Source organism: Xenopus laevis, chromosome 2L, assembly GCF_017654675.1.
Source record: "Xenopus laevis strain J_2021 chromosome 2L, Xenopus_laevis_v10.1, whole genome shotgun sequence".
NCBI classification, from domain to species: domain Eukaryota; kingdom Metazoa; phylum Chordata; class Amphibia; order Anura; family Pipidae; genus Xenopus; species Xenopus laevis.
The window spans coordinates 190456602-190526372 of record NC_054373.1 but is presented as its reverse complement, the minus strand read 5'-3'; the positions used below and the strand labels follow the sequence as shown (position 1 = coordinate 190526372).

At 45.0% G+C, this 69771-nt stretch overlaps 4 protein-coding genes across 7 annotated transcripts in view; 3 read left to right on the top strand and 1 right to left on the bottom strand.

Moving 5' to 3' along the window:
• The first annotated feature begins 9502 nt into the window (after positions 1-9502).
• On the top strand, positions 9503-20215 carry hpx.L (hemopexin L homeolog). 2 transcript variants are annotated; one of them, XM_041582884.1, is made up of 10 exons: positions 9503-9610; positions 14399-14469; positions 14644-14721; positions 15993-16135; positions 16342-16495; positions 16883-17098; positions 18350-18466; positions 18691-18821; positions 19443-19587; positions 19773-20215. In XM_041582884.1, exons 1-10 carry the CDS (start codon positions 9537-9539, stop codon positions 19997-19999), a joined length of 1356 nt encoding a protein of 451 aa, XP_041438818.1. In that variant the 5' UTR covers positions 9503-9536; the 3' UTR covers positions 20000-20215. The 2 variants fall into 2 exon arrangements, with proteins under 2 accessions (XP_041438818.1, XP_041438819.1); XM_041582885.1 differs by lacking the exon at positions 9503-9610 and adding an exon at positions 13404-13487.
• A 4-nt stretch (positions 20216-20219) lies between these two features.
• LOC108708791 lies at positions 20220-27790 on the bottom strand. Its single transcript, XM_018247827.2, has 2 exons — positions 27625-27790; positions 20220-21512 (listed from the first exon to the last, which is right to left on the bottom strand). The coding sequence occupies exon 2, from the start codon at positions 21467-21469 to the stop codon at positions 20342-20344; it is 1128 nt and encodes a 375-aa protein (XP_018103316.1). The 5' UTR covers positions 21470-21512; positions 27625-27790; the 3' UTR covers positions 20220-20341.
• Positions 27791-33086: 5296 nt separating this feature from the next.
• On the top strand, positions 33087-48009 carry apbb1.L (amyloid beta (A4) precursor protein-binding, family B, member 1 (Fe65) L homeolog). Of its 3 annotated transcripts, none has more exons than XM_018245141.2 (15): positions 33087-33313; positions 34791-34838; positions 36236-36882; positions 40699-40886; positions 40980-41062; positions 41193-41247; positions 41320-41445; positions 41629-41756; positions 43432-43437; positions 43816-43930; positions 44161-44245; positions 44481-44564; positions 45392-45504; positions 45942-46118; positions 46371-48009. In XM_018245141.2, exons 3-15 carry the CDS (start codon positions 36249-36251, stop codon positions 46533-46535), a joined length of 1959 nt encoding a protein of 652 aa, XP_018100630.1. In that variant the 5' UTR covers positions 33087-33313; positions 34791-34838; positions 36236-36248; the 3' UTR covers positions 46536-48009.
• Positions 48010-68067: 20058 nt separating this feature from the next.
• The window catches only part of LOC108708794 (E3 ubiquitin-protein ligase TRIM8), a 5111-nt gene continuing 3407 nt past the window's right edge, over positions 68068-69771 (top strand). The window contains exon 1 of the mRNA XM_041581350.1: positions 68068-69500. Within this exon, the coding sequence (XP_041437284.1) occupies positions 68204-69500 (1297 nt within the window). The 5' untranslated portion in view covers positions 68068-68203. The remainder of the gene's footprint in view (positions 69501-69771) is intronic.

Genomic DNA, 69771 nt, shown 5'->3' with positions numbered 1-69771 from the left:
TACTGGAATATACTGGAATATACTGGAATATACTGGACTGTACTGGAATATACTGGAATATACTGGACTGGAATATACTGGACTATACTGGAATATACTGGATTATACTGGAATATACTGGAATATACTGGAATATACTGGACTGTACTGGAATATACTGGACTGTACTGGAATATACTGGACTGCACTGGAATATACTGGAATATACTGGACTGTACTGGAATATACTGGACTGTACTGGAATATACTGGACTGTACTGGAATATACTGGAATATACTGGATTATACTGGAATATACTGGAATATACTGGAATATACTGGACTGTACTGGACTATACTGTAATATACTGGACTGTACTGGAATATACTGGTCTGTACTGGAATATACTGGACTGTAGTGGAATATACTTGAATATACTGGAAGATACTGGAATATACTGGACTGTACTGGAATATACTGGAATATACTGGACTGTACTGGAATATACTGGACTATACTGGAATATACTGGATTATACTGGATTATACTGGAATATACTGGAATATACTGGACTGTACTGGAATATACTGGAATATACTGGACTGTACTGGATTGTACTGGAATATACTGGACTATACTGGAATATACTGGATTATACTGGAATATACTGGAATATACTGGAATATACTGGAATATACTGGACTTTACTGGAATATACTGGAATATACTGGACTGTACTGGATTGTACTGGAATATACTGGACTGTACTGGAATATAATGGAATATACTGGATTGTACTGGAATATACTGGACTATACTGGAATATACTGGATTATACTGGAATATACTGGAATATACTGGAATATACTGGACTGTACTGGACTGTACTGGAATATGCTGGACTATACTGGATTATACTGAACTGTACTGGAATATACTGGTCTGTACTGGAATATACTGGACTGTACTGGAATATACTGGACTGTACTGGAATATACTGGAATATACTGGACTGTACTGGAATATACTGGACTGTACTGGAATATACTGGAATATACTGGAATATACTGGAATATACTGGACTGTACTGGACTGTACTGGAATATACTGGAATATACTGGACTGTACTGGACTGTACTGGAATATACTTGAATATACTGGAATATACTGGAATATACTGGACTGTACTGGAATATACTGGAATATACTGGACTGTACTGGAATATACTGGACTATACTGGAATATACTGGATTATACTGGAATATACTGGAATATACTGGAATATACTGGAATATACTGGACTGTACTGGAATATACGGGAATATACTGGACTGTACTGGATTGTACTGGAATATACTGGACTATACTGGAATATACTGGAATATACTGGAATATACTGGACTGTACTGGAATATACGGGAATATACTGGACTGTACTGGATTGTACTGGAATATACTGGAATATACTGGACTGTACTGGAATATACTGGACTGGACTGGAATATACTGGGCTGTACTGGATTGTACTGGAATATACTGGACTATACTGGAATATACTGGAATATACTCAGCGCCGGATTTCACTTTTGGGCGCCCCTAGGCCGCGCGGTCCGACCAGGAGGCCGCGCGGTCCTAGCGCCCGCCTTCCCAGCGCGCCGGCGAAAAAACGCCGGCGCAGCTGGTGCAGTTGAACGGCGGCTGGGCGGCATGCCGCCACTATTTCTTTGCCGCCCTAGGCCCGGGCCTATGCGGCCTTGCCGCAAATCCGGGCCTGAATATACTGGAATATACTGGACTGTACTGGAATATACTGGACTATACTGGAATATACTGGACTGTACTGGAATATACTGGACTATACTGGAATATACTGGACTGTACTGGAATATACTGGAATATACTGGAATATACTGGAATATACTGGACTGTACTGGAATATACTGGAATATACTGGAATATACTGGAATGTACTGGACTATACTGGAATATACTGGAATATACTGGACTATACTGGAATATACTGGACTGTACTGGAATATACTGGAATGCACTGGAATATACTGGAATATACTGGAATATACTGGACTATACTGGAATATACTGGACTGTACTGGAATATACTGGACTATACTGGAATATACTGGACTGTACTGGAATATACTGGAATGCACTGGTGTTTTATCAGGAAAGGGCACCCACACCCCACCCATATGACACCCAGCATCATTTAATAAATAAGTCATTATGGAACATATTCAATTCAGTGAGAGAGGGGTTAATCAAGTGAAAAGATTCAATTTGAGATACAATTTAATTCAAAAAAACTTATTTCGCTGTTTATCACATGAAAACTCAATTCAAGTCTATGGGAAAAACTGGAACTGAATTTGGTGAAGTTTTTTCTCTTATAATTGAATCTCGTCCGTAAGTTTTCACTTGATAAACCAGGAGATAAGTTTTTCACTGAATTGAATGTGACCCAGTATGTAACGTTGCCCGGGAAGTGACCCGTTGTTAAAAGCACACTTGCCCTGAAAGCTTACAATTAAATATTCAGTTCATCAATAAATCACATGAAATATAAATAAATCATTGGTTCAGCTCCAGTGGATAAAGGATTTCATGTCCCTATAGACTTATAGGCCTGGACTTCTTTCAGGGAGACTAAAGACCCTCAGATTTGGGATTAGGAAGCAGCACTTTAGGGGTTAATGTTTGGGAAGAGGAAAGGAATGCAGGAATTCTGCTGGATTCTCCCATGATGCAATGCGTCCCTCTTCTCTCTTTAGCTGTATATTAGGGAGCTGACACTGTAACAGGCCAGGCAGATACCCCCCCCCACATACCCCGACCCCTGACCCTTGGGGGGAACTTTATGGCCTTGAGAAAAGCTAAAGGAATGCCTGCCCCCCATGGAATGTTCCACTCGCAGCAGATCAGAGGGGGGAGTGACACAGACAGGTCCCAGTGTAAGTGGTGGAGCAGCTGTTGGGCACATGTGTGCGACCCCCACCCCTGGGCTAATAATACAATGGGGGGAGTGTGGCCCCTCCTGCTTCACGTGCAGAAAATAGCAGAACCAGCTCCTAACCCCAAAGCTGCACCTCCCTGACCCCCTTCAAACACCAACACATGGCCCCCGACCCCCAGTCCCAACTCAATGGCAAGAAACACAGGTGGTTTTAATTCCCCTGAGAAGATTTATTACTGGGGCCTCTGTCTCTTTAAAATAGGCCTGTCATGTGTCCTTCAGCTCTTGTTTAACTACAACTCACAACATCTCCCCAAATACTGACTCCATCTCTCCTTCTGTACCTGCTACTGTATCCACCATCTAGGAGAGATGGTGGATACAGTAGCAGGTACAGTAGGAGAGTTAATAGGAGAGATGGTGGATACAGTAGGGAGAGATGGTGGATACAGTAGCAGGTACAGTAGGAGAGTTAATAGGAGAGATGGTGGATATAGTGGTAGGTACAGTAGGTTACCTGCTACTGTATCCACCATCTCTCCCTACTGTACCTACCACTGTATCCACCATCTCTCCTATTAACTCTCCTACTGTACCTGCTACTGTATCCACCATCCCTCCTACTGTACTTGCTACTGTATCCACCATCTCTCCTACTGTACCTACCACTGTATCCACCATCTCTCCCTACTGTACCTACCACTGTATCCACCATCTCTCCTACTGTACCTGCTACTGTATCCACCATCTCTCCTACTGTACTTGCTACTGTATCCACCATCTCTCCTACTGTACCTGCTACTGTATCCACCATCTCTCCTACTGTACCTGCTACTGTATCCACCATCTCTCCCTACTGTACCTACCACTGTATCCACCATCTCTCCTATTAACTCTCCTACTGTACCTGCTACTGTATCCACCATCTCTCCTACTGTACCTGCTACTGTATCCACCATCTCTCCTACTGTACTTGCTACTGTATCCACCATCTCTCCTACTGTACCTGCTACTGTATCCACCATCTCTCCTACTGTACCTGCTACTGTATCCACCATCTCTCCTACTGTACCTACCACTGTATCCACCATCTCTCCTACTGTACCTACCACTGTATCCACCATCTCTCCTATTAACTCTCCTACTGTACCTGCTACTGTATCCACCATCTCTCCTACTGTACCTGCTACTGTATCCACCATCTCTCCCTACTGTACCTACCACTGTATCCACCATCTCTCCTACTGTACCTACCACTGTATCCACCATCTCTCCCTACTGTACCTACCACTGTATCCACCATCTCTCCTATTAACTCTCCTACTGTACCTGCTACTGTATCCACCATCTCTCCTACTGTACCTGCTACTGTATCCACCATCTCTCCCTACTGTACCTACCACTGTATCCACCATCTCTCCTACTGTACCTACCACTGTATCCACCATCTCTCCCTACTGTACCTACCACTGTATCCACCATCTCTCCTATTAACTCTCCTACTGTACCTGCTACTGTATCCACCATCCCTCCTACTGTACTTGCTACTGTATCCACCATCTCTCCCTACTGTACCTGCTACTGTATCCACCATCCCTCCTACTGTACCTACCACTGTATCCTCCATCTCTCCTACTGTACCTGCTACTGTATCCACCATCTCTCCCTACTGTACCTACCACTGTATCCACCATCTCTCCTACTGTACCTGCTACTGTATCCACCATCTTCCCTCTTCCTTAACATCTCTCTTTATCTTCCCTTTCCCTTATCTTTTCTCTCCCTTATCGTCTCAGTCTCCATCTTCTCTCTTTATCTTCTTCTCTCTCCGTCCATCTTGTATTGATTCCCACCAAACCTTGTAAAGCACCTAATGTTTGATTCAGTTGCACAGACCTGGACACTCTGATCTTTATAAGGGTTCCTGTCCCCCAATCTTACAGCAATGCCCAGTACCCCCAGCCTATTTAGTGGGGTGCCTCTGTTATACATCTTTTCAATGAGGCCACATATATGGGAAACTCAGTAAATATTGAAGCCCCTCTGGTGTAAATAAAACATTGAGATATCAGTGGTGTTGGGGCCCAGGTCTGATTGTTCCGGTCAGTGGGAGGCAGTTGAATTATTTGCAGAGCACAAAGTCCTCAAACTGTCTGTTCTTCTCTCTGTTTGGGAAATCCCATTAATCAGCACCAGAACTGGATGATTTCCATCTCTCTATTGAGCAGCAAAGGTCAAACAGTGGAGCTGGTAGAGAAGCTGAGAGTTGTAGTTCTGTACCCATTTCACTGCAGTTTAAAAGAGTAAAAGAGCAATTGTGGTGCAGCAAATCTAATTTGCAGGAAAACTTCTATAACTGAAATGAAAGCTGAAATAGGGGGTGTTTGGGGAGTGGTGTTTGGGGAGCAGTGTTTGGGGAGTGGTGTTTGGGGAGTGGTGTTTGGGGAGCAGTGTTTGGGGAGTGGTGTTTGGGGAGCAGTGTTTGGGGAGCAGTGTTTGGGGAGTGGTGTTTGGGGAGCAGTGTTTGGGGAGCAGTGTTTGGGGAGTGGTGTTTGGGGAGTGGTGTTTGGGGAGTGGTGTTTGGGGAGCGGTGCTCTGCTGGTTCATTAATATTTTCATATTCCAACTGGGACCTGGACACTGGCCCCCCACTACTTACTCACTTTCCCTTTAAAGGAAAACTATACCCCCAAAATGAACACTTAAGCAACACATAGTTCATATTATATTAAGTGACCAGAAATACTGCAGCTCTAACTGTAACAGGAAGAGATTACCTGACCAGAAATAATGATTTAAGAATGATATTAAATCATTACTGTTCTCAATTTATTCCCTTAAGGACTAAACGTAGAAGCTCTAAGAATCATCCTGTGTGGCTTAATACAGAAGTAAAGAAGTTAATGGGAAAGAAGAGAAAGGCATTTAATAACTACAAATCTGTAGGGACAGAAGCTGCATTTAATGAATATAAACACTGTAATAAATGTTGTAAATCAGCAATCCGGAAGGCTAAGAAAGGAAATGAAGAGTTAATTGTGGTGGAGGTGAAAACTAACCCTAAAAAGTTTTTTAAATCTATTAATAGTAAAAAGATGCAGGTTGAGAGTGTTGCTCCATTAAATAATGGTACCAGTATGGTTGTAACAGATACAGATAAGGCAAATGTGCTAAATCAGTTCTTTTCTTCAGTGTATACAATAGAGGAGTGTGAGTTCCCAGGCTCACTTTATAGCTGCACTGATGGCTCAGCTCAATCTAGTCAGTGGCTGACTCAGGATATGATTCATAAAGCTTTAATACAAATTAATGTAAACAAGGCTCCAGGGCCTGATGGCATACACCCCCGGGTTCTAAGAGAGCTTAGTTCAGTTTAAGACCAGCCCTTATTTCTGATTTTCTCAGATTCACTGTCATCTGGTATGGTGCCTATGGATTGGAGAAAAGCTGATGTTATTCCAATATTTAAAAAGGGATTACGATCTCAGCCTGGCAATTATAGGCCAGTAAATCTGACATCTGTGGTGGGCAAATTATTTGAAGGCTTGTTAAGGGATCACATTCAAAATTTTGTCCTAATGAATGGCATTATGAGCAGCAATCAGCATGGCTTTATGAAGGATAGGTCATGTCAGACGAATTTGATTGCATTTTATGATGAGGTAAGTAAGATTCTGGATAGTGGGGGGGCAGTAGATCTATTTGGATTTTGCCAAAGCGTTTGATACTGTGCCCCACAAACGACTGCTTTCTAAACTAAGGTCTGTTGGGCTTAATGAAGTCGTTTGCACATGGATAGGAAACTGGCTACAGGATCGGGTACAGAGGGTGGTTGTTAATGGGACATTCTCTACTTGGAGTAAGGTTCTTAGTGGGGTCCCCCAGGGCTCAGTATTGGGGCCACTTTTATTTAACTTGTTTATTAATGACTTAGGGGAGGGGATTGTAAGTAAACTATCAGCCCAATTAATTCCATCCAGGATGTGGCACTTGCAACAGGATCTTGACTAACTGGCAATCTGGGCAGCTAAGTGGCAAATGAGATTCAATGTTGATAAATGTAAAGTCCTGCACCTGGGATGTAACAATATCCACTTATACCCTTAATGGGACTGCACTAGGCAAATCCATTATGGAGACGGAGCTTGGAGTCCTTGTAGATAATAAACTTGTCTGTAGCAAGTAATGCCAGTCAGCAGCATCAAGGGCAAATAAGCTCTTGACTTGTATTAAATGGGGCAGAGAGTCACGGGAGGAGGGGGTCCCACTGTATAGAGCACTGGTAAGGCCCCATCTAGAATATGCCCTACAGTTTTGGTCTCCATCACTCAAACAGGACATTATTGTATTAGAGAGGGGACAGAGAAGGGCAACTAAGCTGGTAAAGGGAAAATCTTAGCTATGAGGAAAGACTGGCCAAATTGGGGATGTTCACTCTGGAGAAGAGGCGCTTAAGGGGTGATATGATAACTATGTATAAATATATAAGGGGATCATATAATAATCTCTCTAATGATTTATTCACCAGTAGGTCTTTCCAGCTGACACGAGGTCACCCATTCCGATTAGAAGAAAAGAGGTTCCACCTAAATATTCGGAAGGGTTTTTTTTACAGTGAGAGCTGTGAAGATGTGGAATTGTCTCCCTGAATCAGTTGTACAGGCTGATACATTAGATAGGTACAAGGAAGGGTCGGATGCTTTATTCACCAGTAGCTCCTCCCAGCAGACAGGAGGGAGCCAATGAGATTAGAGGAGGGAAAGGGGTGTTACAGGGAGAGCTGGGAAGTGAATCAGGGGTACAGGCTGATACATTAGATAGGTACAAGGAAGGGTCGGATGCTTTATTCACCAGTAGCTCCTCCCAGCAGACAGGAGGGAGCCAATGAGATTAGAGGAGGGAAAGGGGTGTTACAGGGAGAGCTGGGAAGTGAATCAGGGGTACAGGCTGATACATTAGATAGGTACAAGGAAGGGTCGGATGCTTTATTCACCAGTAGCTCCTCCCAGCAGACAGGAGGGAGCCAATGAGATTAGAGGAGGGAAAGGGGTGTTACAGGGAGAGCTGGGAAGTGAATCAGGGGTACAGGCTGATACATTAGATAGGTACAAGGAAGGGTCAGATGCTTTATTCACCAGTAGCTCCTCCCAGCAGACAGGAGGGAGCCAATGAGATTAGAGGAGGGAAAGGGGTGTTACAGGGAGAGCTGGGAAGTGAATCAGGGGTACAGGCTGATACATTAGATAGGTATAAGAAGGGGTTGGATGGTGTTTAGCAAGTAAGGGAATACAGGGTTATGGGAGATAGCTCATAGTCCAAGTTGATCCAGGGACTGGTCCGATTGCCATTTGGGAGTCAGGAAGGAATTTTTCCCCCTCTAAGGCAAATTGGAGAGGCTTCAGATGGGTTTTTTTTGCCTTCCTCTGGATCAACTGGCAGATAGGTAGTTAATAAAAAATAAATAAAAAAAAAGGTTGAACTCGATGGACATGTGTCTTTTTTCAACTTTACTTACTATGTTACTATGTTACTATGTTACAGCTCTAACTGTAACAGGAAGAGATCACCTGACCAGAAATACTGCAGCTCTAACTGTAACAGGAAGAGATCACCTGACCAGAAATACTGCAGCTCTAACTGTAACAGGAAGAGATCACCTGACCAGAAATACTGCAGCTCTAACTGTAACAGGAAGAAGTGAGGAAGCAAAAGACACAACTCTGTCTGTTAATTGGCTCATGTGACCTAACATGTATGGTTTGTTGTTATGTTTGTGAGCACAGTGAATTGTACGATCCCAGGGGGCGGCCCTTATTTTTTAAAATGGCAATTTTCTATTTATGATTACCCAATCGCACATACTGCTAGAAAAGTATATTATTATGAAAATGGTTTATTTACATGAAGCTGGGTTTTACATATGAGCTGTTTTATGCAATATCTTTTTATAGAGACCTACATTGTTTGGGGGGTATAGTTTTCCTTTAAAAACAAAAGTCTTTACATGATAAATTCTTTGTATGGGGGTTATTACAATCAGTGCCAGTGTTACTTTACACTTTTAGGGGACTGTCAAAATATTGAGGGTTTGGGTTTCTGGTTATTTCCCTGAAAGTTAGAGCCCAAATCTACACTTGCCCCTTGAATCCCATTGTGCCAATCCTGTGAGTTTGCTGGGGGAGGTACCACCACACTGTCATGTGTCCGTGTCATTCTATTAGATTGTAAGCTCTTGTGCACAGCTCCTTCTAATCCTCCTATTTGTTCATTCAGTGTAAATATCCTGCTTGATATAATATTATTGTATAGAGGTCTGTGCCACTTTCTGGTGCCATATAAATAAATTGTATTCATTGCACAATGAGACTGTGTGTGTGTGAGTGTGTGTGTGTGTGTGTGTGTGTGTGTGTGTGTGTGTGTGTGTGTGTGTGTGGGTATGAGCTGATGTGTGTGTTTATTTGTGACACAACTGATTATTATCGGAAGGCGCTTGTGTAACTGAATTGGGCAATGAATTCCCGGACCCTGTGGGATTTGAGTATAAATCAGTCTGACTCGGACCAACAGCACTTTCACCCTCTCTCATGGGCAGGATGATTCTGTACCTGAGTACTCTCACCCTCCTCTTCCTCCTGTCTCCTGGACTCTCCTACCCACTGTGAGTATCCCATATACTCCCTCATTACTCCCTCTTGTACCCTCCTCTGTCTCCTGGACTCTCCTACGCACTGTGAGTACCCCATATACTCCCTCATTACTCCCTCTTGTACCCTCCTCTGTCTCCTGGACTCTCCTACCCACTGTGAGTCTCCCATATACTCCCTCATTACTCCCTCTTGTACCCTCCTCTGTCTCCTGGACTCTCCTACCCACTGTGAGTATCCCATATACTCCCTCATTACTCCCTCTTGTACCCTCCTCTGTCTCCTGGACTCTCCTACCCACTGTGAGTATCCCATATACTCCCTCATTACTCCCTCTTGTACCCTCCTCTGTCTCCTGGACTCTCCTACCCACTGTGAGTATCCCATATACTCCCTCATTACTCCTCTTGTACCCTCCTCTGTCTCCTGGACTCTCCTACCCACTGTGAGTATCCCATATACTCCCTCATTACTCCCTCTTGTACCCTCCTCTGTCTCCTGGACTCTCCTACCCACTGTGAGTCTCCCATATACTCCCTCATTACTCCCTCTTGTACCCTCCTCTGTCTCCTGGACTCTCCTACGCACTGTGAGTACCCCATATACTCCATCATTACTCCCTCTTGTACCCTCCTCTATCTCCTGGACTCTCCTACCCACTGTGAGTCTCCCATATACTCCCTCATTACTCCCTCTTGTACCCTCCTCTGTCTCCTGGACTCTCCTACCCACTGTGAGTATCCCATATACTCCCTCATTACTCCCTCTTGTACCCTCCTCTGTCTCCTGGACTCTCCTACGCACTGTGAGTACCCCATATACTCCATCATTACTCCCTCTTGTACCCTCCTCTATCTCCTGGACTCTCCTACCCACTGTGAGTCTCCCATATACTCCCTCATTACTCCCTCTTGTACCCTCCTCTGTCTCCTGGACTCTCCTACCCACTGTGAGTATCCCATATACTCCCTCATTACTCCCTCTTGTACCCTCCTCTGTCTCCTGGACTCTCCTACCCACTGTGAGTCTCCCATATACTCCCTCATTACTCCCTCTTGTACCCTCCTCTGTCTCCTGGACTCTCCTACGCACTGTGAGTACCCCATATACTCCCTCATTACTCCCTCTTGTACCCTCCTCTGTCTCCTGGACTCTCCTACCCACTGTGAGTATCCCATATACTCCCTCATTACTCCCTCTTGTACCCTCCTCTGTCTCCTGGACTCTCCTACCCACTGTGAGTATCCCATATACTCCCTCATTACTCCCTCTTGTACCCTCCTCTGTCTCCTGGACTCTCCTACCCACTGTGAGTATCCCATATACTCCCTCATTACTCCCTCTTGTACCCACCCTTTGTCTCCTGGACTCTCCTACCCACTGTGAGTACCCCATATACTCCCTCATTACTCCCTCTTGTACCCTCCTCTGTCTCCTGGACTCTCCTACGCACTGTGAGTACCCCATATACTCCCTCATTACTCCCTCTTGTACCCTCCTCTGTCTCCTGGACTCTCCTACCCACTGTGAGTATCCCATATACTCCCTCATTACTCCCTCTTGTACCCTCCTCTGTCTCCTGGACTCTCCTACCCACTGTGAGTATCCCATATACTCCCTCATTACTCCCTCTTGTACCCTCCTCTGTCTCCTGGACTCTCCTACCCACTGTGAGTATCCCATATACTCCCTCATTACTCCCTCTTGTACCCTCCTCTGTCTCCTGGACTCTCCTACCCACTGTGAGTCTCCCATATACTCCCTCATTACTCCCTCTTGTACCCTCCTCTGTCTCCTGGACTCTCCTACCCACTGTGAGTCTCCCATATACTCCCTCATTACTCCCTCTTGTACCCTCCTCTGTCTCCTGGACTCTCCTACGCACTGTGAGTACCCCATATACTCCCTCATTACTCCCTCTTGTACCCTCCTCTGTCTCCTGGACTCTCCTACCCACTGTGAGTATCCCATATACTCCCTCATTACTCCCTCTTGTACCCTCCTCTGTCTCCTGGACTCTCCTACCCACTGTGAGTATCCCATATACTCCCTCATTACTCCCTCTTGTACCCTCCTCTGTCTCCTGGACTCTCCTACCCACTGTGAGTATCCCATATACTCCCTCATTACTCCCTCTTGTACCCACCCTTTGTCTCCTGGACTCTCCTACCCACTGTGAGTCTCCCATATACTCCCTCATTACTCCCTCTTGTACCCTCCTCTGTCTCCTGGACTCTCCTACGCACTGTGAGTACCCCATATACTCCCTCATTACTCCCTCTTGTACCCTCCTCTGTCTCCTGGACTCTCCTACGCACTGTGAGTATCCCATATACTCCCTCATTACTCCCTCTTGTACCCTCCTCTGTCTCCTGGACTCTCCTACCCCATATACTCCCTCATTACTCCCTCTTGTACCCTCCTCTGTCTCATGGACTCTCCTACCCACTGTGAGTCTCCCATATACTCCCTCATTACTCCCTCTTGTACACTCCTCTGTCTCCTGGACTCTCCTACCCACTGTGAGTCTCCCATATACTCCCTCATTACTCCCTCTTGTACCCTCCTCTGTCTCCTGGACTCTCCTACCCACTGTGAGTATCCCATATACTCCCTCATTACTCCCTCTTGTACCCACCCTTTGTCTCCTGGACTCTCCTACCCACTGTGAGTCTCCCATATACTCCCTCATTACACCCTCTTGAACCCTCCTCTGTCTCCTGGACTCTCCTACGCACTGTGAGTACCCCATATACTCCATCATTACTCCCTCTTGTACCCTCCTCTATCTCCTGGACTCTCCTACCCACTGTGAGTATCCCATATACTCCCTCATTACTCCCTCTTGTACCCTCCTCTGTCTCCTGGACTCTCCTACCCACTGTGAGTCTCCCATATACTCCCTCATTACTCCCTCTTGTACCCTCCTCTGTCTCCTGGACTCTCCTACCCACTGTGAGTACCCCATATACTCCCTCATTACTCCCTCTTGTACCCTCCTCTGTCTCCTGGACTCTCCTACGCACTGTGAGTACCCCATATACTCCCTCATTACTCCCTCTTGTACCCTCCTCTGTCTCCTGGACTCTCCTACCCACTGTGAGTATCCCATATACTCCCTCATTACTCCCTCTTGTACCCTCCTCTGTCTCCTGGACTCTCCTACCCACTGTGAGTATCCCATATACTCCCTCATTACTCCCTCTTGTACCCTCCTCTGTCTCCTGGACTCTCCTACCCACTGTGAGTATCCCATATACTCCCTCATTACTCCCTCTTGTACCCTCCTCTGTCTCCTGGACTCTCCTACCCACTGTGAGTACCCCATATACTCCCTCATTACTCCCTCTTGTACCCTCCTCTGTCTCCTGGACTCTCCTACCCACTGTGAGTATCCCATATACTCCCTCATTACTCTCTTTTGTACCTTCCTCTGTCTCCTGGACTCTCCTACCCACTGTGAGTATCCCATATACTCCCTCATTACTCCCTCTTGTACCCTCCTCTGTCTCCTGGACTCTCCTACCCACTGTGAGTATCCCATATACTCCCTCATTACTCTCTTTTGTACCTTCCTCTGTCTCCTGGACTCTCCTACCCACTGTGAGTACCCCATATACTCCCTCATTACTCCCTCTTGTACCCTCCTCTGTCTCCTGGACTCTCCTACCCACTGTGAGTACCCCATATACTCCCTCATTACTCCCTCTTGTACCCTCCTCTGTCTCCTGGACTCTCCTACGCACTGTGAGTACCCCATATACTCCCTCATTACTCCCTCTTGTACCCTCCTCTGTCTCCTGGACTCTCCTACCCACTGTGAGTATCCCATATACTCCCTCATTACTCCCTCTTGTACCCTCCTCTGTCTCCTGGACTCTCCTACCCACTGTGAGTACCCCATATACTCCCCTCTTTACTCTAGGTGTAACCCTTTAGTTGTTACTCACTATGTCACTGCCTGTGGTTCTCTTCTAATTACTCTGTGTCTCTTCTGTTTCTCTGATTGTGTATTGGGGGGAGGAGTGTTGTGGAATTTCTTTTCCCATTACTCGCTGTGTTACTCCTTATTAACCTCCTTCTATTTATTTCTTGAGTTACTTTTGGGGTTCCTTCTTGATTCTCTCCCTGTAGTGTCCAGCAATTCTCTTCTTGTTACTCAGCACATTACTGCAGTGTTACTTCATGTAATCCTTATTGTTACTCACGTGTAACTGTTACTCCTTGTTACTCTCCCTCATGTTATTCTCTTTATAATAGTTTTTATAATACTTTATATAGTTTCTGCCCAGTTCCACATGGAATATATTTACTCTGCTTCTCCTATTCCCTCTGAATGATTCTGACGGAAGAAATTAGAGCCGGTCACATGGTTATCAGTAAATACCCTTCCTGTGCATTTACTAACGTAAGGACTGACCCCAGTCTCCCATGAACAGCGAAGGGTTAAACAGACATGAGTTAAAAGTTCCTGATGTTGGATGTTTTCCAAAACAATTACAGGTGAGACTGAGAGGCCAAGGGCAGGCAAAGTACCTTCCCAAATATATTAACCCTTTCCTGGGAAGGTGCATGAGCTTTAAGGAATGGGCAAATGTCCAGGAGTGTATCCCTGGAGTTATCCAAGTCCTACTGCCCAATACAACTGCTCCTCGCTGAGCTCTCTATTCCATGACTGATCCCTTCCCCTTGGGGAGTTTTGTTGCACTCTGATTGGAGAAGCCTGCTGATTTAACCCCTTGTGCTCATTCTACCCTGGCAATTGATTCAAGTAAAGCCAAATAAACGCGGGTCTCTTGCAGGATTAAGGGAAAGTCCAATCACACCGGCTCCAACTTGTTTCCTGTGACTCCTCCCAGTCTCAATGTGACAGGTGAGTCTTCTGCTCCCACCGGGAGCCACTGGGGTATAAGGGACTCAGGGATGGGGAGGCACCAGGCGCATAGGGACATGGGGGGGTAGAAGGATCTCAGAGGTGTATTTGGGATCTGGGGGGAGGGGGGAGGGGCTAGGGCATTTTCCAATGACTGACTGATCTCTTTCCTAGGTCTCGCTGATGCCTGCACTGGTGAAGGATTTGATGCTGTCACATTAGATGATCAGGGGGCTATGCATTACTTTAGAGGTAACATATCAATAAGGTGCCTGATCTTGTTATGGGACATATTCCCTCCTGGGTTTATGGGGTGTTAGAGATCTGTTTATGAGACACTTTTATAGACCTTTGGATATATGGGGTGTTAGAGATTGTGTTATGGGACACATTTATGGACCTTTGGGTTTATGGGGTGTTAGAGATCGTGTTATGAGACACATTTAAGGACCTTTGGGTTTATGGGGTGTTAGAGATCCTGGTATGGGACACATTCCCACCTGGGTTTATGGGGTGTTAGAGATCTTGTTATGAGACACATTTATGGACCTTTGGGTTTATGTGGTGTTAGAGATCGTGTTATGAGACAAATTTAAGGACCTTTGGGTTTATGGGGTGTTAGAGATCGTGTTATGAGACACATTTAAGGACCTTTGGGTTTATGGGGTGTTAGAGATCTTGGTATGGGACACATTCCAACCTGGGTTTATGGGGTGTTAGAGATCTTGTTATGAGACACATTTATGGACCTTTGGGTTTATGTGGTGTTAGAGATCGTGTTATGAGACAAATTTAAGGACCTTTGGGTTTATGGGGTGTTAGAGATCTTGTTATGGGACACATTCCCTCCTGGGTTTATGGGGTGATAGAGATCTTGTTATGAGACACATTTATGGGCCTTTCGGTTTATGGGGTGTTAGCGATCTTGGTATGGGACACATTCCCTCCTAGGTTTATGGGGTGTTAGAGATCTTGTTTGAGACACATTTATGGACCTTTGGGTTTATGTGGTGTTAGAGATCGTGTTATGAGACAAATTTAAGGACCTTTGGGTTTATGGGGTGTTAGAGATCTTGTTATGGGACACATTCCCTCCTGGGTTTATGGGGTGATAGAGATCTTGTTATGGGATACATGTATGGACCTTTGGGTTTATGGGGTGTTAGAGATCTTGGTATGGGACACATTCCCTCCTGGGTTTATAGGGTGTTAGAGATCTTGTTATGAGACACATTTATGGGCCTTTCGGTTTATGGGGTGTTAGCGATCTTGGTATGGGACACATTCCCTCCTAGGTTTATGGGGTGTTAGAGATCTTGTTTGAGACACATTTATGGACCTTTGGGTTTATGGGGTAGAGATCGTGTTATGAGACAAATTTAAGGACCTTTGGGTTTATGGGGTGTTAGAGATCTTGTTATTGGACACATTGCACCCTGGATGTATGTGCTGTTGGAAATGTTGCTATGGGACACTTAAGGGTTTACAGATTTAACTGCATCTCTCATGTCTCTGCCCTGCAGGTGATTTTGTGTGGGTGGGATCCCATGGCCCCGCCCAGCTTATTAACGAGACCTGGAAACATCTCCATGGACCAATAGATGCTGCATTCAGGAACCACAACAAGAACAAACCCCTGGAGCATCAGAGAACATACATCTTTCAGGTCTTTTCCATTCTCCTATTGTCACCTTGTGATATTTTAGGGCGCCCCCTGCTGTGAGATACACATAACTCCCTCGTATTGTAGTGTGCCCCCTGCTGGAGTAACATACGTATTGGAATAAGCGCCAATAAGAAGCCAATACCCCCCCCCCGCTACTGAACCCCCTGAGGCTCATGTCATCTCTTTGCTTCTTACCAAATGTACAGGGTTCCAGTGTGTTCTGTTACTTTGAGGGGTCCCTGCTGGAGGGTTACCCACGTCCCATCAGCCAAGAATTCCCAGGGATCCCAGAGCATCTGGACTCAGCAGTGGAATGTCACGAGGGGGAGTGCAAGTCCGACAGCATCATTTTCTTTAAGGGTTGGTACAATTTTCATGCCAATATCTCCACCCTACTGGCACCATCAGTGGTAAGTAGTGGGGTGCCTAGTCAGCACCGGGACCACTCACAAAAAAATCTTTGGGGGGCCAGGCACACACAGATCAGGCAGACAACCAACTTTAATGTGGGTCTGGAATGGGGAGACTTCTATACAGCAGACCCTGCGGTTTGGATCCCCTTGAGCCCGGGCTCCTCCACAACTGCTGGGTCTGCTGTATTATATTAACGCTACTGATGGGGAATGGGAGGAGTCTACAGAGAGGAGCCTGGGACTGGCAGTACATGGAGTAATAATGGGCAGTATAAGTGTTAGTGGGGTACATCTGCCTGTACAGAGTTTATACCCACCCATTCTTCTCCTGCAGATGGTACAGTGTATATTTACAGCACCCAGGAGGTGCCCGCAGTGAAGCAACGTCAGTGGGCAGCTCTGGGAAATTGCACAGCGGCACTTCGATGGCTGGAGAGATATTACTGCTTCAATGGAATCAACTTTACTCGATTTGACCCAGTGAGTGGAGAGGTGCTCTCTGCCCGGCCGCTGGACGCACGAGACTATTTTGTGACGTGCCCTGGGAGAGGTGAGATATTTTTCACATGAAGAGATTGGGCAATATGACAGATATCAGAAGGGGCAGAAGAATGACAATAAACAGGTACAAAGCAACAGGTCGACATACAGGTCATGGAACTCCAGGATGACTTCTATATCCTTATATTTTACAACAGGGGTACATTATTCTTTATAGTTCACAGGTTTTAGTGAGTCGTGTGTTTAGAAATTACATCACTAAATCAACAATTCTACGAAGTTAACTGCATAAGTAGGTGGGAAAACAAGAAGCCTATGGAGGAACGTCCATGTGTAGGTAGTGAATCAAGAAGCCTATGAAGGAACGTCCATGTGTAGGTAGTGAATCAAGAAGCCTATGAAGGAACGTCCATGTGTAGGTAGTGAATCAAGAAGCCTATAAAGGTAACTGTATGAGTAGGTGGGAAATCAAGAAGCCTATGAAGGAACGTCTATGTGTAGGTAGTGAATCAAGAAGCCTATGAAGGAACGTCCATGTGTAGGTAGTGAATCAAGAAGCCTATGAAGGTAACTGTATGAGTAGGTGGTAATCAAGAAGCCTATGAAGGAACGTCCATGTGTAGGTAGTGAATCAAGAAGCCTATGAAGGTAACTGTATGAGTAGGTGGGAAATCAAGAAGCCTATGAAGGAACATCCATGTGTAGGTAGTGAATCAAGAAGCCTATGAAGGTAACTGTATGAGTAGGTGGGAAATCAAGAAGCCTATGAAGGAACATCCATGTGTAGGTAGTGAATCAAGAAGCCTATGAAGGTAACTGTATGAGTAGGTGGGAAATCAAGAAGCCTATGAAGGAATGTCCATGTGTAGGTAGTGAATCAAGAAGCCTATGAAGGTAACTGTATGAGTAGGTGGGAAATCAAGAAGCCTATGAAGGAACATCCATGTGTAGGTAGTGAATCAAGAAGCCTATGAAGGTAACTGTATGAGTAGGTGGGAAATCAAGAAGCCTATGAAGGAATGTCCATGTGTAGGTAGTGAATCAAGAAGCCTATGAAGGTAACTGCATGAGTAGGTGGGAAATCAAGAAGCCTATGAAGGTAACTGCATGAGTAGGTGGGAAATCAAGAAGCCTATGAAGGTAACTGTATGAGTAGGTGGGAAATCAAGAAGCCTATGAAGGTAGTTGCATGAGTAGGTGGGAAATCAAGATGATGGACACTCTCACCTATACACAATAATTCTTCCGCTGACACTCAGTCCTGGTGACAAGATAACTGAGCTCATTCTCTTTCCCCCAGGCCATGGGCACAATGTCCGCAAGAATGCCACTCTGATGGCCATTAAGGATCAATGCAGTGGCCAATCATTTGAGGCATTCAGCTCTGATGATAAGGGCCGGATGTATGCTTTCAGAGGTGGGTATGGGATCCGTCGCCCAAAAGATCTAGGGAGAGTGAACTATGGACAAGCACAATGAACCACCCTCTGCCCCAGAGGATATTGTGCCCTTTATGAGATGTGCTGTAAATGTGTCGGGATGAATGGGTGAGCAGTGTGGGTGTTTGGAAGGGAATAATAATAATAAAACTCTGGCACAGGGGGAATTAATTGACTGACATTATAACATCCCATGCTCTAGGGGGCTTGTACTTTCGGGTGGACAGCAGTAAGGATGGTTGGCATGCTTGGCCTCTCAGCCACACGTGGAGGAACCTACATGGAGTTGTGGATGCCGCATTCAGCTGGGAAAACAAGATGTACTTTATTCAGGTAACCGGACCACTAACATACTGAGCTAGGAGAGGTTGCCCTGGGTACCTGAGGTACTTGACTAAAATCAAGACTCATGGACCCTCTACCCCATGAGCCTCCATCAATCTAGTCTGTCCTTCACTTGTTTTAAGCTACAAGGGGTCATTAACAACTTCAAGTCCAGTGAGCAAACTACAATTGTGAGCGCAATCGACATGTTTTTTCCCATAATGCAGCATTTCCCCCCAAATTCCAGCATTGTTGCGTGTGCCAGGGGGTGTTGCACCTGATGCAATTGTGGTCAATACCAGAGTCTGGAAGACGCAATTTCCTTTGTTTGGCATGCGAGTGATACCAGTGCCCCCTATAGCCTGTGCTGCTCCCTTATTGCGCCCCCGGGCCCCGATCTCTACCGCAAATACAGCACAAGTATGCGTGGGGGCCTGGAGGGGGTCGTGGCTGGGGCAGGGGGCCTCTAGGGGTAGCCCTATGGAGGAAGCCCACACAATTTTGTTCATTTTGACACATCATCTGCAATTGCAACAGCCACGAGCAGAAAAGAAGAGCCCAGGACTTACTAGAGTGCAACCCCTGAGTATGTGCCAAAAGAGAACTCAGGTCTCCTCTCTTTCCTCCCAGGGCTCTCAAGTCATTATTTATTTGTCGGATCAAATCTTTATCCCAGTACTGGGTTATCCCAAGCCCCTGAAAGAAGAACTGGGGGTAACGGAGATTGATGCGGCCTTTACCTGTCCCCACTCTAGTGACCTGTACATTATCAGAGGTGAGTGTGACCTGTGCTCAGTTGTAATCTGTAGACTGAGCTACGTACAAACCTACTTTATTCCCCCGTAATATGTGGGAGTCTGACCTCGACATTTCTTTGTGATAAACTTGGGCTAAAATAATAGTAATCTGTTCCTTATGGGATGCTGATATGTTTTCCTGTAATTATTCCTCCATGTCCAGGTAATAAGCTGCAGTTGGTGGATCTCCAGAAGACCCCCCGTTCACCCGGACTAGAGAAACAAATCTCCCACGCTCAGGTGGACAGCGCTATTTGCAATGTGAATGGACTTTTCATCTTCCAAGGGCCATTATTTTACCATTACAACAATGTGGAAGGGTTGGTGTCTTCTACTGAGCTTCCTAAACCTGGAAATATCACAAAACATTTCATGGACTGTTTGAGCTAATTTGTCTCTCTAGCAACAGACCCATTTGGCACTGCTTTGTACCCATATGTTAAATATGTCTTTCTCTATCTCTTCTCACTCATTACACCCTGGGTATAAGCCTTTACTTACCCTCTCCATGTTACACGCACATACATTTGTGTTGTTATATCCCAAACTGCCTCTTCCTGATCACAGAGCGACCCAATAAAATGAAGCAAGTGTTTCACAAACTAATCAGTATTTTTAATTAAATGTAATATTTATTGTTATAATATGTAACAATGGGAACAGGCCAACCAGTAAGGGAACATATAGAACCAGCAGGACTTTGGATTATGTGAGTTACAATCGGTTGACCCATCACCCAAAGATACAGACGGTTCCAGATGCCATCCGGTGCTTGTACTCATACACAGTGAAGGAGGCCTGGGGGAAGTTCCCAGACACCTCTAGCTTCCCAGGTACTGTGTGTATGGTTACTCCCTTCCCCAAGCCCTCAGAGAGCTTCTGTAGCATCCGTTGGGCCAAATATCGCTTGGCATAACCAGGCTCTGCTTCAATGTTGGCGTAGACATCGGGAGGTGGGTTTGGGATCTTCCATTCTAATTCCCCGATTAGCTGGTGTGTTTTTGACCGGTCCAAGGAAGCTGGGCTCTCACTGTAACAAGCTACCACTTGAGTTCCACACTCCCCTCTTACTGAGATGTAGTTCCCCTTGACTAAGACCTCTGCAGATTTCTCCCCACTTGGCTGAGACACCATCACTGCCCACCGTAGCCAATCATAATTCTTCTCCAGCTTCTTCAATATTGCAGACGCCTTCTCCTGATCTGTGAGAGTCTCATTGGCCAGCAAGAAGTGTTCCATGTCCTCTTGGGCCTGCTCTTTAAAATAAGCTGCGCAGTCTCTTGATGTGTCCTCCATTCTTCGGTAAAGAACAGTCATCTTATCGGTCCACCTCCCCATCATCAGCTGCACATCCCGTCCAGTCAAAGATCCATGAAGAAAAAGGGACAAAAGGCCTGTGGCAAGAACAAAGTTGACCCTCTGACAGAAGGCAATCATTTCCCACCTGCGAGGATGGTGGTCCCTGATGACCAGTTGGAGAAGAGTGGGCTGTTCTGCTAAGACAGAGACACCAACAAGACGGTTGTACAAGGCGTTGAGTTGCCTTTCAATTTTGTAATCTTGTATGTACTGTAGGAAAACTTCCTTCTCACGACCAGTATAGGACTTCTCTGCTCGGACAACAGCGGTTAGCTGCTGATAGACTACTGTGATGTCATCTTCACATCTAATGACCTCACTATCATGCATCAAGCCCTTTCCTGTTGCCAACTCCTTGTCAATAGATTCCAAGTTTTTCTTGATAAACTCCATCTCATCTGGTGTTGCTGAGCCATTTATCTGTGAGACAATTCCCAATAGGATGGGGCTCACTGATTGGAGATAAGCCACGGGCTCCCAAGCCTTCCCGAACTGTGTCATTATCAAGCACAAAGCCTTTAGCTGGAGATGAATAGAAATCTGTCTGTGAAATGAAAAGAGAAGTTATAAGTTGGGAGTCATTGCATTTATTGCAGTTATCTGGGTCTCATGAATCCACCAAATAGCCCAGCAGCCCCTGTAAGTTATCTCTGGTCACTTTTTATTAATACCTATTCAAGTACCTACCTACACAAGTCTCCTATGGAAGACACAGTCAAACTTCCAATGATCCCCCACTCACTGAGAGAAATACGTAGCTAATTATTAGGAACACCTCATTATACTTTGTTAGAGGCCCCCCTCATTTACCATCATTCGATTTTTAGGTGTCACATGGTATAACTTAATCAATGAAGGCAAAACTCACCTAGAAATGAACACCCCATATAAATGCCCTATGTAACCTTTATTTTGCTCATCGGTCACATGGGAGACCAAGTTAGTGGAGGCAATACACATCTAGATATTAGGATTGTGGGTGAAGGTTGGGCACGATTGGAGAGTGGCTGGAGAGGACAAGGGGCACATGCACCACCCAGGTGACCAGTAAACCAATAATTGGGTACCCAAGGAGAGAGATGAAAAAATTCCGGCCATGACAAAAATGTTGCAGGGTGATGGGATATAATGGAAGGGCTTGTGATACAAAGAATAGAAAGGGTTATCATTTAAATCTATATGAAATCTATTCTTTTCTCGGTGTTGAGGTGCTACAGACCCCCATGTGGCTTCACGTTAGAAGGATGATTTGATCCATGTTGCAAAAAAATATTTGGAGGAGCCTGGCATGTTCTCCCGACCCCAACTGAAACCCACAAGCCTATCCCACAAGTTACATATTGCTGCCGATGCCAAAGAAATAGCAGTTGGGCAGTATATTTACATTTTGATGTGCCTGGGAATTACCGTACTGCCGACCCCCTGTGACCCGGCCCCCCACAACTGCACGGCTGCTGTATTGTAGTTACACCGCTGTAAAGCACCAATCAGAAAAAATAATTGACTATTTCCTAAACTAAGGTCTGTTGGGCTTAATGAAGTCGTTTGCACGTGGATAGGAAACTGGCTACAGGATCGGGTACAGAGGGTGGTTGTTAATGGGACATTCTCTACTTGGAGTAAGGTTCTTAGTGGGGTCCCTCAGGGCTCAGTATTGGGGCCACTTTTATTTAACTTGTTCATTAATGACTTAGGGGAGGTGATTGTAAGTAATGGATCAGTGTTTGCAGATGAGACAAAACTATCAGCCCAATTAATTCCATCCAGGATGTGGCACTTGCAACAGGATCTTGACTAACTGGCAATCTGGGCAGCTAAGTGGCAAATGAGATTCAATGTTGATAAATGTAAAGTCCTGCACCTGGGATGTAACAATAAGGGGATTTAATCACTATATATAAATATATAAGAGGGATATGATCACTATATATAAATATATAAGGGGGATATGATCACTATATATATAAATATATAAGGGGGATATGATCACTATATATAAATATATAAGGGGATATGATCACTATATATAAATATATAAGAGGGATATGATCACTATATATAAATATATAAGAGGGATATGATCACTATATATAAATATATAAGAGGGATATGATCACTATATATAAATATATAAGAGGGATATGATCACTATATATAAATATATAAGGGGATATGATCCCTATATATAGATATATAAGGGGATATGATCACTATATATAAATATATAAGGAGATATGATCACTATATATAAATATATAAGAGGATATGATCACTATATATAAATATATAAGGGGATATGATCACTATATATAAATATATAAGGGGATATGATCACTATATATAGATATATAAAGGGGATATGATCACTATATATAAATATATAAGAGGGATATGATCACTATATATAAATATATAAGAGGGATATGATCACTATATATAAATATATAGGGGATATGATCACTATATATAGATATATAAGGGGATATGATCACTATATATAAATATATAAGGAGATATGATCACTATATATAAATATATAAGGGGATATGATCACTATATATAGATATATAAAGGGGATATGATCACTATAAATAAATATATAAGAGGATATGATCACTATATATAAATATATAAGAGGGATATGGTCACTATATATAAATATATAAGGGGATATGATCACTATATATAAATATATAAGGGGATATGATCACTATATATAAATATATAAGGGGATATGATCACTATATATAAATATATAAGGAGGATATGATCACTATATATAAATATATAAGGGGATATGATCACTATATATAAATATATAAGGGGATATGATCACTATAAATATATACGGGGGATATGATCACTATATATAAATATATAAGGGGATATGATCACTATATATAAATATATAAGGGGATATGATCACTATAAATATATACGGGGGATATGATCACTATATATAAATATATAAAGGGGATATGATCACTATATATAAATATATAAGGGGGATATGATCACTATATATAAATATATAAGGGGATATGATCACTATATATAAATATATACGGGGGATATGATCACTATATATAAATATATAAGGGGATATGATCACTATATATAAATATATAAGGGGATATGATCACTATATATAAATATATAAGGGGGATATGATCACTATATATAAATATATAAGGGGATATGATCACTATATATAAATATATAAGGGGGATATGATCACTATATATAAATATATAAGGGGATATGATCACTATATATAATATATAAGGGGATATGATCACTATATATAAATATATAAGGGGGATATGATCACTATATATAAATATATAAGGGGGATATGATCACTATATATAAATATATAAGGGGATATGATCACTATATATAAATATATAAGGGGGATATGATCACTATATATAAATATATAAGGGGATATGATCACTATATATAAATATATAAGGGGATATGATCACTATATATAGATATATAAAGGGGACATGATCACTATATATAAATATATAAGAGGGATATGATCACTATATATAAATATATAAGAGGGATATGATCACTATATATAAATATATAAGGGGATATGATCACTATATATAGATATATAAGGGGATATGATCACTATATATAAATATATAAGGAGATATGATCACTATATATAAATATATAAGGGGATATGATCACTATATATAGATATATAAAGGGGATATGATCACTATAAATAAATATATAAGAGGGATATGATCACTATATATAAATATATAAGAGGGATATGGTCACTATATATAAATATATAAGGGGATATGATCACTATATATAAATATATAAGGGGATATGATCACTATATTATAAATATATAAGGGGATATGATCACTATATATAAATATATAAGGAGGATATGATCACTATATAAATATATAAGGGGATATGATCACTATATATAATAATAAGGGGATATGATCACATATAAATTATTACGGGGATAATGATCACTATTATATAAATATATAAGGGGATATTGATCACTATTATATAAATACTATACGGGGGATATGATCACTATATAAAATATATAAAGGGGATATGATCACTATATATAAATATATAAGGGGGATATGATCACTATATGATAAATATATAAGGGGATATGATCACTATATATAAATATATAAGGGGGATATGATCACTATATATAAATATATAAGGGGGATAATGATCACTATATATAAATATATAAGGGGATATGATCACTATATATAAAATATATAAGGGGGATATGATGCACTATATATAAATATATAAGGGGATATGATCACTATATATAAAATATAAGGGGATATTGATCACTATATAAAATATATAAGGGGGATATGATCACTATATATAAATATATAAGGGGATATGATCACTATATATAAATATATAAGGGGATATGATCCACTATATATAAATATATTAAGGGGGATATGATCACTATATATAAATATATAAGGGATATGATCACTAGTATGATTAAATATATAAGGGGATATGCATCACTATATATAAATATATAAGGGGGATATGATCACTATATATAAATATATAAGGGGATATGATCACTATATATAAATATATAAGGGGATATGATCACTATATATAAATATATAAGGGGATATGATCACTATATATAAATATATAAGAGGGATATGATCACTATATATAAATATATAAGGGGGATATGATCACTATATATAAATATATAAGGGGATATGATCACTATATAAAATACTATAAGGGGATATGACCTAAATAAATATATAAGGGGGATATGATCATATATATAAATATATAGGGGGATATGATCACTATATATAAATATATAAGGGGATATGATCACTATATATAAATATATAAGGGGATATGATCACTATATATAAATATATAAGGGGGACAGTAATGAAATAGACAAAGTACAGAGAAGAGCGACTAAGCTGATAAAGGAAATGGAAGGGATCAGTTTTGGGGAAAGACTCGTTGGGATTGGTTACACTGGAGAAGAGACATTATTACCCTGGGCTTCTATTCAGTCAGTGGGACCCCTCACCCCCAGGGGAAGACATCGGGGAGAATTCACAAAAGTGGAGCGAGACCATTTCTGGAGTAAAAGTGATGGTAAACCGGTGTAAAATACTTTCAGCATATTCACAAACAGAAATCCGCCTAAATTCTCGACTCACCCGGCACTTGTCATTTTTTATAAAAAGAAAGACAGTTTACTGACACTTTTATGAATTTGTCTTTCAAACAACATAAAAATGGAGCAAAAACGATATTTGAAACAACATTTTCTCCCGACATTTTAAAAATGGAGTAAAGTTCAGTATAACTTTCCCAGATCAATTCTAATATAACTTTCTCTGCTTTGGTTCAGCCAATCTTCATTTCACTCCTCCTGTAGGTGCCCCATTGGGGAATTATTCTCATATTAATAGGGATCAGCATTTTATAGTCAGGGCACAAGTTTGTGTCTAACCCTATAGGTGTAAAAACCTCATTAACTAAACAAGTACAACACTCATTAAACAAAAAAAACTGTATTTCATACAATTCGATATGTAAAAAGTGTTTGACTCACACTTGGGGGCAGATTTATCAAGGGTCGAATTTTGAAGTAAAAAATACTTCGAAATTCAACCATCGAATTTAAATATTTCAAATTCAAATATCAAATTCAAAGTTAATAAAATTGTTTGATCGAAGGATTAAATAGTTCGAATCAAATGATTCGAACGATTTCAGCGATCGATCGAACGATTTTATTTTGACTACAAAAAACTTAGAAAATGCATTAGAAGGTCCCCATAGGCTAACATAGCACTGCGGCAGGTTTCATTTGGCGAACTATTGAAGTCGAAGTTTTTTTAAAGAGACGGTACTTCGATTATTGAATATTCGAACTTTTTTACTTCTAATTGAATTCGAAGTAAATTCTAAAGTTGTAGTATCCTATTCGATGGTCGAAGTATCCAAAAAATTACTTCGAATTTTGAATTTTTTTACTTTGAAAATTCCCTCAAATTCACTTCAACCCTTGATAAATGTGCCCCTTACATTTTTTCCCTAGTTTTAGCTTAATGAATGAGGCAATATTAGCAATTTGAGTGAATATATTATCTAAAGGAAAAGTAAAGCCTCCCAGACATTTTTTAGTTTCAGCAGCAATTAGACACTTGACCTGAGATAATAAAACATATTTCTGATATTATGCAAAATACAATTTCTTGTATTTAAACCCTTATATCTTGTTACCCAAGTGGAATTACACAAATGTGTCGGCAGATTGGGAAAGCCCGGGTTATCCTGAAATAAATGATGTCTAATTTTCCCAGGTAAAATAAAACCCCCTCCCCTGGAAATTCCAATTTGATGTCTGAGTCAGAGGTTTAACAAGAGCTAAAGACACATTTAGAAAAAATATCTATTAAATGTCGTGCAAAAAAGCTGAAAAATGTCTGTTTAAAAAAAAATTCAAAAAAGTGGAGCTAGAGGTTTGTGAATTTAGTGGGAAATCTGACAGTTTTATCTCTTATTTTGTCTCAATATCATCACGTTTGTGAATTGCCCCCCCCATTGAGTCGCTTCAGACTTACAGGGAGAGGCGCAGGGTCGTCGGGAGCTCAGGGTTTTCTGTCAGGGGATCGGGGTGAGATCTGTCCCAGTTGTGACACAAAACAGAGGTGACTCCTTCTTCTCCTTGTTCCTTATCTGCCCCTTATCTCTTCCTCTGAGCAGCTGACACTTAGGGAACAATGGGCTCTTTTCTGATTGGTCGGCAGGATAGAGAGAGAAGGGCAGACTGATATTAACAAGGTGAGTGGTACTAATACTGCCTAATACTCTAATAATACTCCCCCCCCCCACATCAAATGAGCTTCATTGGTAGGAGAAAGTACATTCAGCATTGGCAGAGCAGTGGGGGCTGTAATGGGGGGGGCTGTAATGGGGGGCAGTTTATGAGGATAGGGGGTGTCCTGTCAGTTTCTTACATATTGAGCAGCCAATGTCTCATTCCTCCAATCACAGAAGTGTTTCCCTTTGGACTGGTTTATAGTTTACTTACCAGTTTGTCAGTGGGTGGGCCGGTCGCCGGTGTTCTGTCTGGATTCAAAGTGGTGACCTGCTTGTATGTGGCCTGCTTGCCACTGGGCTACCTGAGCAGACAGCTGGATGTTTAGTTTATACTTTAATTTCCAGGCAGGCACAGTGGTCAATTTGGCTACTGGTGCTCAGAGTTTGCCATCAGTGTGGCTATAAATTCCCTGCTCTGGACATTGCCTGTTGTAGGTCAAGCTCACTAGTTCCTCCATGCTGACTTCCATTACTGGTCCTTTATTTCCTGGTTGTGACCCAGCCTCCCTTACTGTTGTTATTCAGTCTCTGGCCCTTCCCTGGTTTAATGTCCCTCAGTTGCCCCTGTGGTGTGGGAGTTGCTGGATATCATGAGACAAGATCTGGTGGCACCCAAGTAGCTGAGGTCCAGGCCGAAGGCGGGTGTTATAGGCAGAAGTTCACCCTATACTGGGATCCAGTCAGTCCCCTAGGCTTTGGCTTTCCCATACGTAACATCCGGGTGCTGATGAGATGAGTTTGCCCCGGTCTCATTGTTTAGCCGGGAATTATGGACAATTTGAGGTGCTCCAGTGGATCTGGAGAAGGTACTTACAGAATTCCAGGTGGAATATTTCTGTTGGACTAGAATCCCATTTGGATTGGTCTGGGTAAGTGACATGACCCCAAACTTTGCTTCCATAGAGGAGGATTGGAGTGATGAGACTGTGAAGAGTTTAAGCCTCACTCTCATTGGTGGTATAAGGGGGTACAGGAGTCTTCTGATGGCATAGAATTCTGCACCCCTCGTCTTTTAGTGGACGCACAGGTCCACACACAGGTCTGCTGAAACACTTCAAGTGATTATTACGGAGTCCAGTGCAACGTTTTGGGCGGACCCCTTTGTGAAGAATACGGAACCATACAAAGAAGTGCATATAAATAGACCCAATTAATGATCCAATTAACATGTCATAATTCATCCACCAATTGCTACACTGCAACTTTCACAGGGGGACGCCCTCCATTACCAGCTAGAACACTTAGAAAAAACCTAGGAAAAAACCTTTAAAAATAGCAGTGTAACATGTCCACAGGGTCGGACTGGGGGGCCCAGGGCCCTCCGTGACTAATGTCCAGGGGTCCCGCCGGGCCAGTCTGAAACTGTATGTCCAAACTTGATCCACCCTCCTGCCGTCATAAAAGATGTGTCCAAACCAGGTGGTAAAAAGTGTCCAAAAGTGATAAAAACAGTGAAAATTTGCCCTTAATGTCCATAACACAATTAGTAGAAAGTGGCTAAAAAAATCCTTCCATTTCATGGCTGCCTGTTATTTTGGCATAAATATAGGGATGCACCAAATCCAGGATTCAGTTTGGGATTCGGCCTTTTTTTAGCCAGGCCAAAACTAAATCTGAATCCTACTTTGTATATGCAAATTAGGGGAGGGGAGGGAAAGCACATGACTTTTTATCACAAAACAAGGAAGTAAAAAACATTTGTTTTCTGACAAAAGCATATGCAAATTAGGATTCCGTTCGGTATTTGGCCAAATCTTTTGGGAAGTATTCGGGGTTCAGCCAAATCCAAAATAGTGGATTCTGTGCGTCCCTAATAAAAAAGGAGGGTTGTTAGTAGGCATCTGGTTTTGGTTAGGGGTGCTAGATGGTCCACTAGCCCTACAGACACACCTCCGGTGTTAGAGCTCCAGGAAGGAGGATTTCATGAGTTAAATAGGCTACCCCAGCCCTCAAGCCCCACCCAGATCCCGCCCACTCCACACCCCAGTTAAAAGAGCGCACAGACATAAGCACTAAAAACAGTAATTCCCCCCCACACACACACACAAGTTATAAAAAGCCATTGATGGTCAGGGCCCCCTATAGGTTAATTAGGGATGCACCAAATCCACTATTTTGGACCCCTGAATCCTTCGCTAAAGATTCGGCCAAATAGTGAACCGAATCCGAATCCTAATTTCATACCTCCCAACTGTCCCTTTTTCGGAGGGACAGTCCCTCTTTTGACAGCTCAACCCGCAGTCCCTCATTTGTACTGGAAAGTCCCTCTTTTCTCTGCACTGAACAGCCAGAAAAAGAAACAAAGTTTCTCACTTAATTGGCTTTTAGCAGAGAGCCCAGAACAGCTAACAGGTGCAAATAAGATACTTTGTAACAATTTTGAGACACAAAAACACAGTTTAGATAAGGAGAAATATTTTCAAACTTTTATAACCTGCCAAATTTTGTAAAACAAACATGGTAATTAGGGGGTGTGGCCAATTAATTTGCTGCGCTACGTGCGGGAAAAACGTTTATTTCATTCCCTATAGGCCCCTGACACCAACGTTTATTTCATTCTCTATAGGCCCCTGACACCAACATTTATTTCATTCCCTATAGGCCCCTGACACCAACGTTTATTTCATTCTCTATAGGCCCCTGACACTAACGTTAATTTCATTCTCTATAGGCCCCTGACACCAACATTTATTTCATTCTCTATAGGCCCCTGACACCAACATTTATTTCATTCTCTATAGGCCCCTGACACTTATGTTTATTTCATTCCCTATAGGCCCCTGACACTAAGGGGCAGATTTACTAAGGGTCGAATATCGAGGGTTAATTAACCCTCGATATTCGACTAGGAACTAAAATCGTTCGACTTCAAATATCGAATATCGAAGTCGAACGATTTAGCGCTAATCCTACGATCGAACGATCGAAGGATTATTCGTTCGATCGAACGATTAAATCCTTCGAATCGAACGATTCGAAGGATTTTAATCCAACGATCGAAGGAATATCCTTCGATCAAAAAAACACAGGCAAGCCTATGGGGACCTTCCCCATAGGCTAACATTGACTTCGGTAGCTTTTAGCTGCCGAACTAGGGGGTCGAAGTTTTTCTTAAAGAGACAGTACTTAGATTATCGAATGGTCGAATAGTCGAACGATTTTTAGTTCGAATCGTTCGATTCGTAGTCGAAGTCGTAGTCGAAGGTCGAAGTAGCCCAAAAAACACTTCGAAATTCGAAGTTTTTTTAATTCGAATCCTTCACTCGAGCTTTGTAAATGTGCCCCTAATGTTTATTTCATTCTCTATAGGCCCCTGACACCAACGTTTATTTAATTCTCTATAGGCCCCTGACACCAACATTTATTTCATTCCCTATAGGCCCCTGACACCAACGTTTATTTCATTCTCTATAGGCCCCTGACACTAATGTTTATTTAATTCTCTATAGGCCCCTGACACCAACATTTATTTCATTCTCTATAGGCCCCTGACACCAACATTTATTTCATTCCCTATAGGCCCCTGACACTAATGTTTATTTAATTCTCTATAGGCCCCTGACACCAACATTTATTTCATTCTCTATAGGCCCCTGACATTAATGTTTATTTCATTCTCTATAGGCCCCTGACACTAATGTTTATTTAATTCTCTATAGGCCCCTGACACCAACATTTATTTCATTCTCTATAGGCCCCTGACATTAATGTTTATTTCATTCTCTATAGGCCCCTGACACTAATGTTTATTTCATTCTCTATAGACCCCTGACACCAACATTTATTTCATTCTCTATAGGCCCCTGACACTAATGTTTATTTCATTCTCTATAGGCCCCTGACACCAACATTTATTTCATTCTCTATAGGCCCCTGACATTAATGTTTATTTCATTCTCTATAGGCCCCTGACACTAATGTTTATTTAATTCTCTATAGGCCCCTGACACCAACATTTATTTCATTCTCTATAGGCCCCTGACATTAATGTTTATTTCATTCTCTATAGGCCCCTGACACTAATGTTTATTTCATTCTCTATAGACCCCTGACACCAACATTTATTTCATTCTCTATAGGCCCCTGACATTAATGTTTATTTCATTCTCTATAGGCCCCTGACACCAACGTTTATTTAATTCTCTATAGGCCCCTGACACCAACGTTTATTTCATTCTCTATAGGCCCCTGACACTAATGTTTATTTAATTCCCTATAGGCCCCTGACACCGTTTATTTCATTCTCTATAGGCCCCTGACACCAACGTTTATTTATTGTTTCTTCTTCTTCTCGCTGCACGTGCTCATGTGCCGATACAGAAGTTCCGGATGAAGACTGAAGAGAATGTGCCCATTAACTCTGATCCCTGAATGTGCACAAGGGGTAAGTAAAGATTTAGGGGCATTTGCCCGGGGGGGGGGAGGAGGTCTATGTAGGGTAGGGGGGTAGGGTTTTTTTTAATAAGGGTTTGTTTCTCCTTTAAGATTAGCCCTTGGACCTCCCCCAATCTACACGACATTTATCTTTATTTCTTTAAGGATCGTCCCATAACCTGCTGTGTGCAGTGCCCCGCCCCCTCTACATCATAACCACACCCTTTTGTGCCACTGACACGCCCCTTTTAGTTCACCCCCCACCGGCCAGCAAGTCGTTTTTTAAAAGGTGAGACAACTCCACCTGATCCTCAATGTCTTTTTATAACTTATTTGTGGGGGGGGGGGTTACTATTTTTACCTGTTATCTCATTTCTCCCAACTGTCCCGTTTTCACTGAGACAGTCCCTCGTTTGTACTGGAAAGTCCTGATTTCTCTGCACTGAACATCCAGAAAAAGAAACAAAGTCTCTCACTTAATTGGCTTTGGCAGAGAGCCCAGAACAGCCAGAGCTGCAGATAAGACGCTTCTGTAACAATTGTGAGATCAGCAAAGGGCAATTCACCTTCATTAGCAAAACTTTAATAACTGGAAATAAACAGAAATATGTTCAAACTTTCATAACCTGCCAAATTGTGTAAAATGAAGATGGTAATTAGGGGGTGTGGCCACAACAAGGGGCGTGGCCAAACATTTCACCCTGTCCCTCTTATTATTGCCACAATGTTGGGCGGTGTCTGTGTGACGTATTTACTCTGGGGCGGAGCTTGGGCCCAACTTGTAATGGCGGCTCCGCACATAACACAAGGGCAGCCCCGTGGGACATTGGATACAAACGGATTTAATGAGAGACTCAGGGGTTACACAGACTCATTATCTGCCGCGTCACTGGAGTTGAGCTCTCCCCGCCATTAGGAGGTTAAAACGCAGGCAATTGCCCCAGCTAAGATGGCGGCGGGGTTGGGCTAAGCGGAAGTACGTCAAAGCAGGGCGGAAACGTGGCGGTTCCGGGCGGGGTTGGCAAATAACGGGATCAGGGAAGGCGGAAGTGGCGGGTAAGGAAAATTTCCTTGTGGAGGTGTTTGTTACACAGGGATCTGTTGGGCCCGGACCGCTTCATCCTGAAGGTTGGGCTTCCCAGGTAGGAAGGGTCCATGTTACAGCCGCCATTGACTTGCTGCACCGCTCCTTATACCGCCCCTTATACTGATCCTTATACCGCCCTATAGTCTTTATAGTTGTGCCGGTTACTCCTTCAGCTCCTGCTCCCCACACTTCTCTAATTCTCCTACACCCCAAATACCCGGCTCCGCCCACAGGAACCCCAATCATCTGCCACGCCCCTATAGCTGACTATGCCCCTCCCCTGTGACTATAGGGAGCCATTAGTATGTAGGTAGGTAGGTAGGTGAGTAGGTAGGTAGGTGAGTAGGTAGGTAGGTAGGTGAGTAGGTAGGTGAGTAGGTAGTTAGGTAGTTAGGTGAGTAGGTAGTTAGGTGAGTAGGTAGGTAGGTGAGTAGGTAGGTAGGTGAGTAGGTAGGTAGGTGAGTAGGTAGGTAGGTGAGTAGGTAGGTAGGTAGGTGAGTAGGTAGTTAGGTGAGTAGGTAGGTAGGTAGGTGAGTAGGTAGGTAGGTGAGTAGGTAGGTAGGTGAGTAGGTAGGTAGGTGAGTAGGTAGGTAGGTAGGTGAGTAGGTAGTTAGGTAGGTGAGTAGGTAGGTAGGTGAGTAGGTAGGTAGGTGAGTAGGTAGGTAGGTGAGTAGGTAGGTAGGTAGGTGAGTAGGTAGGTAGGTAGGTAGGTGAGTAGGTAGGTAGGTAGGTGAGTAGGTAGTTAGGTGAGTAGGTAGGTAGGTAGGTGAGTAGGTAGGTAGGTGAGTAGGTAGGTAGGTGAGTAGGTAGGTAGGTGAGTAGGTAGGTAGGTAGGTGAGTAGGTAGGTAGGTGAGTAGGTAGGTAGGTAGGTGAGTAGGTAGGTAGGTGAGTAGGTAGGTAGGTGAGTAGGTAGGTAGGTGAGTAGGTAGGTAGGTAGGTGAGTAGGTAGTTAGGTGAGTAGGTAGGTAGGTGAGTAGGTAGGTGAGTAGGTAGGTAGGTGATTAGGTAGGTAGGTAGGTGAGTAGGTAGGTAGGTAGGTAGGTGAGTAGAGACTCAGAGCTGTACTGAGGGTCAATGTTTATTAGAGACAAATGTTTCCCATCAGCTCCTGCCCCAGTGTTACCTGCTGCACTCCTGTGTCTTCTTGGCCCAATCCACTTGCCTCCTATAACTACACCCATAGAACCCAAGCCCCTCCCCATGGAGCCCCTCCCCCTTACACCCTCCCTACAGACACAATGGAACCCAGTGATGATCCCATAATCCCCCCCTGACACTGGGTACAGGATACACTATATATAAATGTATTTTATATTTGGGGAGACTTATAAATAGAAATGCACTGGGGGTGTGGCTTTAAGGTTTAGTCCCAGGAGACCTTGTGCATAGCCACGCCCCCTCATTATCTCTATTCACCTCATGCTGACGTCCTTGTGTTGTTTCAGGGGTCGGTGTATGAGCAGAGAATGAGCAGCCGCTTGTGTGGTGTCCAGGTAATGTCACACTTATTCTCCTGCATGTTATTGGGGCACAGTCCTCAGGTACCGTCTGATTGGTTGGACAGAGATGTGGGGTCTCTCTCAGTCTATGACAGTCTCTTACATATTGTGCAGCTATTGTTACTGTCAGTGTCTCTTCTCCCAGTAGGAAGTGGAGTTTCCTCTTTTATGGATGTGAGGGGGGAATCTGTGGAAGTGGGGGTCCCTCAGTGCTGAGTATTTGGGGCTCCACTGCCTCCTGGTCACATCGCTGGCACAGTCTGTTCTCTGTGGGTCTGTAGGTCTGTCTGTCCCAGTTCTGTCTCCAAGTTGTGGCCACTCAGTCTGTACATACTCACTGTCTGTCTGTCTTTGGGCTTCTGTAGCCTTTCCACATATGGATATGCACCTGCACTGCATTAATAAATTGCAGCCTAAAATCCTGTGTGCCGGCGAAATTCTTTTCTATGATTCTGTGAGGTGGCCGATGCCTCTATGGTTGTGCACCGGGTGATTATATCAGGAAGGCTGGTGTGCGGTTAATCCTAAATCTTCTTCTTTCCACATATGGGGCCAGTCTGTTCTCTCTCCCCAGTGATTGGTCGATACAAAGTTTCTGGCAATTTGATATTTCCTTCCTCCAGTCACAGACGTATTGCTCTTTGTGTTTATTGTTTGTGTTATTTGGCCTTTTGTCAGTTGGTGGGAGTGTTGGGTGGGCAGCGTGCTGAGCAGTTGTTTCAGGGTGCTGAGCAGTTGTTTCAGGGTGCTGATGAGTTGTTGTTTCAGGGTGCTGAGCAGTTGTTGTTTCAGGGCGCATGGTTTGCCCTGGGTCTAGTGGTTCAGCCAGGCTTTATGGTGGTGGCTCATGGGGCTACTGTTATGTAGATGTGGCCAGTATGAGAGGCCCTCTTGTGTATGACAAACATTAGGGCAAATGTGCCCAGCTCAGGCCGACAGGCAGAGTTTGAGGAGCTCCGGGGGACCTGGAGAAGGTACTTACAGATTTCCAGGTGGAATATTTCTGTTGGACTAGAATCCCATTTGGATTGGTCTGGGTAAGTGACAGGAGCTCACACTTCACTTCCATAGAGGAGGATTGGAGTGATGAGACTGGAAGATTCTAAGCCAGACTCTCACTGGTTTTTAAGGTGGTACAGGGGTCTTCTGATGGCATAGAAGGTCCTGCAAGCCTTGTCAACCCTCTCTCACCCCCTCTCTCACTCCTCTTTATCTCTCCTCTCTGACTCTCACCCCCTCTCTCACTCCTCTCTTACTCTCTCACTCCTCTCTTACTCTCACACACTCTCACCTCCTCTCTTACTCCTCTCCTCCTCTCTCACCCCCTCTCTCACTCCTCGCTTACTCTCTAACTCCTCATTCACTCACCCCCTCTCTATCACCTCTCTCAGCCCCACAGAGACCATGTCAGAAACAATAAGTGAGAAGACCCCAGTGGCTCCTTTGAGTCTCGGCCTCATTTCTTCCCACAACGATCTCCTGCCCCCCAAGAGCCTCCAGATCTACCCCCAGGGGGACGTGCACAGCAACATGGGGTTGGTCCGGGCAGAAGTGGTGGGCGGAGCTCCGTCAGAGCAAACTAAGCCCAAATGGTACAAGGAGGGGCAGAACCAGCTGCGCAAGGCTGCAGAGAACATGAAGGAGGATCAGAACTGTAACCCAAATACTGACAATTGTGACTGGGCCAATGACAACCAGAGCAAGGAGGCCAAACACCATGAGATATGTGCCCTAAACTGCGCCAACCTGAGCAGCCTGCACAGCACCCCCCTCCTCATTCAGCCCCCCAATGGAGATGAGGAGGATGATGTTACCCCGGCTAAGAGTGAGCTCACCGACCCCTTCACCACAGAAACCTCTGAGCCGAGCTCTGATTTGTTGGATCTCCAGATACAGGAGAGCGGGAAAGAGACGCGGGATGGGGGGCGCAGTGCCAGTTTATTGTTTGGCATGAGAAATAATGGGGGCAGCGACGAGGATTCCAGCTGGGCAACTTTATCCCAAGGAAGCCCCTCCTACAGCTCCCCCGATGACTCAGGTAGTGTGTGTGTAATAATGTGTGTGTGTAATAATGTGTGTGTGTGTAATAATGTGTGTGTGTGTAATAATGTGTATGTGTGAAATAATGTGTGTGTGTGTGTAATAATGTGTGTGTGTGTGTAATAATGTGTGTGTGTGTAATAATGTGTGTGTGTGTGTGTAATAATGTGTGTGTGTGTAATAATGTGTGTGTGTGTGTGTGTGTAATTATGTGTGTGTGTAATAATGTGTGTGTGTGTGTGTAATAATGTGTGTAATAATGTGTGTGTGTAATGTTGTAATAATGTGTCTAATGATGCGGGCCAACGGTTTCCCCTGTCTCTCACCAATGGTTTCCCCTGTCTCTCTCGCCAACGGTTTCCCCTGTCTCTCTCGCCAACGGTCTCCCCTGTCTCTCTCGCCAACGGTTTCCCCTGTCTCTCTCGCCAACGGTTTCCCCTGTCTCTCTCGCCAACGGTTTCCCCTGTCTCTCTCGCCAACGGTTTCCCCTGTCTCTCTCGCCAACGGTTTCCCCTGTCTCTCTCGCCAACGGTTTCCCCTGTCTCTCTCGCCAACGGTCTCCCCTGTCTCTCTCGCCAACGGTCTCCCCTGTCTCTCTCGCCAACGGTTTCCCCTGTCTCTCTCGCCAACGGTTTCCCCTGTCTCTCTCGCCAACGGTTTCCCCTGTCTCTCTCGCCAACGGTCTCCCCTGTCTCTCTCGCCAACGGTCTCCCCTGTCTTCTCTCGCCAACGGTTTCCCCCTGTCTCTCTCGCCAACGGTTTCCCCTGTCTCTCTCGCCAACGGTTTCCCCTGTCTCTCTCGCCAACGGTTTCCCCTGTCTCTCTCGCCAACGGTTTCCCCTGTCTCTCTCGCCAACGGTTTCCCCTGTCTCTCTCGCCAACGGTTTCCCCTGTCTCTCTCCGCCAACGGTTTCCCCTGTCTCTCTCGCCAACGGTTTCCCCTGTCTCTCTCGCCAACGGTTTCCCCTGTCTCTCTCGGCCAACGGTTTCCCCTGTCTCTCTCGCCAACGGTTTCCCCTGTCTCTCTCGCCAACGGTTTCCCCTGTCTCTCTCGCCAACGGTTCCCCTGTCTCTCTCGCCAACGGTTTTCCCCTGTTCTCTCGCCAACGGTTTCCCCTGTCTCTCTCGCCAACGGTTTCCCCTGTCTCTCTCGCCAACGGTTTCCCCTGTCTCTCTCGCCAACGGTTTCCCCTGTCTCCTCGCCAACGGTTTCCCCTGTCCTCTCTCAGCCAACGGTTTCCCCTGTCTCTTCCCAACGGTTTCCCCTGTCTCTCTCGCCAACGGTTTCCCCTGTCTCTCTCGCCAACGGTTTCCCCTGTCTCTCTCGCCAACGGTTCCCCTGTCTCTCTCGCCAACGGTTTCCCCTGTCTCTCTCGCCAACGGTTTCCCCTGTCTCTCTCGCCAACGGTTTCCCCTGTCTCTCTCGCCAACGGTCTCCCCTGTCTCTCTCGCCAACGGTCTAACGGTCTCCCCTGTCTCTCTCGCCAACGGTCTCCCCTGTCTCTCTCGCCAACGGTCTCCCCTGTCTCTCTCGCCAACGGTCTCCCCTGTCTCTCTCGCCAACGGTCTCCCCTGTCTCTCTCGCCAACGGTTTCCCCTGTCTCTCTCGCCAACGGTTTCCCTCCTCGGGTCTCCCCTGTCTCTCCGCCAACGGTCTCCCCTGTCTCTCTCGCCAACGGTCTCCCCTGTCTCTTCTCGCCAACGGTCTCCCCTGTCTCTCTCGCCAACGGTCTCCCCTGTCTCTCTCGCCAACGGTTTCCCCCTGTCTCTCTCGCCAACGGTTTCCCTGTCTCTCTCGCCAACGGTTTTCCCCTGTCTCTCTCGCCCAACGGTTTCCCCTGTCTCTCTCGCCAACGGTTTCCCCTGTTCTCTCTCGCCAACGGTTTCCCCTGTCTCTCTCGCCAACGGTTTCCCCTGTCTCTCTCGCCAACGGTTTCCCCTGTCTCTCTCGCCAACGGTTTCCCCTGTCTCTCTCGCCAACGGTTTCCCCTGTCTCTCTCGCCAACGGTTTCCCCTGTCTCTCTCGCAACGTTCCCCTGTCTCTCTCTGCCAACGGTTTCCCCTGTCTCTCTCGCCAACGGTTTCCCCTGTCTCTCTCGCCAACGGTTTCCCCTGTCTCTCTCGGCCAACGGTTTCCCCTGTCTCTCTCGCCAACGGTTTCCCCTGTCTCTCTCGCCAACGGTTTCCCCTGTCTCTCTCGCCAACGGTTTCCCCTGTCTCTCTCGCCAACGGTTTCCCCTTCTCTTCCAACGTCTCTCTCGCCAACGGTTTCCCCTGTCTCTCCAACGGTTCCCCCTGTCTCTCTGCCAACGGTTTCCCCACTGTCTCTCTCGCCAACGTTTCCCTCTCTTCCCTCTCGCCAACGGTTTCCCTGTCTTTCTCTCTCGCCAACGGTTTCCCTCTCTCGCCAACGGTTTCCCTCTCTCGCCAACGGTTTCCCTCTCTCGCCAACGGTTTCCCTCTCTCGCCAACGGTTTCCCTCTCTCGCCAACGGTTTCTCTCTCTCTCTCTCGCCAACAACGGTTTCCCTTTCTCTCGCCAACGGTTTCCTCTCTCTCTCTCTCTCGCCAACGGTTTCCCTTCTCTCTCTCTCTCTCTCTCCGCCAACAGGTTTCCTTCTCTCTCTCTCTCTCTCTCGACGGTTTCCCTTCTCTCTCTCTCTTCTCTCGGCCAACGGTTTTCCCTCTCTCTCTCTCTCTCTTCGCCAACGGTTTCCGCTTCTCTCTCTCTCTCTCTCTCTTCGCCAACGGTTTCCCTTCTCTCTCTCTCTCTCTCTCTCGCAAACGGTTTCCCTTCTCTCTCTCTCTCTCTCTCGCAACCGGTTTCCCTTTCTCTCTCTCTCTCTCTTCTCGCCAACGGTTTCCCTTCCTCTCTCTCTCTCTCTCTCTCGCCAACGGTTTCCCTTCTCTCTCTCTCTCTCTCTCGCCAACGGTTTCCCTTCTCTCTCTCTCTCTCTCGCCAACGGTTTCCCTTCTCTCTCTCTCTCTCTCTCGCCATAACGGTTCCCTTCTCTCTCTCCTCTCTCTCTCTCTCTCTCTCTCTCTCTTTCCGCAACGGTTTCCCTTCTCTCTCTCTCTCTCTCTCTCTCTCTCTCCTCTCTTCTCGCCAACGGTTTTTCTCTCTCTCTCTCTCTCTCTCTCTCTCTCTCTCTCTCCGCTCAACGGTTTCCCTTCTCTCTCTCTCTCTCTCTCTTCTTCCCTCGCCAACTGGTTTCCCGCTTCTCTTCTCTCTCTCTCTCTCTCTCTCGCCACGGTTTTCGCCTTCTCTCTTCTCGCCAACGTTCCCTTTCTCTCTCTCTCTCTCGCCAACGGTTTCCCTTCTCTCTCTCTCGCCAACGGTTTCCCTTCTCTCTCTCTCGCCACGGTTTCCCTTCTCTCTCTCTCTCTCCTCTCTCTCTTCGCCAACGGTTTTTCCTTCTCTCTCTCTCTTTCTCTTCTCTCTCTCTCGCAACGTTTTCTCTCTCTCTCTCTCTCTCTCTCTCTCGCCAACGGTTTCCTTCTTCTCTCTCTCTCGTCAACGGTTTCCCTTCTCTCTTCTCTCGCCAACGGTTCCCTTTCTCTCTCTCTCGCCAACGGTTTCCCTTCTCTCTCTCTCTCTCTCGCCAACGGGTTCCCATTTCTTTCTCTCTCTCTCTCTCTCTCTCTCTCTCTCTCTCTCTTCTCTCTCTCTCTCTTCTCTCTCTCTCTCTCTCTCTCTCTCTCTCTCTCTCTCTCTCTCTCTCTCTCTCTCTCTCTCTCTCTCTCTCTCTCTCTCTCTCTCTCTCTCTCTCTCTCTCTCTCTCGGACCAATGGTTTCCCTTCTCTCTCTGTAACAGACGGTTTCTGGACTCGGAATTCTCTGGACACAGATTTGCCCTCAGGGTGGATGAGGGTGCAGGACACGTCAGGAACATACTACTGGCACATCCCCACTGGTACCACTCAATGGGAACCCCCTTCTGAGCTGTGTAATGGGGAGCACAGGTTGTACCCCTTCTCTGATGAACACACACCTACTGAGGAGGTACCTTATAGTTTTATATTAATTTCTCACTACCTACAGATTTCTGTTTGGCTCGCCCATTCCCTGACACTCTATGTCTTTATGTTCCTGTAGGAGAGTTACTCGGAGGAGCTGCTGGCTATTGGCCAGTGTGAGGGGGAGGGGACCAGTGGCATGGAGCAGTTGTCCAGCGTAAGGTGAGTCCCTCCCCCCTCTCCCCAGCCCAACCAATGTCTGCTCATGTCAGTGTAATGGTACCACCCTGCAGTGGGAGGGGCACAGGAGGAGGCAAATGTGTGTCATATCCCACAATGCTTTGTGTTTCAGCACACCCACAGAGGGGGGAGAGGATTCCCAGCCTGAGACATGTTCTGGGGCCCAGGTGAGTGTGAGGCTATTGAGTTCTCTCTGTGAGAGCGAGTGCTCCCCGGTACTTAGCGACTCTCTCTTCTAGACATTCCCTGTGCACTGTCTCGGCTGGGTGGAGATGACAGAAGAGGATTTGGCTCCTGGAAGAAGTAGCGTTGCTGTGAATGGCTGTATCCGCCAGTTGTCTCTGCACAGCTCCTCCCATGCCCAGGTATGCCCCGCCCTGTCTGTATATTGACTCCTCCTCCCCCTGTCTATTACTCCTCCTGTCTGTATATTGACTCCTCCTCTTCCTGTCTGTATATTGACTCCTCCTGTCTGTATATTGACTCCTCCTCTTCCTGTCTGTATATTGACTCCTCCTCTTCCTGTCTGTATATTGGTGTCTGTGCAGATGAAGGAGATGCTTCTGGTGTTGGATCAGGATTCTCTGAAGCTATTGGACGCTTCAGAACAGACTCTGCTCCACTCTCAGCCAATCGTCAGTATCCGAGTTTGGGGCGTTGGGAGAGATGACGGCAGGTGAGGAGTTGAGGGCAGAACCCCACTATCTCTGTACAATACAGGTGCCCAGTTTGCCAATATTTGGGGCACACAGAAGGGGTGCATTGTTACTGCTGGGGTTTATATTGGGCCATGTTTCCCCTATTGAGTATTATTAGGGTTCCTTTATTTCTATCAATCGCTTCACCCTACAGCTTGCTCTGCCCATAGCCACTTACAGACACAGGTTGCCCGGCTACTAGTCCTGTGCTCTTTGATCTGTCACTGTTAGGGGGGTGGGTCAGATATTCTCCATATTAGAGATGTTGTGCACCTCACGGCTCAGAACTGCACTTCTATACGGACCCTACTGCCCTCAGCTACAGACTTGTTGCAATTTGCTGCTCTTTTTCTACTGCAGTCGGAACAGACAGTGACTGTGGTTTTGTGAAGAAGTTTGGTTTTTACTTTACTCTCATTTAAGGCCTGTGAGCAGAACAATTAACAACATTCCCTTCCTTGGTATCACACTGTGTGTGTGTCAGGCTGTGATTGGTAGACCTTTACACACACTGCTCACACTTCATTTAAAGGGCAAGTGTCACTCCATTTCCCCCAGCTCTGTGTATTAGACTTACATTTTCTGTTACTTAAAAGAAAACAAATACTTAAGCCACAGTTTCTGTCACATTAAGTGGCATATTATTAAAGTTGAACGTAGTGATCAGTAAATATTACATTACGTTGAGGCACCAATGCATGCTGGGGAGGGGGGGGGCGGGCCTCAATCATCTGCCCAGAAATACACAACTCTGTCCATTCATTGGCTTACGATGTGGCCTAGCATGTATGTGTGCCCTTATCTGTTTGTCTGCACCGGGTCCCTTAGTCGGTAAAATGGCAGTTTTCTATTTAGGACTCCAAATGGCACATACTACTAAATATGGATATTTTCATGAAAATGGTTTATTTGCATAAAGAAGGTTTTTATACAATTTTTTTTTTTTATAGAGACCCGTGTTGTTCAGGGGAATAGTTTTTCTTAAAGTTTTAATAGCGTCCGGTTTCCATATATTTAACCCTTTGACTGCTGAACCAGGTAATTCCCAGGGAACCCAGAGGCGTCTGCAGTGGATACGGGGGGGGGGGCAGGGAGTTGGTCGGCGAATGGAACGCGGGTCAGGGGGTTGGTGAGTGGATACTGGGGGGGGGGTTGGCGAGTGAATACTGGGGGGGGGGTTGGCGAGTGAATAGATGTAGAATCTCTGCAATAAAGTCTCACACGTTTCCTAATCGCTTGAAAAGAAATGGATTTGCCTTTGTATGTGGCCAGTGTCACCCAGTAGTCACTGATCATATCGGCTAGCCCTGTGCCTGTCACCCAATAAAAAGCTTTATCTAGTGTGGGATTTATCTAGGAACTGTTTTTCTCTAGCACTCGTTACTCCTCCCTGTTACTCCTCTTTGTTACTCCTCTTTGTTACTCCTCTTTGTTACTCCTCTTTGTTACTCCTCCCTGTTACTCCTCCCTGTTACTCCTCCCTGTTACTCCTCCCTGTTACTCCTCTTTGTTACTCCTCCCTGTTACTCCTCCCTGTTACTCTATATTAATCTCCTCCTGCCCATGAGCCTCCTTTCTGTTTCTCAATTGCACCCCATGTTCTGCCTGTTTGTGACTCTTCCTCCTCTTCCTCACTTGCTGCCTGGGATGCAGGGAAAGGTAAGTGGTTTTTTCTCCTCATTCTCACTAAGGTGGTGTCACAGTAAGTCCTTATACTCAGTCCAGGCTTCTCTCAGTCTGAGTGGGTGATGTGGTGGGATCAGATAGTGGCACAGAGGGGTGCAGTTCCACACAGTCTATGAACGTTTAATGCAGGAACTTGCAGCTTCAGACACAGAGCTCACACTCACTCGCGTACATCACACACAGGAAATGACGTTCTGCAGTGTAGCAGAGGAATTCTGGGAAATGTAGTATTGTGTATGTAATTTGTAATAACACAGACGTAATGGGGATAATGTAAGTGTAGTATTAATACTATTTTATATCATGTTTGTGCCTAATGGAGCCCCTTCTCCCCCCGTGTCTTTCTCCCAGGGACTTTGCTTATGTTGCCAGAGACAAACTGACTCAACTGCTGAAATGTCACGTGTTCCGTTGTGAGGCTCCTGCTAAAGCCATAGCCACTGCTCTGCATGGAGTCTGCTCTCAGGTGAGTGTGAGTGGGAAGCCACTGCTCTGCATGGAGTCTGCTCTCAGGTGAGTGTGAGTGGGAAGCCACTGCTCTGCATGGAGTCTGCTCTCAGGTGAGTGGGAGTGGGAAGCCACTGCTCTGCATGGAGTCTGCTCTCAGGTGAGTGTGAGTGGGAAGCCATAGCCACTGCTCTGCATGGAGTCTGCTCCCTTTCCTCATCACCTGATTGGTCCTTCCTAATGTTCCAGATCATGGCGGAGAGACGCAGCACTCGCCCCCTCATCAACGGCCTCTTACTGGATCACTCCCGATTGGTGGATATTCCTTTCCAAGGTAACGGCACCCTCCCCCAGACATGAGTGTAATTAGTCCAGCCCCAGGGGGAGGCACCAATTCCAGCCAATAACAATCTGCTGCATTTCAGGGACAATTCTAGTCTGATTATTTCTCACGTGTCTGTTTCTGCTCAAGGCTTATTTGTGGGAATACAATGCTCAGAGCTAACAAGTTACTGACCATTTCTTATTTTATATCAGTTACTGATCTCATTCCTCTCTTCTCTCTGCAGTCGAGTTCCCGGCTCCAAAGAACGACTTAGTTCAGCGCTTCCAAGTCTTCTACCTTGGCAACGTGGCAGTTGCTAAGCCCGTGGGTAGGTCTCTTGCCTTTGCACACACACCTTCCTGCTTCATATTAAACAATGGGACCAATAGCAGTTGTGGGATCTGGCAGTTTTGGGCTTGTTTCTTGTCATTTTACCAATTCATTTTAATTTGGATGTTCTGTGTTGCTATGGAAAGGGCAGACAATTCTATGTTGCCATGGAAGCAGCAGCACGGTTTCCCTCTTTGTTGGGGAAGCTCTAAAGCCTGGACCTTTTTGGCTGTGTGTAGAATTTGGCCAATTCCCTAGGGTTCAGATGGCCAAGTCTAAGCTTTCATGTGACTAAAGAAAGTTTAAATGTGATATTTTTAGGGGAACATGTAATACTCTGCCACATCTAGTCACTATAGGGATTGGTCGCATCCCCACTTTTGTTGCCACAGCAGCCAGTTTAGCTATTTTACAATGGCTGGCAGTTTAGCTGTGTTTCTGCATCACGGCAGGCAGTTTAGCTTTGTTGCTACGGCAGGGCTGGCAGTTTAGCTGTGTTGCTACGGCAGGGCAGGCAGTTTAGCTGTGTTGCTACGGCAGGTTAGGCAGTTTAGCTGTGTTGCTACGGCAGGGCAGGCAGTTTAGCTGTGTTGCTACGGCAGGGCAGGCAGTTTAGCTGTGTTGCTACGGCAGGGCAGGCAGTTTAGCTTTGTTGCTACGGCAGGGCAGGCAGTTTAGCTGTGTTGCTACGGCAGGGCAGGCAGTTTAGCTGTGTTGCTACGGCAGGGCAGGCAGTTTAGCTGTGTTGCTCTGGAAGGAGCAGGAATGTGGACCCAGTGTTGAGGGGGTGAAATACTGAACCATGTTGTTGTTGTTGTTATGTAGGGATGGAGGTCATTAACAACACGCTGCAGACTGCACTGAGTAGGTGTAAAGCCGAATGGATTCCTGTCACTGTTAATGTGGCGTCTGCAACTGTCACAATCATTCAGCAGCAGGTAATGACCCCTGTGTGTGCCCTTCTCTCCTCTTACTGCCCCTCTAACTTATTCCCATATTGTGCCCCCCGTTAACTCTACTGCCCCCTCACCTGTCGCTCTATTGCCCCCTCATCTCTCTCTATTGCCCCCTCATCTCTCTCTATTGCCCCCTCAGCTGTCTCTCTATTGCCCCCTCACCTGTCTCTCTATTGCCCCCTCACCTGTCTCTCTATTGCCCCCTCACCTGTCTCTCTATTGCCCCCTCACCTGTCGCTCTCTTGCCCCCTCCCCTGTCGCTCTTTGTCTTCCGCCCCCTCCTTTTTGTGTCACTCCTTCTTTTCCTTTATCTGTGTCAGTATTGCCCCCCCCAAGTGTCCTTTACTGCTAATAGTTTATTTGCCCCGCTGCCCCCCCATTGTTACTCTTTATAACCCCCCATTGTGTGTCCCTGACAGACGGAGGAGCCGCTGAGTGAGTGTCGGGTCAGATTCCTGTCGTTCATGGGGGTCGGGAAGGACGTTCGTACATTTGCTTTCATCATGGCCGAGGCCCCGGGGTTGTTCATGTGCCACATGTTTTGGTGTGAGCCCAACGCGGCCCCCCTTTCTGAAGCCGTTCAAGCTGCCTGTATGGTGAGAATCTATTGCCCCTCCATTACTCTGTGTGCCCCCTCCCCCCAAATCAGAGGGTCTGAACCGAAAGCACAACTTGTGCCAAATAATGAGCCCCCACCCCTAATTCAGTTTATATCACAGGGAATCAGGGGGTCCCAGGCCCAGTAGTGGGGTGCAGCAGTGTAACAGCCACTCACTGACCCCCTTTATCTGTATCCTCTGAACCATGTGACTGATCCTTGCCCTTCCCCCCGTATTTCTCCTGTTCAGCTGAGGTACCAGAAGTGTCTGGATGGTCGGCCCCAAGGCTCCTCGTGTCTCCCCACTCCCCCCGCAGACTCCGTGGCTCGCAGGGTGGGCTCCAGTGTCAGACGGGGGGTCCAGTCCATACTTGGCTCCTTCAAAACAAAACGTCCCGGAGGGCAAACGCCGTGACTTGGACAAGACTCCGCCCCCTAACTGGCTCCTCCCTGCAACGTCTCTTCCTTATGGGGGGCTCTTCTTAATGGGGGGCTCCCCTATGTAATCTCTCTTGTTGTCCCACTGTAAAGATTTGGGGCTCCTCCCAGAACTGGAAGCGGCAGAGACTATTACTAGTGATGCTGGACTGACCCGTGGGCTGCGTTGTTGTTGTCTACTTGCAGTTGTTTGTGTTGTTGTTTGTGTAATTGTGATAGACACTCCTAATGTAGTAACACATTGAGTACTAGAGAATGCTGCTAATCTCTGCCTTGTAACCTGTGCCACTACTGTACCCCCAGGGCCTTCCCAGCTCTTATTAATATTATTATTATTTATGAACTATCTAATCAAACCTCTACTAATGTCCAGCCGCTTCACTTACCTGCCCCATTCAGGAGCTCTACGAACCACACTTGTTTACCCCACTGCCCTCACTCTGAGACCCCTCTCCAGCCAGCCACCCCCATACAGACTGTCAGTGTATGTCATCCCATGTCTCCACCTCTGACTGTTTAAGTTGAGGCTGTCTCTTCACTCTGCTCATCCTGAGGTGGACCTGTCCTTCTCTTCATCCTGAGGTGGACCTGTTCTTCTCTTCATCCTGAGGTGGACCTGTCCTTCTCTTCATCCTGAGGTGGACCTGTACTTCTCTTCATCCTGAGGTGGACCTGTTCTTCTAGTTATCCTGAGGTAGACCTATGTGGAGGGCCCAACTAAACCAGACTAGAAGAACAGGTCCACATCAGAATGACTAGAAGAAACAGGTCCACCTCAGGATGACTAGAAGAAACAGGTCCACCTCAGGATGACTAGGCTGGATGGACAGTCAGTCTCAGCTAAGACAGATCAGAGGACGTGGCCTATCCTTAATGACTAGAGTGGAGGGATAGTCCCAGATAGGAATGAGTAGGGTGGAGGGACACTGCTACTGTACATGACCTACTCATTATGGGAAGGGCATGGCCTCCATCTGGCTTAGCTGAGACTATCTCACCATCCTAGTCATTCTGAGGAGGCTCTTGGGCTTGGAACACCAAAGTGCCCTCAGTTTGTGTGAGAGGGTACCCACTTCAGCCCTACATGGAGGTACAGTCTGTGCCCTTGGCTTGTATGTTATGTGGGTGAGGGTGCATGTCTATAATGTGTTAGAGAGGTGGGTGATGTGTTTAAGCTCCTGGGTGTCCAGTCTTGTATCCCATGGACAGCCTCTGTCTGGTACATCCTAATGCAACTCCCCAATCCCTGGCCATAAATGACCAAGCTTTGGCCCATGTCTGAGCAGTGGGGGCTCTCAAGCTTAATGGCGGAGGTCTTGTGTGGCTAAAATATGGGGCAGATATACAAACACTACATAGCAACATGGGCCCCCGCCTCCTTGGTCTTTAAGCTCCGCCCCAGGCGAGCTTTGTGTTTTTTTCATCCAATTACAATAAAGTAATAACAAGAACCCTGAGTTGTCACTGTGTGTCTGTTTCACTGGGAAATAATAGGAATGTGCCCGGTGGGGTCACGGCTCCTCCTATTGGCAGAAAATGAATGGGCACAATACAGACGTGGCCAGTGTTTCCTATTGGTCCAGCCACAAGGGACCTGTAATGATCCAATGTGTTATGCCAGTGTCATTCTGTAGCCATGCCTGAGATCATTTAACCTTGTCTAATTGTCATGGAGATACTGTGTAACTATAACAACAGTCAATATTCCTCTGTACTAAATGCAATTCAGCAGGAACCGCCCTCTAGTTCTCACATGAACATGTTGTTCTGCCCAGTGGAACGGAGCCCTGAGCAATTCTAGCCCTGCTGTGAGTGGTGGATCTACAGATACTGATCCACGGAAGTCCCAGGCCTCACCAATGTCTTCTAGGCCTCGGGGGCTTCTGTATAAGGAGGGGTGTCTGAGGGGCCCCAGCTGAGTCTTCTGACCATGATGGGTTTAACCTTGAGATGCAGGTGAGTGACCCGGGATTCCAGGGAATGATGAAGTACCAGGAGATAAAGGCCGATGTTGCTACAAGTCCCTAATGAAGAGCAAGAGAGATGAGCAAAGACATAGAGTCTGGCCCAGGGCAAAAAGAACCTCCTGCCCTAACTGAGAAGCTGCTCACGATTCAGATGGAACTGGACTTTCTTGGCACCGGAACTGTAACTAAATCCTTTGATTCAGCCGAGTGGTTCTGGTATATGGAGCTAAAGCGGCAGGAGGAGAATTACAGGGGTCACTAAAGAGTAGAGCAATCCATGAGCTGTTCAGTGATGAGGATGCTGAACTCTGGGGCCCTCCAGCTAAATCTGCCCGTTACAGGGAGTCCTGGCACCCCCACTAGTACCCCATCTGGTACACACACAGCCAGGGTGGGACTGGGCCAGCAGGGCACCAGGAAACAACTCAAGAGGGACCCAGTAGCTCAGTCCCTGCCACAATCTGGAAAGGCGAGTGGGAGGGGAGGCAGCTGGAGGAACGGGAGTCATGGGGTGCTCTAAGGTAGTGGCCCCCAGTCAAACCCTACCCACAGCTATCCCTGCTGGTACCCCCACTGGTACCCCTTATGGAACACCTACAGGTACCCCCTCTGGAACACCGGGTCTTCTCCGAGAGATCAGAGCGGCAGAATCTCCTTGCTCTCTGACACCACAAAAAATGGTCTTTTCCTCTGAGGAAATCGAGGACATTGAGCCAAGGGAGAAGGTGAAGCAAAGGAGACAGAAAGACCAGCCTGAATTAAGTGACTTTATTTATGTGGCAAGTGATTTCCCTGCTCTGCCCCCGGCCCACAAGTCTCCCAGCAGTTGGGGTACATCAGCTACGACTATTGGGACTTCCTTACACAGACACCCCCAGTCCTGCTCTGAAGGACATCCCTAATATTCACCCTACAATGAAATGGAAAGTGAGATCTAATATGTGAGTTGGATTTATGGAATGGACGACATGATGTGCCGGTTCCTTCCAGAACATTCCAACCTCCTGGAGCTGACAGTGAAATTCTTCAATCAGAGAAAATATTTGCTGTTTAGTAAAACCTTTCCCGGAGCTCAGGAGAAATTAAAAGGGAAAATCTGCTTATTCCTCTATTGCTTTGGCCACTCCATCCCCATGGTCACATGAAGGTCACACTCAGGAAAACAATGATATAATATATATAATTATAACATATAATTAACTTCTACTGGAAAGGCAAGTGCCCCAGAAATAGAGAGAAAGGGAAGTCTGACCCCTCTCACGGGAGCAAATAGGAAACAAAGGGCAAATCCTCTCACTCCTGGGAAATTCATGGGAACAGTGAGAAGAGAGACACCTAGTGGCAAATGGAAGGAAAAACACACAACCCTACAGGAGAGTCCCCCACAAACTCCTCATTTCCAACATATAATTTGTAATTCCCTGGATTTATTCCCAGTCTGTGGAATTTGATCATTGAGGCAGAGTCATGCCGATGACTTGTTGTTCCGAGCCCAACCTACCTGCGATCATTTATTTCTCTTACTGACTTGGCTCCACAGGGAAATAAGGTTCCTTTGGGCAGAACAGAAATGAAATTTGTGACAATGTTCCACAACTCCCGGGCAGCCATTGTTTTCCTGTATGTCTGAGACGGGGAATATATTCAACATAGAGATCATGGAAAATATATATATATTCAGCATATAGAGCATAGACTGTTGTCTAACAGTTATAGCACATGTACAATATATATATATACACACACTTATATATAATATTACTGTTAGAGTCTCCTCTCACTGGTGTTTCTGGATCTCAGTCTCCTGACACTGGTTACTAGTCTACTGTCACTAGTATTTCTGGTGCTCAGTCTTCTATCACTGGTGTTTCTGGATCTCAGTCTCTTCTCACTTCAGTTTCTGCTGCTCAGTCTCCTGTCACTAGTGTTTTTGTTGCTCAGTCTTCTGTCACTAGTGTTTTCGGTGCTCAGTCTCCTGCCACTAGAGTTTCTGGTGCTCAGTCTCCTGTCACTGGTGTTTCTGGATCTCAGTCTCCTCTCACTGGCATTCAGTCTCCTGTCACTGGTGTTTTTGTGCTCAGTCTCCTGCCACTAGAGTTTCTGGTGCTCAGTCTCCTGACACTAGTTTTTCTGGTGCTCAGTCTCCTGTCACTGGTATTTCTGGTGCTCAGTCTTGTTACACTAGTACTTCTGGTGCTCAGTCTCCTGACACTAGTTTTTCTGGTGCTCAGTTTTGTTACACTAGTACTTCTGGTGCTCAGTCTCCAGTCACTAGTATTTCTGGTGCTCAGTCTTGTTACACTAGTACTTCTGGTGCTCAGTCTCCTGTCACTAGTATTTCTGGTGCTCAGTTTTGTTACACTAGTATTTCTGGTGCTCAGTCTCCTGTCACTAGTATTTCTGGTGCTCAGTCTCCAGTCACTAGTATTTCTGGTGCTCAGTCTTGTTACACTAGTATTTCTGGTGCTCAGTCTCCAGTCACTAGTATTTCTGGTGCTCAGTCTCCAGTCACTAGTATTTCTGGTGCTCAGTCTTGTTACACTAGTATTTCTGGTGCTCAGTCTTCTATCACTGGTGTTTCTGGATCTCAGTCTCCTCTCACTGCAGTTTCTGCTGCTCAGTCTCCTGTCACTAGTGTTTTTGTTGCTCAGTCTTCTGTCACTAGTGTTTTTGTTGCTCAGTCTCCTGTCACTAGTGTTTTTGTTGCTCAGTCTCCTGTCACTAGTGTTTTTGTTGCTCAGTCTTCTGTCACTAGTGTTTTTGTTGCTCAGTCTCCTGCCACTAGAGTTTCTGGTGCTCAGTCTCCTGACACTAGTTTTTCTGGTGCTCAGTCTCCTGTCACTGGTATTTCTGGTGCTCAGTCTTGTTACACTAGTACTTCTGGTGCTCAGTCTCCTGACACTAGTTTTTCTGGTGCTCAGTTTTGTTACACTAGTACTTCTGGTGCTCAGTCTCCAGTCACTAGTATTTCTGGTGCTCAGTCTTGTTACACTAGTACTTCTGGTGCTCAGTCTCCTGTCACTAGTATTTCTGGTGCTCAGTTTTGTTACACTAGTATTTCTGGTGCTCAGTCTCCTGTCACTAGTATTTCTGGTGCTCAGTCTCCAGTCACTAGTATTTCTGGTGCTCAGTCTTGTTACACTAGTATTTCTGGTGCTCAGTCTCCAGTCACTAGTATTTCTGGTGCTCAGTCTCCAGTCACTAGTATTTCTGGTGCTCAGTCTTGTTACACTAGTATTTCTGGTGCTCAGTCTTCTATCACTGGTGTTTCTGGATCTCAGTCTCCTCTCACTGCAGTTTCTGCTGCTCAGTCTCCTGTCACTAGTGTTTTTGTTGCTCAGTCTTCTGTCACTAGTGTTTTTGTTGCTCAGTCTCCTGTCACTAGTGTTTTTGTTGCTCAGTCTCCTGTCACTAGTGTTTTTGTTGCTCAGTCTTCTGTCACTAGTGTTTTTGTTGCTCAGTCTCCTGCCACTAGAGTTTCTGGTGCTCAGTCTCCTGTCACTGGTATTTCTGGTGCTCAGTCTTGTTACACTAGTACTTCTGGTGCTCAGTTTCCGGCCACTAGAGTTTCTGTGCTTAGTCTCCTGTCACTGGTATGTCTGCTGTGTGGGCAAAGGAGTCACAAATAGACTGAGGATCATGGAAGATGCACAAATGCTGTGGATTTGTTCTGGTACCAGAGAGACACCATGTTTGGGGCAGTTGTGATGAGATAGTCAATCAATTTTTTTCTTAAGATGGAGCCAGACAGTTCTGCTAAACCAAGGATGATGATTAGATGGAACAGGATCTGCCCCATGTGAAAAGAAATGATGAGGCAGAGGCAATACATAGTTACACAGTTACATAGTTACACAGTTACATAGTTAAATTGGGTTGAAAAAAGTCCATCAAGTTCAACCCCTCCAAATGAAAACCCAGCCCCATACACACACCCCTCACTACTGTCACATAAATGATATATCCCCATATCTATACTAACTATAGAGTTTAGTATCACAATAGCCTTTGTATTATGTCTGTCCAAGAAATCATCCAAGTCCCTCTTATAGTCATTAACTGAATCATCACCCGGCAGTGCATTCCCCAACCTCACTGTCCTCACTGTGATGAACCCCCTACTCTGTTCCTTTAAATGAAACTTCTTTTCCTCTAGTCTGAAGGGGAGGCCTCTGGTACGTGATTCTCTTTATGGGTAAAAAGGTCCCCTGCTATTTGTCTATAATGTCCTCTAATGTACTTGTAAAGTCTAATCATGTCCCCTCACAAGCGCCTTTTTTCCCCCAGAGAAAACAACCCCAACCTTGTCAGTCTCCCCTCATAATTTAACTCTTCCCTCCCTCTAACCAGTTTAGTTGCACTTAGTCTCTGCACTCTCTCCAGCTCATTTATATCCCTCTTAAGGACTGGAGTCCAAAACTGCCCCCATACTCCAGATGAGGCCTCACCAGGGACCTATAAAGAGACACAATTATGTTTCATCCCTTGAGTTAATGCCCTTTTTTATACAAGAACTTTATTTGCTTTAGTAGCCACAGAATGACACTGCCCAGAATTAGACAACTTGTTATCTACAAAGACCCCAAGATCCTTCTCATTTAAGGAAACTCCCAACACACTGCCATTTAGTGTAGAACTTGCATTTATATTATTTTTGCCAAAGTGCATAACCTGCATTTATCAACATTGAACCTCATTTTCCAGTTTGCTGCCCAGTTTCCCAGTTTAGACAAATCACTGTGCAAAGTGGCAGCATCCTGCATGGAACCTATAGTTCTGCACAATTTAGTCTCATCTGCACAAATAGAAACAGTACTTTCAATGCCCACCTCCAGGTCATTAATAAACAAGTTGAAAAGCAAGGGACCTAGTACAGAGCCCTGCGGTACTCCACTAACAACACTGGTCCAATTAGAAAATGTTCCATTTACCACCACTCTTTGTAGTCTATCTTTTAGCCAGTTCTCTATCCAGGTACAAATACTATGTTCCAGGCCAACATTCCTTCATTTAACCAGTAACCTTCTGTGTGGCACTGTATCAAATGCTTTAGCAAAGTCTAAGTAAATCACATCCACTGCCATCCCAGAATCAAGGTCCCTGCTCACCTTCTCATAAAAAGAAATTAAGTTAGTCTGGCAAGATCTATTACACATAAAACCATGCTGGCACACACTCATAGTATTATGATTTGCTATGAAGTCCAGTATCTTATCTTTTATTAACCCTTCGAAAAGCTTTCCTACCACTGACGTCAGACTAACTGGCCTATAGTTTTGAGGCTGAGAATGGGATCCTTTTTTGAATAGAGGCACCACATTAGCAATTCGCCAGTCTCTCGGCACTATGCCAGATCTTAATGAATACTGAAAAATTAAGTAAAGAGGTTTGGCAATCACAGAGCTAAGCTCGCTAATTACCCTGGGATGAATACCATCTGGCCCTGGACCTTTGTTAATCTTAACATGTTCTAGTCTCTTTTGAATTTCTTCATGTGGGAACCATGCATCATTAGTTGTATTACTAGAATTGGGAGTGTTAAGAAGGAAACCTTCACTTACTGGTTCCTCATTTGTGTACACAGATGAAAAATATGAGTTCAGAATTAGGGATGTAGCGAACGTCGGAAAAAAAGTTCGCGAACATATTCGCGAACTTGCGTCAAAAATGCGAACGGTTCGCGAACGTCGCGAACCCCATAGACTTCAATGGGAAGGCGAATTTTAAAAGCTAGAAAAGACATTTCTGGCCAGAAAAATGATTTTAAAGTTGTTTAAAGGGTGCAACGACCTGGACAGTGGCATGCCAGAGGGGGATCAAGGGCAAAAATGTTTCTAAAAAATCCATTGTTGACACAGCGCTGCGTTTTGTGCTGTAAAGGGCAGAAATCACACTACATTTCTAAACCTGTGTAATAAAATGCTTTAAAACGTCCGGCGTCTACATGCCAATCAAGTCGTGTAAAGGTTACAGCCTGTTCACACGCAAAGACGAAACGCGGTGCTTACTGCAACGCAAAAAGACGCAAAGAGCTTTAATGAATGATACCGTCAAGTGAGCAAATAATAGTTGTTAATTACTAGTTGCTTGTCACCTCCAGGATGTTCGTCCTGTTGGTGGCAATATTTCTGTAGTGGTGTGTTTAGCAGTCACCGTGCTTGTGCGCACGTGCACGGTCAGGCAGAGGTAATTCAATGTACAGTGAAGCGAACCAAAAAACACTGATTCTGCAGTGTGGGCCCAGTTTTGGTCTACTTTATTGATCACCTGCGGTGACCATAAAAGATGCGATTTTGCCACTGTTGCAGAACCCTGAAAAATTAGGCATGTGTACTTTCCTGAAAAATTATGTTTTTTTTGTCGCAGCCACTGAACCAGAAGGCCAGAAACAATATGCCATATAAATGCTGAAAATATAAATTTTTTTTAGTCGCAGCCACTGAAGCACAGAGGCCAGAAAAAATATGCCATGTAAATGCAAACAATATTAATTTTTTTTTGTCGCAGCCACTGCAGCACAGAGGCCAGAAAAAATATGCCATATAAATGCTGAAAATATTCAATTTTTTTGGTCGCAGCCACTGAAGCACAGAGGCCAGAAAAAATATGCCATATAAATGCTGAAAATATTCTGGTTTTTTTGGTCGCAGCCACTGAAGCACAGAGGCCAGAAAAAATATGCCATATAAATGCTGAAAATATTCATTTATTTTTGTCGCAGCCACTGAAGCACAGAGGCCGAAACAATATGCCATATAAATGCTGAAAATATTCATTTTTTTGTCACAGCCACTGAAGCACAGAGGCCAGAAAAAATATGCCATATAAATGCTGAAAATATTCTGTTTTTTTTGGTCGCAGCCACTGAAGCACAGAGGCCAGAAAAACTCAGGATTTACCTGGATTCAAATTAAACCAGTAGGGTTTGCACCCTAGTTTGTAACGGTGGCGGAGGGAGGAGGACGCTAAAGGACAGCTGTGTGTGGAGTCATGAGGCGTGCAGAGAAGGACAGCTGCATGGGGAGTCAGAATCAGAAACTCAGAACAAGTCTTCCGGCGTGCAGTAACCCTCCGAGATCCACCCCTCATTCATTTTAATAAAGGTCAGGTAATCCACACTTTTGTGACCTAGGCGAGTTCTCTTCTCAGTTACAATCCCTCCTGCTGCACTGAAGGTCCTTTCTGAGAGCACACTTGAGGCTGGGCAAGACAAGAGGTTCATGGCAAATTGTGACAGCTCTGGCCACAGATCAAGCCTGCGCACCCAGTAGTCCAGGGGTTCATCGCTCCTCAGAGTGTCGATATCTGCAGTTAATGCCAGGTAGTCCGCTACCTGCCGGTCGAGGCGTTCTTTGAGGGTGGATCCAGAAGGGTTGTGGCGCTGCCTTGGACAGAAAAACATTTGCATGTCTGACGTTACAGACTGGCCAAAGGGCTTTGTCCTTGCAGGTGTGCTCGTGGCAGGATTACTGGCACCTCTGCCCCTGGAATGTTGATGAGTTCCTGAAGTGACATCACCCTTAAAAGCATTGTACAACATGTTTTGCAGGCTGGTTTGTAAATGCAGCATCTTTTCAGACTTGTGGTATGTTGGTAACATTTCTGCCACTTTATGCTTGTACCGAGGGTCTAGTAGAGTCGCGACCCAGTACAGGTCCTTCTCCTTAAGCCTCTTGATACGGGGGTCCTTCAACAGGCATGACAGCATGAAAGACCCCATTCTCACAAGGTTGGATGCAGAGCTATCCATCTCCGCTTCCTCATTATCAAGGACTGCATCATCCACGGTCTCCTCCCCCCAGCCACGTACAAGACCAGGGGTCCCCAAAAGGTCACCACTAGCCCCCTGGGAAGCCTGCTCCTGTTGGTCCTCCTCCTCCTCCTCCACAAAGCCACCTTCCTCCTCTGACTCCACTTCTGGCACCTCTCCCTGCGTTGCAGCAGGTGCCTGGGTTCGTTCTGGTGATTCCGACCAGAAATCGTGCGCTTCCTGCTCCTCGTCACGCTGGTCTACAGCCTCATCTGTCACTCGTCGCACGGCACGCTCCAGGAAGAAAGCGAAGGGTATTAGGTCGCTGATGGTGCCTTCGGTGCGACTGACCATATTTGTAACCTCTTCAAAAGGGCGCATGAGCCTGCAGGCATCGCGCATAAGCACCCAGTAACGGGGGAAAAAATCCCCAGCTCTGCAGATCCAGTCCTACCACCCAGTTCAAACAGGTACTCGTTGACGGCTCTTTGTTGTTGCAGCAGACGTTCCAACATAAGGAGCGTTGAATTCCAGCGAGTCTGGCTGTCAGAAATCAAACGCCTGACTGGCATGTTGTAGCGCTGCTGAATGTCAGCAACGCGTGCCATGGCTGTGTAGGAACGTCTGAAATGGGCCGACACCTTTCTGGACTGGGTGAGAACGTCCTGGAATCCTGGGTACTTGGAGACAAAACGTTGGACTATTAAATTCAGAACATGTGCCATGCAGGGCACATGTGTTAAATTGCCCAGTCTCAGTGCTGCCAACAGATTGCTTCCATTGTCACACACCACTTTTCCGATCTTCAGTTGGTGTGGGGTCAGCCACCGATCGGCCTGTGACTGCAGAGATGACAGGAGTACAGATCCGGTATGGTTTTTGCTTTCCAGGCACGTCATCCCCAAGACAGCATGACAACGGCGTACCTGGCACGTCGAATAGCCTAGGGGGAGCTGGGGGTGCACAGGTGTGGAGGAGGAGGAGGAGGACCCAGCAGCAGAGGACGAAGAAGAGGAAGAAGACGAGGTAGAGAGCCAAGGAGGAGTAGAGGTGGTGGCAGAACCGCGTGCAATCCGTGGCGGTGACACCAACTCCACTGTCGTTGTTGAGCCACACATTTCCTGCTTCCCAGCCATGACCAAGTTCACCCAGTGGGCAGTGTAGGTGACATACCTGCCCTGACCATGCTTGGAGGACCATGCGTCAGTAGTCATATGGACCTTTGGCCCAACACTAAGTGACAGAGATGCGGTGACTTGGCTCTGCACATGGTGGTACAGGTGTGGTATTCCCTTTTTTGAAAAAAAATTGCGGCTGGGTACCTTCCACTGCGGTGTCCCAATTGCTACAAATTTGCGGAAGGCCTCAGAGTCCACCAGCTGGTATGGTAAAAGCTGGCGGGCTAAGAGTGCAGACAAGCCAGCTGTCAGACGCCGGGCAAGGGGGTGACTCGCAGACATTGGCTTCTTACGCTCAAACATGGCCCTCACAGAAACTTGGCTGGGGCAGATGACTGGGAATGGGAACAGGTGGTCAAGGTGGAAGGCGGAGTGGAGGGTGGTTCAGACGGGTCAAGGAGAGCAGAGGTAGAGCAGTAAGATGCTGGACCAGAAGGAGGGTGGCTTTTAGTTTGCCTGTTGCCTTTGAGGTGTTGCTCCCAAAGTGCTTTGTGCTTGCCGTTCATGTGCCTTCGCATAGAAGTTGTACCTATGTGGCTGTTGGGCTTCCCAAGACTCAGTTTCTGACTGCACTCATTGCAAATTACAACGCTTTTGTCAGAGGCACACACATTAAAAAAATCCCACACTGCTGACCTTTTTGAAGCTGGCAATCTGGCGGTAACAGTAGAAGTTGGCGGCAATGGCGGGTGCGTTGGCCGGCTGACCACAGGTGCCGATACATGTTGTTGCCCTACTGTTCCCTGTGAGCTGTCCTCCCTGCTTCTTCTAAGTTTTATTCTCCTCCTGCCTCTCTGACTCTCCGTCTCTCCATCTGAACTATCCTCCTCTTGCTCTCTTCTACTGGGCACCCACAAAACATCAATCTCCTCATCATCATTCTCCTCAGATGCATCAATTTCTTCTAACAGCTCACAGAAGGAAGCAGCAGCGGGGACCTCCTCCTCATCACTCATTATGTCCATCTCTGTTGTGTTCTCTGCCAGAATTAAATCTGGTGTAACGTCCTCATCTCCTTCATCTTCTTCTGCCAATAATGGTTGCGCATCACTCAGTTCAAGAAACTCATGTGAAAATAACTCCTCTGACTCCAGTGAAGAAGGGGCGCCGGTGGTGGAGGAAGTGTTACGTAAAGTTAGAAACGGTAGAGGATGGGGTGTGCTGTGTAAGCCAGTCAACTACCTCTTCAGCATTTTGGGAGTTCAGGGTCATTGCCTTTTTAAAACTGGGCAATTTCCTAGGGCCACAGGATAGCATAGCAGCACGGCCCCTAGTGCCTCTGCGTGGCGGCCTGCCTTTGCCTGGCATTATTTTTAAAACAAAAACAACAACAACTCAGGTGGTGTTTCTGGAGACGGTATTATTATTGATATTTAGACAGAATGTGAACAAGCTCACACAGCTAAGTGGCAGTGGTTTGAAAATGAAGAACACACTGGGCAAATAATGCCTGCAAGGTCAACGTATACACTACAGCAGTGGTGGATACGGAATATATTATTGCCGCTTGAAAAACGTCACTCAGGTGGTGTTTCTGGAGACGGTATTATTATTGATATTTAGACAGAATGTGAACAAGCTCACACAGCTAGATGGCCACTGGGCAAATAATGCCTGCAAGTGCACTTCTATTGGTGCACTACTATGAAGAACAGCAAACAGCACTGGACACGTTAAAGAACAGTAAGATAAGTAAAATAAAAAAAAAATTATATGTATATTAAAAAAAAAAAAATTCTCGGGTTGGTGCTGCTGAACTACTAGGAGCAGCACAGTAGCACACCAGTCCCACTCCCCAACACTGCTAGACTAATAGCACTGGGCTCTTATAGTAGCAAAGTAAAACAACAAAAAAGAAAATAAAAGCAGTCCTTACAAGGACTATTGGGTTATTACAGCAGTCAGCAGATGAGATCAGAAGAGATCAGTGCCCACAGCAGCTACATACAGAGCACTGCAGTAGAAGGTAGATTACTAGCCAGCAAAGCTACCCTAAAATGTCCCTCAAATCCCTGCAGAGTTCTGTCCCTACAATACAGAGCAGTATCAAGTAGATTACTAGCCAGCAAACTTACTATCAACTGTCCCTCAAATCACTAGCAGCTCTCTCCCTACACTAGCTCTTCCAAGCACACACAGGCAGAATGAAAAAACGCTGCAGGGCTTCAGTTTATATATGGAAGGGGAGTGGTCCAGGGGGTGTGGGGGTGGTCCAGGAGGGAGAGCTTCCTGATTGGCTGCCATGTATCTGCTGGTCTGGGGTGAGAGGTCAAAAAAAAGCGCCAGGTAAGGCGAACCCAAAATGGCGAACGTCGCGCGACATCCCTATTCAGAATCTGCGCTTTTATATTGTTTTCATCAACCAGCTGACCCCCCTCTGATAGTAAGGGTCCCACCCCTTCCTGCTTCATTTTTTTACTATTGACATATTTAAAAAATAATTTTGGATTTTTTTTACTGCTTGCTGCAATATCCTTTTCTATAGCAATTTTAGCTTGCCTTATAGCTTCTTTGCATGATTTATTGGCCTCCTTGTACCTTATAAATGTTTCGGCTGTACCAGCTAACTTGAAAGCCTTAAAAGCAGGTCTTTTCTTACCCACCTCAACACCAACGCTTCTATTGAACCAAAAAGGTTTTGCTTTGCAACGACGTTCCTTGCTTACAAGTGGAATATACTGACAAGTAGATTTATTATAAAGACTTCCCATTTTTGTTCTGTGTTTAACCCTGTGAAAAGCATTTCCCACTTAATATGTTGCAGAGATGCCCTTATACTGTCACAGTTTGCACGTCTGAAATGTAGTGTTTTAGTTGGTCCCTTATAGAATTGCTTCTGCAACAGAATCTCAAAGGAGACCATGTTATGATCACTATTCCCTAAATGCCCCTCACCCACACAAATGTTAGAGATGAGTTCAGTATTGTTAGTTATTACAGGTCCAAAAGAGAGTTATTCCTAGTAGGTTCTTGAACGAGCTGGAATAAAAAGTTGTCATTCAGCATATTTACAAACCTACTCGCTTTTTGTGTCTTAGCAACCCCATTACCCCAGTCAATGTCTGGATAATTGAAGTCACCCATAGCAACAACTTGACCCAGCTGTGAAGCCGCTTGTATGTGCAAGAGTAGCTGGGCTTCATACTCGACACTTATACCAGGTGGTTTATAGCATACACCAATGAGAATTCTCTTTGTTACCTTTTGCCCAGTCGAAATCTCTACCCAGAGGGATTCTACACCCTCACCAGTGGCAGCTATTGTTATTTCTTTAGCGCATGGCTTTAATTCAGGCTTTACATACAAACACACTCCTCCACCCGCTATTTAATCCCTCTGTCCCTCCTAAAAAGGGTGTAACCATTTAAATTCACAATCCAGTCACATGTTTCATCCCACCAGGTCTCAGTGATACCAATTATATCAGAATGTTTAGAGCAATTAATTCCAGGTCTCCCATTTTACCTGACAAACTCCGTGCATTTGCAGCATACAGCCGAGGTTACTACTTTTACTTTTGAAATGTGCATTACTTAGTGGAGAATTATATGTTAAGTTAGTATTATTCTGTTTTCCTTGTAACAGAGGGACCTCCTTAGCTGTAAACTGTATGCCCCCCTCACTCCTCCCCCATGACCCCTTACTAACCCCACTGCCCCATCTACCCTAGCTCCCCCATAATTCTTCATCTCACCCCCCCTTGCCTAGTTTAAACACTCCTCCAACCTCTTAGCCATTCTTTCCCCTAGCACCGCGGACCCCCTTCCATTGAGGTGCAAACCGTCACGGCTATATAGGTTGTACCCCAACGAAAAGTCAGCCCAGTGCTCTAGGAACCCAAACCCTTCCTTCCTACACCAAGACTTGAGCCACACATTTAGCTCCCTAAACTCCCGCTGTTTTCCTAAACTTGCACGTGGCACAGGCAAAATCTCAGAAAAGATGACATTGGAAGACCTTTCCTTGATCTTAGAGCCTAGATCCCTGAAATCATTCTTTAAGGTCTTCCATCTACCATTTATTTTGTCATTAGTACCGATATGTACTAAGACATAACTCCACTTGTAACTCCACTTACAGATCCCCCACTTACAGAGCAAACACTTAAAGGGATACTGTCATGGGAAAATTTTTTTTTTCCAAAACGCATCAGTTAATAGTGCTGCTCCAGCAGAATTCTGCACTGAAATCCATTTCTCAAAAGAGCAAACAGATTTTTTTATATTAATTTTGAAATCTTACATGGGGCTAGACATATTGTCAATTTCTCAGGTGCCCCAAGTCATGTGACTTGTGCTCTGATAAACTTTAGTCACTCTTTACTGCTGTACTGCAAGTTGGAGTGATATCACCCCCCTCCCTTTCCCCCCCCCAGCAGCCAAACAACAGAACAATGGGAAGGTAACCAGATAACAGCTCCCTAACACAAGATAACAGCTGCCTGGTAGATCTAAGAACAACACTCAATAGTAAAATCCAGGTCCCACTGAGACACACTCAGTTACATTGAGAAGGAAAAACAGCAGCCTGCCAGAAAGCATTTCTCTCCTAAAGTGCTGGCACAAGTCACATGACTGGGGGCAGCTGGGAAATTGACAATATGTCTAGCCCCATGTCAGATTTCAAAATTAAATATAAAAAAATCTGTTTGCTCTTTTGAGAAATGGATTTCAGTGCAGAATTCTGCTGGAGTAGCACTATTAACTGATGTGTTTTGAAAAAAACATGTTTTCGATGACAAGATCCCTTTAAGAGAAGCTAAACACTAGAGCAAGTTCCACTGGAGTCCCAGGGCTTCTATTTATACAGTCTGTTCAGGTGCAACTAACAAACCCCACCCCTTCAAACGGAGGGAAAACTAAGTGCAAAGTAAATCAGGTTGTGACAAACTCGCTGTAAGCTCACTAGCACCAAACTTTGCTGTTTAGCACCCAAGACAGAAAAAAACGAAACCCCAGTATTTAAATATAAACCTTACTATAAAATAGCAGTTAATAAATATTTATCCTTTTCAGTTGATTTGTTTGCATACCTCCCAACTGTCCCTTTTTTGGAGGGACAGTCCCTCTTTTGACAGCTCAACCCACAGTCCCTCATTTGTACTGGAAAGTCCCTCTTTTCTCTGCACTGAACAGCCAGAAAAAGAAACAAAGTTTCTCACTTAATTGGCTTTTAGCAGAGAGCCCAGAACAGCTAACAGGTGCAAATAAGATACTTTGTAACAATTTTGAGACACAAAAACAGTTTAGATAAGGAGAAATATTTTCAAACTTTCATAACCTGCCAAATTTTGTAAATTTTGTAAATCTGTGTGGCCACAGAAAGGGGTGTGGTCAAAAATTTGCTGCGCTACGTGCGGAAAAAGATTTTTTGTCCCTCTTTTCACTTCCAAAATGTTGGGAGGTATGTGTTTGCTTTTAGTTGCTTTTTCCAGTCGGCAGCTTGTTTCAATCAGCAATGTCCCAGTAGAGGTTGGTGATCAGTAGATAAGGAGAATAAACCTCTACCCCTACTGGACAAATTCCCAACATCCCACGGCCCATGTACTAAGGAGACCTCTGGGTGCCCTGGAGTCGGTTTATGGGGAGTTGTTGATGGAAGGAACCAATCTGTGTGGCCATTATGGCTCCCAAGATCTTTCTTCTTCAAAACCCTTCCAGGAGATCAGATATTGCAAGTGAGTCCTGTCTAGACGTGAGGCAAGAGTTTCTTCCACCTGCATCTTCATTGTGAGCAGTTGTAGCCAAAGGGTCACATTATGGATTTTATATAAAAAATAAAGGGTCTAATAAAGATAAGGACCAGTTTAGCAGAGTGAAGCCCCAGTTTGATTTTTCTGCTGGAGAGTCACAACGAATCCTTAACTGACAATGAAGAGGCTTCTTTTCACTTCAGATCTAAGGAAGGGAATGATGAAGAGTATGTTGTACCTCCCTGAGGGTAAAGAAGAGTGAAGACGGTGTGATGGGAAGGGAACAGGGAAAGGTAATATGTAGAATATACAAGAAATGGCCATTGGTGAATAGGATGGGAAGAATTATTACAAGAAACACTAACCAATCATCTTGCAGGTAACGTAGAACTTGATTCAGATGCTCAGTTTGCCCGTTGCTTTGTGGATGGAATGATAAAGAGAAAGAAACTGAGGGGCTTCTGGTGCCAGGGGAATACGATGCACATTAGAAGCAAATAGAACCCCTCTTTGTCACTGATTGACAAGTACATTTACCCATATGATAAAGTTAATTTGCCGGGAGAGTCACCCAATCGAAGCAGAAGTTGCAGAGCTCTGTTCCGGGCCAGTTAAGTCCTGGCAGCAAAAAGAAAAAAGACGGCGCTCATTTCAAATCTAAAATGGCGGACGAGAATACTATGGATATCGTGGAAGCATCACCAAAGCAAAAATGTAACACCCACCATACCCTAATCCATAAACAAATTGCTACTGAAGTAGCGAATGTCATTAACCCTGCCATAGAGAAGTCCATTGAAAGAGCTGGAGGCTCAATAAAAGAGGAGTTAAGCAAACAGACCAACTTACCAACATGGAGGAAAGAGTCTCTTCTGTGGAGGATAATTCCTCTTCCATCAATAATAAAATGATGATTCTACAAAAAAAATTCAAGAATTGGAAAACAAAACGGAAGACCTTGAAAATAGGTCTAGAAGGAACATTTTGTGTTTTATTGGCATGCCAGAGATTTATAAACAGGAGACTCTCTCGGAATTAATGTCACAGAGGTTACCTACAGCATTATATTTACAATATTATTATATTTACAATATTATTACATTTACAAAAGGACATACCAACTTTAAAGATTGAGAGAGCTCATAGGGTGGGGCTTGTTTACAGAAAATAAAAAGCAAGAACAGTTTTGGTGAAGTTTTTGGACTATGCTGACAAATTAAAAATACTACAACAATGCTGCAAAAAGTCAAGAAATCTATTGTTGGAGGGTCATAAAATTTTGGTTTTCCAAGATTTTTCTCCTGCTTTGTCAAAACAAAGACGAGCTTCTTCTGGAGTCTGTCAATCACTATTCCGTCTCAATATAAAATTTGCTATGTCATACCCGGCCATCTTGAAAATATTTTTACCCACAAGAACACATTCTTTTGAGAATCCTATAGAAGCTGAGAATTTTGTTACTCATATGGAACTCAACACACAGGGGTGATCCGGGCCCCTCCGCCGCCTGAGGCAGCAGCAGTTGCTGCAGCCCCCCCTCCCCCAGAAATTCACTCTTAAAGTACCAGGAGCAGCATTTTTGCTGCCCCTGGTACCTAGTGGGGTGCTGCTGCCTCATTGGCGAAGCACCCCTGTCAACACAAACAAGGAGAAAAGTCTTAAAGGGATACTGTCATGGGAAAAAATTTTTTTTTCAAAATGAATCAGTTAATAGTGCTGCTCCAGCAGAATTCTGCACTTGAATCCATTTCTCAAAAGAGCAAACAGATTTTTTCATATTCAATTTTGAAATCTCACATGGGGCTAGACATATTGTCAGTTTCCCAGCTGCCCCAAGTCATGTGACTTGTGCTCTGATAAACTTCAATCACTCTTTACTGCTGTACTGCAAGTTGGAGTGATATCACCCCCTCACTTTTCCCCCCCAGCAGCCAAACAAAAGAACAATGGGAAGGTAACCAGATAGCAGCTCCCTAACACAAGATAACAGCTGCCTGGTAGATCTAAGAACAACACTCAATAGTAAAATCCAGGTCCCACTGAGACACATTCAGTTACATTGAGAAGGAAAAACAGCAGCCTGCCAGAAAGCATTTCTCTCCTAAAGTGCAGCCACAAGTCACATGACCAGGGGCAGCTGGGAAATTGACAAAATGTCTAGCCCCATGTCAGATTTCAAAATTGAAATGGATTTCAGTGCAGAATTCTGCTGGAGTAGCACTATTAACTGCTGCGTTTTGAAAAAAACATGTTTTCTGATGACAGGATCCCTTTAATGAGATCTGAATAGGTCTAAAGCTGACCATAGACGTATAGATCCTATCGTACGAATCAAGGATTCTTACGATCTTCGGACCGTGTGTGCAGAGTCCCGACATTTTTCCTCTGACGGAGATCGGTCGTTTGGTCGATCAGACAGGTTTGATTTTGTCCCGACCGTCCCGCAGGAGCCCATTGCGCTCTCATCGTAATCTGATCAGTTTGGCCATAGGTTCGAACGTTCAGATTACCCCAGATATAGCCATGCCCGTTAGTGGCATATTGGGGAAAGATCGGCTCGTTTGGCGACCTTAACTCGAGGGGCTAATTTAACTCATTCAGGGATCAATATCCTCATATTACTAGAAAAGCCACTCCCTCCAAGGGAAGAGATAGAAAAGTCAGTTTAGTCAGAGATCAAGATCCCCCCATGGCAGAGGGTCTTCACCTTCTCAAACTGTGGAAATGGACACTTCAATTCTGCTGGTTCTTACATTTTCTCATATGATATGTTGGGTCAATGTCATAGTCTATCTTTTTCTGAGGGGCGATATTGCTTCTACTGGTTAAATTCTGTATAAGAGTTTATTAAATTCTATATTCACTCTAGGAAGTTACCAAGTTTAACATTTTTACACAGTCCTTCACTATGTTGATGGATAGTGTTTTCAGGTATACTTTGAATTTTTTATTATATGTTGTTTTCTTTTTAGGCATGAATATAACTGGTCATCTATATTATGAGTTATTTGATATTGTTACAGCTTTTACTATAAGCAAGGTTAGAAATTATTTCCAAGTTACCTCTCACCATTTCAGATGGTTATTCTTTAAATTTGGATAAACTTAGGATAATTTCATGCAATGCTAATGGGGTGAATTCACTTATAAAGCGTAAAAGAGTCTTGCAACAATGGGGGCAGATATTGTTCTTATTCAAGAAACCCATTTAAACAAATCTTTTAATCGTAAAATATGTTCTTCTCAGGTTGGAGAAGTAATTAATTCACCTGCTGTTTATAAGAGGAGTTTCTATATTACTCAACAAAAACCTTGCTTATCATAAAATAAAATCGGATACAGATAATAAGGGGAGATTTGCGCATGCAGAGATCCTTATTAACAATCGATCTTGGAATCTATGTTCAATCTACGTACAAAATAAAAACAAACCAGAATTTTATTCTGATATCACCCAAAAGATATGTTCATTGAGTTCTTCTAATCTAATTGTAGGAGGTGATTTTAATGAATCACATGTGTGGCTTCTAGATAAGTGTAATACCAATATCAATACACCTCAGAAAAAATCTTATCATTAATTTTTTAGAGCAAACTAATTTAAATGAGGCATGGAAAATACTTTTTATTCATATTCTCATGGTACAGGCACGAGAATTGATTATATTTTCACATCTCATAATTTATTAAATCATATTCATGATGCAAAAATAGGACAAAAATAACTGCAATTCACTTTTCTCTGCTGTTACCAAAACTTATATCTCCCTAGCAAGGAGGTTTTATAAAAGGAAGATCCAGAAACATAAGAACAATCCTAAATACTATTCAATTCAATCCAAGAAAATTCCCACTGCCTTGATTGGAATTGATGCAGAGAAAGCCGTCGACAACCGTTACTGGAATCATTTAATGGATTTTCTCAAAGCTTTTGGGTTCCAGGGGCCTTTTGTTGATTGAATTGGTCTTCTTTAGTCTTTTCCAAAAACTTGTATAATTGCTGCGGGTGAAATGTCAGAGATAATCCATCTAAAAAGGGGTACAAGACAAGGTTGTCCCCTCTCACCACTAATTTTCAATATATCCTTTAAACCTCTTTATGAGATATTTCAAGAAATACAATCCACACTTATGGATGTGTTTGGGGTTACCTCTACAAAAATCCTAAACTTACTAGGTATTGACAAGAAACAGTCTTTCATTAAACATTTAGGTATTTTCATTTCTGATGACTTACACAGTTTATATTCTCTTAACTTTACTCCTATGATCAAAGAAATGATTACCTTTTGTAACAAATGGATAAACATCCCTTTAAATCTAAAGGTGGAATTGGCTATTACAAGATGTTGGTATTTCCCAAGTGCACATATCCTATCATAAACTCAACTCTACTTCTAAAACATAAAGACATTAATGCGTTGGAGTCTTCTCTTTCAAGGTTTTTATGGAAAGGGAAAGTTCCTAAAATTTCTTTATTGAAATTGAAAAATTCAAAAAACTATGGAGGTCTACGTTTATCTGACTACAGGTTGTTTAATTTATCAACATTAACATGGTATATTGTGGAACGGATCTGTGAAAAAGGCAAATACTTAAATATATCATTAGAATTGGTAACTGAATCCGGAGACAACATTTAGCAGTTACTACATAATAAACAATCTGCTGAAGTGAAAGATAATCCAATATATAGAGACAAGTTTATGGTATGGAAGCTCATTGATAAACTATATCAATCAGATTTTAGGATGACCAGCAGGAGGGTCCAGTCTCAGGCTGGAAATCTCAGGGGCTGCTTTGCACTAGTGCGACAGGGTTGTGAGCAGCAGCCACATTGGACTGATATATATGTGTGTGTTATAAGCACAAGCTGCCGTAGCTCCTCCCCATTTACCTGTCTTTCTATGAATCAGGCCACACCTGGTGTTTGCTTTGTCCCAGGATAAACTGACTGCCATTACCTCCTTGTGCCCATTATTCTAAAAGAATCCAGCCCGGGGGGGTTACTGTGTGCAAAGGTCCCCCAAACCTATGACTTAATGACGTGGCACCTACATGCTGGATCCTGCAGTCAGCAACCTAAGGGTTAATACAGATAAAGGGCCACACCAGGTGACTGGAATAAAGCAAACAGGTGGAGAGAGGATATTGTATAAGGTGTTGGATAAGGGAAATCTCAGCAAAGTGTGCGCTTGGGAGAAGCTGGAACAAGTTGATCCAGTTCCTGAGAGAAAGGAGAGAAAGGAGAATTCTGCTGTTCCTGCTCCACCTTCAGTGATGGCGGCTGCAGAACCGAGGGGAGAGCTGAGCTGCTCCATCTGTCTGAACCTTTATACTGACCCTGTAATGCTGCCGTGTGGGCACAAGGTGCTGGACACCCAGGAGGGATCTGGGGCTTATTCCTGCCCTGAATGTAGACAGGAGTATGAGGAGCGCCCTGCCCTACCCAGGAACAGAACTCTGGGGAACATAGCAGAGAGATTCCGTCCAACTGAGACCCAACTGGGGGAGACTGGGATCTTCTGCACCTACTGTGTCCTCTCTCCTGTACCTGCTGTTAAATCCTGTCTCCTGTGTGAGGCTTCTCTGTGTGATACCCACCTGAGGGGGCACAGCCAGTCACACAAGCACATCTTAACTGCACCCACACGTTCTTTTGGGGAGAGGAAATGCCCCCAACATGATGAACCCCTCAATTATTACTGCCCCAATGACTCCGCCTGTATCTGTGAATCCTGCTGTCGGATTGGGGAGCACAGGGGCCACAGGGTGGAGCTGCTGAGTGAGGCCTCTGAGAAGAAGAAAGAGAAAGTGAGGAAAGTGCTGGAGAAACTGAGGCCAGAGAGAGAGGAGACTGAGAGAGGAGCCCAGAGACTGCAGGAGCGCAGGAGAGAAGTGGCAGAAAAAGCAGCCGGTGAGACAGAGAGAGTCACTGCCCTGTTTAGAGACATCAGGGAACAGCTGGAAGCCCTAGAGAAGCGACTCCTGAGTGACATCTCCAGCCAGAAAGAGAAGCTCTCACTCACACTCACTGATCTGATGGAGCAGCTGGAAATAAAGAAGGACGAGCTGTCCAGGAAGATCCGTCACATTGAGGAGCTGTGCAACATGGCAGATCCACTCACTGTCCTACAGGAATGGAAATCACATGGAGCTGAATTTTGTGGGGCTGAATTTTGTGGGGCTGAGGGGGCAGATAATGAGGGGGCCGATAATGAGGGGGACAGAGAGAGAGATGATACTGAGGGGGCAGATAATGAGGGGGCCGATAATGAGGGGGACAGAGAGAGAGATGATACTGAGGGGGCAGATAATGAGGGGGCCGATAATGAGGGGGCCGATAATGAGGGGGGCAGAGAGAGAGATGATACTGAGGGGGCAGATAATGAGGGGGCCGATAATGAGGGGGGCAGAGAGAGAGATGATACTGAGGGGGCAGATAATGAGGGGGGCAGAGATGATATAAAGGTCCCTGCTGTAGGGGATCTGGATGTGAATCAGATCTCAGAGACATTACTCACAGGCTTAGCTGCCATTGTGACTGGGGTAAGAGGGGGGATCTTGGGGCAGGGGGCTACAGACCTGTTCCTGGATACAAGTTTGGCAGGGAACTATTTATTTGT

Coding starts and splice junctions, on each gene's coding strand:
- hpx.L (XM_041582884.1), top strand. CDS start 9,537: ATGGGCAGGATGATTCTGTACCTGAGTACTCTCACCCTCCTCTTCCTC. Junction 14,470..14,643: donor TCCCAGTCTCAATGTGACAG/GTGAGTCTTCTG, acceptor TCTCTTTCCTAG/GTCTCGCTGATGCCTGCACT. Junction 18,467..18,690: donor CCGGATGTATGCTTTCAGAG/GTGGGTATGGGA, acceptor CCCATGCTCTAG/GGGGCTTGTACTTTCGGGTG.
- LOC108708791 (XM_018247827.2), bottom strand. CDS start 21,469: ATGACACAGTTCGGGAAGGCTTGGGAGCCCGTGGCTTATCTCCAATCA.
- apbb1.L (XM_018245141.2), top strand. CDS start 36,249: ATGTCAGAAACAATAAGTGAGAAGACCCCAGTGGCTCCTTTGAGTCTC. Junction 41,063..41,192: donor GAGCAGTTGTCCAGCGTAAG/GTGAGTCCCTCC, acceptor TTTGTGTTTCAG/CACACCCACAGAGGGGGGAG. Junction 41,248..41,319: donor AGACATGTTCTGGGGCCCAG/GTGAGTGTGAGG, acceptor TCTCTCTTCTAG/ACATTCCCTGTGCACTGTCT.